This window comes from Mytilus galloprovincialis, chromosome 10 (assembly GCF_965363235.1).
Source record: "Mytilus galloprovincialis chromosome 10, xbMytGall1.hap1.1, whole genome shotgun sequence".
In the NCBI taxonomy this organism is placed as follows: domain Eukaryota; kingdom Metazoa; phylum Mollusca; class Bivalvia; order Mytilida; family Mytilidae; genus Mytilus; species Mytilus galloprovincialis.
Genome location: NC_134847.1, coordinates 67,979,300 through 68,051,388, shown reverse-complemented (window position 1 = coordinate 68,051,388; position 72,089 = coordinate 67,979,300). Strand labels below are relative to the sequence as shown.

Sequence of the window (72,089 nt, the reverse complement as noted above, 5' to 3'; positions counted from 1 at the left end):
TTCGTCAGTCAGATTCTGATGTTAAATGAATCATCTTTAGGTCTTCTTAGATTAAATGTTTACTAAATCTTGAAATTTATACAATAAAAAAGTCAAACCGAACATAAGTTAAGACGCTTGCATCATTCTAAAAAATTGTTAAACATGACATAGGCTATATTGTGTACATGTATTGTTTGTCGTAACGATCCAGCGCCCTCGTGGGGAAAATCGTTGACTACTATTCAGACGTTTTATATATATATATATATATATATATATATATAAATGTCTAAGAATATAACTTAAACACACTAATTAATACATTAAAAAGTTCTATTAGATGTTAAATAGAAATACGCAATATTTCGCTAAACAAATTAGCTTCATCAGGCGTGTGCATCTCTCAAGGTGAAATCGGATGCATGACAAAAAAAATATTTTTGTAGCTTAATCTATACAAGAGTTGAGGAAAAGTGTAACATATTGATTGATGTTGCATAAAATATGTTTGTAGCTACAACTACATGAAGTTGGAATAAAAGTTTAACACATTTATAGATGTTCGATTAATTGTATGAATTTCTATAAATTAATTTGTATGATTTCAAGATAATTATGGTTTTGATTTGTTTTTAAATCTTTTTTCGTCTCTCTCATTGAGTCCATCAGGTTCAAGAGTTCGTATATAAGTCTGGAAATTACACCAAACAGTGTTAGAGTTAGATTTTATACTGACAAATTATTGTCCGTCCAACGGGATTCGAACTCACACCTTTGATACACTACAGCACCAATCGCTTAGCCTCATGTCCAGCGCTCTAGACCACTCGACCACATCCGCTATATAAAAATATAACATCAATAGTCGTAGTGTTACCTTGTCACGAAAGGTGAATCTAGAGATAGACATGAGACACGTGTTTTTTAAGCGTGTGTAGATGTTATATTATTATTTTCATACACAATGTATTTATTATTTGTCAGCAATCTAACTCAACAATTTTTATATATCATATAGGATCATGATTCATTTCATTATACAGTCACTAGAAATAAGTATATTTTACAAACAAGTCTAAACAAGTGACAAACCATACAATATACATGTCCACTGGATCTAAGAGTGATATAGATACAAGGTTAATGCAAATATTTATATAAGTCTGAAAATTACACCAAACAGTGTTAGAGTTAGATTTTATACTGACAAATGTTTGTCCGTCCCTCAGTGGGATTCAAACTCACACCTTTGATACACTACAGCACCAATCGCTTAGCCTCATGTCCAGCGCTCTAGACCACTCGACCACATCCGCTATATAAAAATATAACATCAATAGTCGTAGTGTTACCTTGTCATGAAAGGTGAATCTAGAGATAGACATGAGACACGTGTTTTTTAAGCGTGTGTAGATGTTATATTATTATTTTCATACACAATGTATTTATTATTTGTCAGCAATCTAACTCAACAATTTTTATATATCATATAGGATCATGATTCATTTCATTATACAGTCACTAGAAATAAGTATATTTTACAAACAAGTCTAAACAAGTGACAAACCATACAATATACATGTCCACTGGATCTAAGAGTGATATAGATACAAGGTTAATGCAAATATTTATATAAGTCTGAAAATTACACCAAACAGTGTTAGAGTTTGATTTTATACTGACAAATGTTTGTCCGTCCCTCAGCAGGATTCAAACTCACACCTTTGATACACTACAGCACCAATCGCTTAGCCTCATGTCCAGCGCTCTAGACCACTCGACCACATCCGCTATATAAAAATATAACATCAATAGTCGTAGTGTTACCTTGTCACGGAAGGTGAATCTAGAGATAGACATGAGACACGTGTTTTTTAAGCGTGTGTAGATGTTATATTATTATTTTCATACACAATGTATTTATTATTTGTCAGCAATCTAACTCAACAATTTTTATATATCATATAGGATCATGATTCATTTCATTATACAGTGTCTAGAACATATTGGAGACCACATCTAGGACACTCAAGAACGTAAATCACGTTTGAGCTTTTCCAGTTGACATTGCAGAAGATTTTGTATGTCTTTTCTGTGGTCTTACTGTGAAATGTTGATGAATGCTGCAATTGGTTGCAACATTTGCAGCGCTTATCCCCACAAGGCTGGCAATTACCTACAGTATGGTTAGGTTTGGAAAGGTCAGCACGGACAAGTATATTTCTCAGGTTGTTTGAAGGCAATCATGGGAGGCTCAGGAAAGGTTTTGGATAACTTGGAATGTTTCTCGATTGCCGTCCAATGATCACGAATGGTCTTGAAACTATTTCTCAGGCATGGATGGTAAGTGAGCACACAGGGGATTCTTTTACTTTTCTTTTTTTCTTTGTAAGTTAGCAGACTGCTTCTGGGGATGGATACCGCTTTTCGAAAACTATTTTTGATGCTTTTGTTTTTATATCCCCTTCTTTTCAAATGTCCTTTAAGCTGCCCCAGACGTTGTTTTGCGGTGTTTTCAGAGGAACAGATTCGCCTTATTCTCAGAGCTTGGATGTATGGAATGCTCTTCGTGCAGTGTGGAGGATGGCAACTTTCAGGCGACAAGTATTGATGAGTATCTGTAGGTTTAGAGTATATATCTGTGTTTATTATACCTACAGAGAGGGTGCTAGATGTATCAAGGAAGTTTATGGTGGAATTAGATGTTTCATGGGTGAATTTGATGGTAGGGTGTTGATTGTTAGCATTTGTTATAAAAGTTTGTAATTCTTGGTCTCCCTTGTCCCATTTCATGTCAACGTCATCAATGAATCACAAAAAAAACGTATATTCCGGTCAGCCAACACTTCAGGTTACCAGATCACAATCTGAAAGATTCTGATCACATGAAGATCCTTGTGATCGAACAAGATTGTACATGGCAAAATAGGCAAAGAGAGAATCGGGAGAAGTTTTGGATAAAAACACTGAGTGTCCTCTATCCAGACGGAATCAATAGAAAGAAATAATTAAATTTACAGTCTAGTGTATATATTATATTCAGGATTTTGGATTAAAATCAATCGACCAAAACTTACCTGTATTATTACTGATCTATGTTTACACCTTATACATTATATATCAGTATTGTTAAAACTTTTGCACCGAAGAAGGCCATTTGTTGAGCCAAAATATTTGCAATTATTGTATAATTTATATCATCTGTTCAGTTTTTCCATCTTTGTGCGATGATATTCAACACTTTTTAGTGTTTTGTTTTCCATCTATTTATCGGTATTGTTACACAATCTTTTAGACTCATATATATATATATATATATATATATATATATATATATATATATATATATATAGATATATATATATATATATATAGATATATATATATATATATATAGATATATATATATATATATAAAGAAGATGTGGTATGATTGCCAATGAGACAACTGTCAACAAGAGACAAAAATGACACAGACATTAACAACTATAGGTCAACGTACGGGCTTCAACAATGAGCAAAGCCCATACCGCATAGTCTGATATAAAAGGCCTCGATATTACAATGTAAAACAATTTAAACGAGAAAACTAACGGCCTTATTTATATAAAATGAAAGAAAAACATTGTTAAAAAGAGTTGTCATTTAAACAATTATCGGCACATTTAGTTTTATTTCCTATCCATTCTTAGGCTAGTTTTGAACACTGCTTAAAAGTTTTGGAAATACTATTTTCTAATTATCCAGAAAATATTTAATTTAAAGTGACTAGAACGAAAACAAGCTAAGCAATTAAAATATATAAATAATATGATATAACATAGTGCAACCCTCTTTAACAAATACAATGTACGTTAAATGATAATAATCAAAAGAAGATACATTGTTTTCAAAGCAAATTTCAAACAAAACGATACACAAAACAGAAAAAAAAGTGTTGCGTTGTCTTCCTGAAATCCACTTGCAAGTGAATAATCTGACCTGACCTCATTAAATCTGTCCTTATTCATGTGACCATCACTTTAAGTATATTGTTCTTATAGGAGAAATGAAGTAAGTCATGAATGATACAAGGATTATATGTTTTAACACCAGACGCGCGTAAAATGTCTTTATAATTTACTTTTTTTTTGTAAATTTAAATGACCCTATTGTACTAAATAAAATGGTTAGTATAAAAACTAGATTTAGAACAATACAATGATATTGAAAATCAATAAAAAAAAAATATAATATTAGTGAAATAAGTAGCTGAGGAGTCCATGTATACACTTTTTTGTGAAATATTGTGAAAAAAGGCTAAAGATACAATTAGGACATAAAACATCAAACTTTGGAACTTATATGACAACGCCATGGTAAAAGGAACAGACACCATAACACAAATCACAACACAAACTACAAAAATACAAACCCCACTCAAAACCAGGAGTGATATCTGGTACTACGAAAGGGTAAGCAGTTACTGCTCATCAATTGCATCCGTAGTGTTGCTCATGTGACATACAAACCCGAAAATAAATAAATAGGAGATATGATAAGGGTAGAAAATGTACGTCATTTGATCTCTTCTTAACAATTGTTTCAATTGAGATCATACCACTTTCTAATTTTCATATTATGTTTGTCAAAAATTTTATGCAATTAATGCACTTATTAGTTTTTTTTATTATTTTTTAAGATATTTCAGATTGAAAAGAACAAACTTTTTGTTAGGCAGTCAAAATAAGAGAAAATACACTGGGAGATATATTAATTTACACAAACCAATTGACCCTTCATCTCACCCCATCCATCTATTCTTATGTTCACTTTTCTTCAAAAATAACATTTTCATTTTTAAGTACGTTTGATATAGAAGACAGCATAATACACATTAAAACCACAAATAAACAGATAGCATTATTTGATTTTGTTTCATGCACTTGAGATTAAAATAGAGCTAAAAGCATAAGAAATGTAATGCAATTTCACAAAAATTATAAATAAAGTGACGCAAGTCGAAAAAAATTTATAGGAAGGAAATATTTATTTTGAAAATTGATCTTAAACTATTTCAGCAATTATGAAGAATTTGCGTCATTTCTGTCATTTAAGGACATTTATACTAAATCCGATATTCCCCCTTTTTACATTTAATTTTTAAGAGAGTGCAGTAGAGTAGAAACCTATTTGATGGTATATTCAATCTCATAAGTCTATGACAATTGACAATATCATAGCAAAAAACACGTAAAATAACCAGTAGACAAACAGTATTAAATAAATCACAACAATGAAAACTAAATACTGAGCCAAATAAACCCAACCAAAAACCGGTTTGATCTTAGGTGCCAGGCAAGAGTAATCAGTTTCTGCTCCACACATGGTATCCGACGTGTTACTCATATAATTACAAACTGTGTCATAAGTCTAATTCTGTGATGACATATTCGAGGAAAAGAGAACATGATTGTAGTTACGACAGTTTGATCATACCCGTCGTCATCTATGAAACATATACTCAATAACAGTTAACCAACACGTGACTGCGTCCGCAACATTTTTGAATGGATTACTTTAACTTCATCACTTGGAACTCTTGGTTAATACATTTGTAGCTAACTTGAAAACAACAGGCCTATATCAAGGATTTACATCAATTCGTGGTTTAATTTAACAGGTCGGGACCACTACCTTATATGGAAATGCATAAATTAGCATACTTATGTTCTAACACATGTAATTGTTTATTTACATGTGACGCAATTTATTTTTACCTAGGTTTTTGACCAATCCACTAAATGAGTAACAATGCATGATGGACTACTACGTGTTTACAATCAACCGAGAACACGTGTTATTTACTGAAATACAACTTATTTTTTTCGTGCAATGCGGGATTCACAATTTCGCTTAGTTTTTCATTTTGTGTATCCTCATTTATAGTTCGTGATATAAAGTATTACTTCCATGCTCAGATTAACGAAGAGTTGTTTCTATGCGAAGAAAAAAGGGTTTGAATTACCCGATATATAGCATTAATATGTTTGATGAGGGCACGGAGATTTCATGTATTCGTCAACCAGACAACAACGAAACAACAGCGAAAGACACAATTACCCATGAGACAAACTTACTAGTATAAAGTAAGCCGGTGCTAATATTTACGAGTACAGCAATTTCCGTATAGATAATTAAAGGCAAATGTGTGATCCTTGAATTTTGTGTTCGTAAAAAGGCGAAGAAATATTTACATACATGGCATTGTTTACAAAATCTATAAGTATTAATTTTTGTCACATTTCAGTTTATGAGACTTCTAAACTGTTCCCTTTGTTTTGAAGGTAGTGAAGTCAGCAACTGTAGTTTCATTTTGTTTTCGTTTTTAACGGGCTCGGACATTTGCCAAACTGAATAAAATCATTACAGTTGATTTCCTAATGCTTGCAAAGTAAAACTTTGGTTGGCTTGCTTGCTTTGTGTGAATAGCTGTTTATACAAGCTTTGAAAATAAGATTTACATCTTTAAACAATATATATAGGCATAGTTTAACTTGCATATTTTATATTGGAATTTTATTGGTTATTATCCTAATATGATTGTACAATATACAAACAAAGCAAGCAAGCTAACCAAAGTTTTGCTCTACATGCATTAGGAAATACGTTGTAATGATGTTATCCATATGTATGTGCGACGAGGTGGAAAATTTGATATGTTTTGTGAAAATTGCAGCGTTTGATCTACTCTAATATGACAAAGAAGATGTGGTATGATTGCCAATGGGACAACTGTCGACAAGAGACCAAAATGACACAGAAATTAACATTTATAGGTCACCCTACGGCCTTCAACAATGAGCAAAGCCCATACCGCATAGTCAGCTATACAAGGCCCCGAAATGACAATGTAAAACAATTCAAACGAGAAAACTAACGGCCTTAATTTTATAAAAATAAATGAACGAAAAACAAATATGTAACACATAAACAAACGACAACCACTGAAATACAGGCTCCTATATATACAAACCTATATATACGTTTTTTATTTATTAGATAGAGATTTCTTCTCCTTTTATTTATTATCTTGGGCCGGTTGTTTTTTGTTTTTTGTTTGGATTGTTTTACACAAGTATTTTTTGGATCATTTATAGCGTACTTTCGGCATTGAACCTATGACTGCTTACTTTACTAGATTATGTCTTTTTTTGAAAGATGTCTCATTTGGCACTCATACTTCATCTTCTTATTTCTATATACAAAGCACGTTTTAGAAGACAAAAATAATAGGTAATATGGCACCCACTGTGATCCAGAGGCTTTAAATATTGGAGATATTTCACATACGTCAACATGACAGCAGCCGAACGATAAAAAACCTCTGAGGTATATTTTGTGATAAAATTAGCAACAAACGGACTTTATCGATGGATGAAACTATACAAAATGTATTGAGCTATATACCGTATCCTCTCAGTGGCGGATCCAAAGGGGGGGGGTCCGTGGGTTGGACCCCCATTTTTTTAAAAGGTCAATCCATTTGAATAGGGACATGTATTTGGAACCCCCCTTTTTGTCCTGGATAAGGACCACCTGTTTAAAATGGCTGGTTCCGCCCTGCCGCTTTCATAACACTTTTTTAGCATACTGAATATTATGATGTTCTTACTTTCAGTTCAGGTTCTGATAAAAATTTTACACATCCAATACAGAAAGAAGTGTTTATGATCAATGATATATTGTATTTGCATATATATTATATTTGTACTGATGAGCATCATTTGCTCAAAGTAATAAACAATTGAAATTGAATTGATCAATGAAAGTTTTCATGTTTTTCTAGGCAGAAATGATTTTGAAATGACATTATACAGGTTTAAAAGAGTTCAAAAAATTTCATAGTGGACAGTGGTCATTTCATCTGAAATTTCACTGTTTCAGGTCGTAAAATATATAAATATTGCACAGGTACAATGCATAACACTGAAAAAAAAACAACCTGTTCAACAACTTTAACAAGGCGAAAAAGAAAGTCAAATAGTTAAGCCCGTAAACAATATTTTTTTTAATCTGAGCATGCAAATTGACGATTATGTTATATATTTTTCAATAATCACATTCGCAGAACAAAAACATATGTTTTGAGAATCCCAGACACTATATTAGTTGACAGTTCTTCCACTAATTCCACGTGTTTTCCGGTTGTAGTAAACTCGTAGTAGCCCACAATGCATTGTAGCTCATTGAGTCTATTGGTCAGTTTTTCAAGGCCGTATTGGCCTTGTGTTTGGCAAATTACTATGCAAATATATTCTGACGTAAAGAAATCTAGAGTTCTCGACCTGTTTAACAATAATAATTATTACTCTTAAGCTAAATAATGTAGAAATATCACGTGGGAAACATTAAAGACAACCGAATGATAAACCTGTTATATTTATCTAGTCACATAAACAAAGGATAAAACTGCTTGACAGAAAATGCAACCAAAATGTTGTTTGAACATGTTGAAAACTTTTTATTGACCAGATACTATAAAAATAACAGTCCAACAGCATTAGCATCAACCCCGACACGATGACACGTAATGCCATCATAGCTAGTACTCTTGCTTCTGAAAAAGTCATCTGATTTTCATATGATGAAGACATAATCTTAAATCAGTTTTATTTAGGTGTGAAACTGGCATGTCAGTAACTGCTAGTAGTCCTTTGTTAAATATATGTTTCATCGTCACTTGCTATGGTTTTTCTTTTGATACCAATTCTGACATCGGACTCAGACTTTTTTAAACTGAGTTTACTTATGTATTTCCGTGATTGATTATTCTACATTGTCTAGATGTATATGAAGATGGTTAACAAATATTAAAAAAAAAGATGTGGTATGATTCTATTTTTCACATTGTAGTTAATTTAAATGTTCTCAAGATTAATGGCGTCAATAATCATTGAACTAGTAAACATTTTGTTTAAGGATCATCGGAAGCATCCTGGTGTAGTATTTTTTTTCACTGTGTTCTGCCCCTTGGTTGTACCTAAATGATATTCAGTTCATACTTTGTTTTTGACTTTGTTATGAAAGCGTCACTACTGAGTTCCTGTTGACGAAACACACGTCTGGCGTACTGAATTAAATGCCATAGGATTTTGGATTGTTATTATTTCTCATACCTCTTTAAAAACAATTTCAAAAAGTAGTACAGTAACTATAACATCAAGCAAAAATCCCATTATTGTCAATCAAAATCAAAGCAGAAATAGCAACAACAACAAAAAAACACCATCAGACACATAAAACATCTAATCAAATTCTAACTAAATAAAATTGAAATTTTTAATCTATTTGTTTTTTTTTTTGCAGATTTTTTTTATATTATGAATATAAGGCCTAAATTGACGAATAGCAGTTTTAAAATAGTAAATTGATACTATTGATAAATAAACTAATCATAGATACCAGGACTAAATTTTGTATATACGCCAGACGCGCGTTTCGTCTACAAATCCTCATCAGTGACGCTCGAATCCAAAAAAGTAAAAAGGCCAAATAAAGTACGAAGTTGAAGAGCATTATGGACCAAAAGTCATAAAAGTTTTGCCAAATACAGCTAAGGTAATCTATGCCTGAGGTAGAAAAGCCTTAGTATTTAAAAAATTCAAAATTTTGTAAAAATGTTATTTATAAATATAACCATATCAATGATAATTCATGTCAGCACAAAAAAGTGCTGACTACTGGGCTGGTGATACCTTCGGGTACATAAATATCCACCGGCAGTGGCATCGACCCAGTGGTTGTAAATAAACTCCTCATAGATACCAGGACTTAATTTTGTATATACGCCAGACGTGCGTTTCGTCTACAAAAGACTCATCAGTGACGCTCGAATCAAAAAAAGTTTAAAAGGCCAAATATAAGTACGACGTTAAAGAGCATTATGGACTAAAATTCCTAAAAGTTTTGCAACTACAGCTAAGATAATCTATGCCTGAGTTAGAAAAGCTTTAGTATTTAAAAAATTCAAAATTGATCATTGTTCTGTTATATGAAAAAAATGATGATAATGTTCATTTTTTTTTAATGTTGAACAAGAGGGTTGAGAGCGGCGATAGATACCAAAGGACATTCAAACTCCCAAGTCGAAAAGAAAAAGAAAACGCCATGGCTCAGCAAGACAATTTGACCTTTTATTGAATTTTGACCAATTGAAATTTGAGATCAAACAAGATGATGAAATATAATTCAAATACATTACAAGTGCATTACGATATTTCTCCACTCGAGTCGGTTGAAAGGCTTGCCGACCTTGATGAATATAATTGAAATTTTAACTGTTGAGATTGAAGAATTATTATTATACGAGAAATGTGTTCTTTTTATGTGACGTCATCAGACATTGTCACTTTTTTTTCACTACGTCACGATAGGAAATTCAGAAGAAACCAAACAAACATTTTACGTTGTAATTGAATTTTGACCATTGGAGAACTGCATGCATGAGATCAAATGTTGATTAATTACAAATATCCAACATGTCGGGAAAAGGACAAATCGGCTTAGAAATGACTAATATACACATGGAAAAAAGTATTGCAACACCTTGATTTTTTAAAATTTGAAAAATCAGCCTCTTTTTTCGGATGAAATATAATAAAATATTTGTATAATATTATTGAAACATAGTTTATGATAACATTGGTATTGAAACGAACAAAAAATGTTTGAAAAAAATGATTTATATAACCACAATTTTAATAACAAAATGAAGTGTTATTTGTACAAAAAAATGCATTTTACAACTTTTACTGTAGTCGAACTTTACAATGTCAGACATTTCAAAATTAATCTTCAGATGACTGTTCACATCATGGTTGATCGTTATACGCCAAAGAATTAGTACTTTGTGCGCAGCCTCAATTCAAACGGATAACCGCATCTAAACGTCTTCTGATTCCTGCCAAAAATCGACTAATTTGTTGCTAAGGTAGCAGCAACCATTTCTGATGAAGGGCATTGTTTATTTCATGGTGTGTTTGAACTTGGGTGTCCTTTCGCGCACATTCCGCCCAATAGTGTCCCATATATGCTCGATATGGTTCAAATCCGGGCTACGATCCGTCCATGGAAGATGAACCGAATTCCATTGGAACAATGGATCTTCCTCCACGATGATAATTTTCAACTTTAGCGAGCTCTGCACTACATTGGATACGGAAAACTGTGTATCTGTTCGTTATCAAAGGTCTCCGAAATGGTTTTATCGCACGATAACCAGTAGCGATGAGTCGATCTCGAACAGTTCTTGTTAAAAGGCTCCTGTATGCCCACCAGTCTTTTTTTTAGGATTGTATTGTATGCAATGGGTTTCCTTCTGACCAACCTTCATTATGCTTGATTTCCCCCAGCAAATGGTATAGGGGGTCTTCTTTATCTCGGAAAGTTTTTAACCTCGTTTAGTGCCTTATTTTTATTCTCAAAACGACTTATAGTGGAATGGTGGTGACCAAAAATACGTGCAGTTGTTTCAGCGACATCCCTGCTTCTCTCATGCTGATAATCTGCCATCTTGCTGCAGTTTAGAGTTGTCGAGGACCCATTACAAGGTGTCAATCACATAACTTTCAAAACTTGGTTATTTAAAGTGTTGAAAACAATGAAGATGAAAACATCTGTTTTGCTGTTTACGGGTACAGTAGCTGCATGTGCAGATAAAAACTTATCGAGTCGATATTTATTGATTAAACTCAGGTGATACTTAAATAATGTTAAATTATTTCTATTTTACCAAATTATATCACAAAAAAATAAAAAGTGTTTTTTTAATTTCAATTTCAATTTGGTGTTGCAATACTTTTTTCCATGTGTATATATTCTGCTTTTGTATGTATAAGCCGTAAACGGATTGTATTATTCCGTTATCATTTTATCTATAATAACTATCTAAATTGATAGATAATATTTTCCTCTTCATAAATTATCCTGACTATCAGTTCTGTTTAATAAAGAAAAATGGTTATGAGCTATTTTTTTATTGCAATTGTAATTCTTTGATTTTACAAAGCAATTCACATGACTGTGCGAAAAAAAACCTTGAGTTATATATTCTGTTTTGTATTTCAAGCAGACTTATTTTGTAACTACAAACAACAGACAAAATATAAATGTCAACATTATAAATTTGTCAAATTGTTATAAAAATTCTCTCAATTGTTCTGTACCTGTTAGAAAATAAGTTATCTGGCAAAAATAAACAAAAACAAGTTAAGCTTAATCAATTTATAAATAGAATCACATATATAATTGAGTAAAATATGTTATGTTGCCTCCTATCTTATTACTCCTCCCCGTTAATGCTACATAATACAATCAAAGCATTTACACTTAAAGACGGACAACAAATTTAAACAAACATTTCATACCGAGTTGAATTTGTTGTTCTTCATCTCCAAAGTCACATTGAAATCTTCAACACGCAGTTAATGAAAACTTCTAACCTCCACGCAAGTTAAGACGGCCCCAATCGCGGATTTGAGCGATCCTCTTTGCACTGACGATAACGCCACAAAAAGGGACACATAACGTATGTAAAGGGCAAATAAATCGTTATCATTTTTGAAATTTTATTTGAATTTGAATCAGTTGGTATCATCAGTCGTTTTTGACTTCTGAGATCGAAGTGACCTTTCGTCTATCTTTACCGTTGTCTGAGCTTGTTTCAGAACATTCTTTATAATATTCACACATTTGAATTTGTTTAAAACATATTTTTTAAATTATCGTCTGATGTTTTGGTTTACCGATTTATAATATGTTTCTCATAGAAGACAACATTTTCATGGAAAAAATATTAAAATATATTTCATTTATTTCTCCACATATTTTATATATTAAATAAATATGTGAGTGTGGTGCTGAGACACACGTTGTTAGAGCTGTCCTAAGATAAGCTTAGTTTTACATCCCGACACTTGTCTCGACACGTCTAATGACCATACATGGACTTTGTATTTAATTGAACGGATGCCTAACGGATAACTTTTTTTCAATCCGTTCATGTCCTTTAGACGTCCATTCTTATCCGTTAGACGTCCGTCCATATCCGTTTCATGTCCGTTTAGCGTACGTTTTATCCGTCGACGTCCGTTTTGTCCGGTGGAAAATTTTGAGCATGTTCAAAACTTTGAACGGACGTCCAACGGATGAAATGTCCGTTGAACATCCGGAAAGCGTCGGTTTTGTACGGTACTCGTCCGTTTCGTTTCCGTTATGTATCCGTTACGTGTCCGTTAAACATCCGTTGGAGGTCTGGTACATAAATTCACCAACGGACTTCTAACGGACGTATAACGGATGAAACGGATGATGAACGGTTCTGAAACGGATAAATACCAATTCAAATTTCGCAATCAGAAATGCCAATTAGATTTTTTAAGATTCGTGAATTCTTATTAAATATAATCGATCTTAGAGTAAGGGCACGTCTTCACAATCAAGTTGCTCTTATTCAGGCCAGATACTGCCCTTTGGCGGCATTTTGAAGAACAAACCAAAACCAGTTACACAGAAACATTTTGAATATTTATGCGATTTACATGTATTATTATTGTCGCCTTAAATTTTTCCGTATATCTTGTTCATCCGTTTATCCGGTACGCTTCCCTTAGGTGTCCGTTTTGTGCGATACTCGTCCGTTGGATGAACGTTCGACATCCGTTTTGTTCATTACGTTTCCGTCTCTCGTACGTTGCATATCCGGTGTGTGTCCGTTATGCATTCGTTTCGCGTCCGTTTTATTTGTGCAGTTCATCAACGGACTCTCAACGGATAACAATTTTGTCAACGGACAACTTTTATTTTCATCCGTTAGACGTCCGTTCATGCTATCCGGTAAGGTGTGACCGAGGCTTTACGGACTTACATTTTTATCGGAGTTCGGTACTTTTATTATTTTACTTTTTGTTACACAGTTATAGAGTATCTAGAAAAAGTCAAAGTGTTAGTATTCTGTAATGACAAATTAAAAATGTGTTAAGAAAAAAACAGAACTTTTAGAATTTGTTGACACTAATTCGGGATGTTAAATACTTGTAAAAACGAAATCGAAGTGTTACGAATATGTTGAGACAAATTCAACCACTTTGTATACTTTGTAAGATGTTAAGACAAACTATAGGCACATTTAGACAAAACGTGGTCATTTCATAATATGGGGACTGTATTTGTAATGTATGAAAGCAAGAGAAAATTGAAATATATAAGTTTCAATTTACGAAAATAATTGTTCTACAAGAAAAAAGGTCATAGAAGAATAACAGAACATAGCAAATATAAAACAAGAACAGCAAGTTAAACTCGAATATGTACAAAAACCACATTAAAGAGATCAGACAAAATATCAGACATTATTGTACATATGACAAGTGCTTTAAGATATGGATGTTACAATTTCAAAGAATGACTGGCTTTCAGCTGTTTCTGTTACCAATAGATTACATACTTTTAAACAAAGAATATAAACCACAACGATCTTCAAGCTAAAGATTAATTATTTCCCTGGATATTATTATCTGTAAATATCCTGATTTTTAGATTAAGAAATTAATTAGATAATCTAGAATGTATTTGAAATTGAAGAGATTCCGTCGTAACAGACATACTGATCAAGAAATAGGACAGTTATTACAACTAACGGGAATATTTTTCAATTTAAATTTGGCGTTAATGCACGGTGTTTTTTTTTCCGCTTTACTCCAGACTAGACTGTTTACCTAACAATATGTAACAGACAAAAGGTAGACAAAAGTATTAATCATGTGATAATTTCACGCTAAACAACATAATCCGTATTTATCCTTAGAATACTTTTTTGAATACTAGATAACAATCACAAGGGCTAAGTGGACAAGGTTGTAGGTTATCACAATCAATCCCACAGGACAAAACACGATAGATCAAACCACAAACAGCAGGAGATATATAAATAAAGGCAACAGTGGTATACTACTGTTCTAACGTCATAAATCGAGACACTAATGTTGATTATATATTTCTTAGCTGAAACAATGTTTAATAAAACATGCATCTGTAAATAGTAATGATAAGCGGATTTTCATTTAAAAGATACTACGTTATGTACGAAAATAATTGGACTATACATTCCAAAGTATATCTACTAGTCTTCTGCATCTGTACTTTTATATTTCACTTATATAAAAAAGGTCAGTATCCTATGTTCATGTTTATGAATACTACTGATTTGACAATAATATGTTTACATGTATATATATTTAAAGACAATAAACGTGCATTGAAATTAGATCAAAATCTGCATACAAACAAGGAAGTAAATCATGTACCTTACTTTTGACTCAAAGAAAACTATGCTTTATAGAACTAAATCTCGAATATCTATATAAACCACGTGTTTAAATGATTTACGAAACAAGAAAAGAAAATCTTTTGTTTTTTTATGTTACATGTCTAAGTCAACAGACAATTTACTGCTATAGCATATTATAGACACCTCAACATATCTTTATCGTTAGAAATTTGACAATCGCACTGTGGAAATGCGAGGATGAAACCCGTGCTCGACGAAAGAGTTAATGATCGTACTACCGATTTGAAAAGAAAACAACTCAGTACAATGATAAACGCATTGAGCCCTTACAAACGAACGTCCGAGTGAAGAATACATAAAAACATATCAGCATCCGTTATCAATCAAACATCATCGTACTTATCATACGCTTGTAAACTTGACATGTAAGAGTGTGTATATTGTTTATCAAAGTCATGGTCGGAAAATTTCGGCACGAAAATCTGACTTTTAATAGCAGTTATTGTTTAATAGTCACCGAATGTGTCATATTTTTTTGGACAAATTATACGTTTTATATTTTATATATATTTATTTTAAAAGCCGATTGCCTCTGTCAATATCATACATCTGGGGTTGATAAATCATTTTATACTGCACTCGTTCTATTTGAGCAGTCAAATTGCGTTGACTGTATATTTCTATGTCAATACATATACAGTCACTGACCCGATATCACTTTTCGTCATGAATATTTAAACAGCAGAAAACTATGTTTAATTATTCATAGGACCTCTTCAACCTGTTTATACAACCAATCTATACAACGAAGCGTGGAACGACTCTTACTTATATCTTTTACAATTTTTGGAAAAACATATTTCACGTGTTAATATTTTTTATTTGAAACTTATAACTCATTATGTTTTTATGCTTATTGTACATGTTGATATTTGAGACCAAACTCAAACGAATTCGTCCATCATCGATTGTGGGTTTCAACAGGTTATGCACATTTCATTCCGTTGAATATTTCTCCGCCGGATACCGGTATGAGCTCTTTTTTCAGGGGGATTTTCCCAAAATTAAAAAAAAAATACTGGTAATTTAAGATTTAAATCTTAGTTTATACGATAAATAATTCCTGCCTACGTCAGGTGTGATATTTATAGAATAGAAATTGAGATAACAGAGAGATATTTTTAGAAATTACTAAGAGAACTGAGATACTTTTAGAAGATTGGTTAGCCAATCAGATAGGAGATATAAGTAAAGTATTAATAAGCTCGTTTTAAGCTGCCAGTTCATCGTAGCAGATTTTTATTTTGTTTTCAAAAAGTTCATTACAAAGTAGTTGTTTCAGTATTTAAACTGCTGTGCATAAACTATAAGTGTTGGCTTATTCAGACTTTATTTGAACTCAAATAAGTTATCCCGTATGATGAAAATATATCAGGAAAAGGAGCGTTTCAGTATTTAAACTGCTGTGCATAAACTATAAGTGTTGGCTTATTCAGACTTTATTTGAACTCAAATAAGTTATCCCGTATGATGAAAATATATCAGGAAAAGGAGCATGGAATAAACTTTGAACAATTCACGTGTTTGTACGGCGAGAGTCTTCATTCATACGATATGTGCTATTTTATATTTTGATTTGGAGTTTTATTATTCATAGAACTGAGGTCTGTTTATTTATTTATTCACTTATATTGCATTTGACATTACATTTATACCCATGCAAAATACGAAAATTCCGATAGTATCACATCAAACACAACAAACGCACGTGGGGAGGAAGCACGAGGCGAAAATACCTTAAATGGTAGTGCGGTATACCATCATGCATTGCCAATACAAAACGCACGTGTAGATGAGGATCCGCGATCCGATGATGCACCAAACATAAACAATAATGAAAACACGCCCAGTAACGACAATCGTGTTTTGATTGGAATTGTTTCAAAATTATCATCGACTGTACAATCTCTACAACAGAATGTTTCAGGCTTAACAGGAAAGGTGAATTTATTACTTCAAGCCAGAAATGAAAATACCAGTACTAGTAGAATCGCAGAAACACCAAATGCAAATGTCTCCGCTCCGGAGGATAATGTATCCAATATCATCAATCATAACTCTACAAATTCAAGTCAATCTTGGTCAAATTTTAATCTACAGTCCGCATACAATGCATTGAAAAATACACGAACTGCACCGAACGCAGCCGCTGGGGAGCGAAGAAGAGCTTTTAAATATGGGAAATTCAGGCAACATGGTGAGAACAGCACACGGCTATTCTGCAGAAACTCTACCGTTTGTGGAAACAATATCACCCCAGTTACGAAAGAATATTATATCAGGTATGGACATTAATCTAACATCTTTATTGATACCATACTATTCTGGTTCAGGAACACACGAGTTAAGCTTGAGTGAAGACAAAAACAATAAATCTGACCCTAGGAGTTCAAGATCATTGTCTCTGGGCGAATTTATTCAGGCTTTTGGGATTTATAAGAACATAATGTGTACAACATTTCCTCACCGTAGGAGTGAGCTGGATCTTTATGAACGTGATTGGTTGGTATGGCCACCAGGTATCCGGGTAAGGGATTTTACGAGTACCATAAACGTTTTTCTGCTGATGCGGCAGCTCATTTAAGGCATAACAATATTCCTGTTGACTGGTCTATCAGGAATAACACTTTATTTTGCAATATTTTTGCGAACATTAAACCTAACACATGTAGCATTTGCAGCAGCACTTTTCACTCAAGTAGTTATTGTAATCAGTCAAACAACAACAATAGGAATACGACAGGGTCAAACAGGTCAGATCAAGATATACACGGCAGGGAGCGTTCTTACCATGGAGGAAAGGAAATCTGTAATAATTTCAACGGGAAAACAGGTTGTTTTAGACCTCATTGTAGAAATTTACATATTTGTCCGAGTTGTTATGGAGAGCATCCTAAAACAGTCTGTACGAGTTCAAAAAACGAGGCACTAGGACCCAACAAAATCGGGTCCAATATGCAGAGAAGAATGTAAACGATCAAGTTATTCTAAGTTTAGGAGTATCAACACCCATTGTGAATAGTAATTTAGTTCATGAATGTTATGGCCGTTTCATGGAATCAAATGGGATGACAGATATTACTTTTTTAATAAATTGGTGTTTGGGTGCAGGTCTAGCCCAAAAATCTTTGACACTCTTTCACAAGCAATTTGTTGGATTGCTCAGAACAATTACAATATAGAGCACATTTTACACTTGTTAGATGATTTTCTTGTTATTGTACCAGAACAAGACAATGCTCAACAAACTATGAATACTTTTTTAGGTATTTTTAAGTCATTAGGTGTGCCACTTTCATTTAAGAAAACGGAAGGACCATGTCATAAGTTAGAATATTTAGGGATATTTTTAGATACTATTAATATGGAGGCTTATCTCCCTTTAGAAAAGGTTTTACGAATTCAAGAAATTATAGAATATTTTAGTAAGCGCAATTCTTGCACAAAAAGAGAGTTATTAAGTTTACTAGGGCATTTAAATTTTGCGTGCAGAGTTATAGTGCCAGGTAGATCATTTGTTTCACACTTAATTAAACTATCTACTACTGTTAAAAAGTTCCCAAACAAATAAAAAATTGAGGAACAAATCATGGTAACAAATGATAAACAAATCGTATGATTTCTTTGTGATTTGAAAAATAAAATTTCACATGCAATTGAGCTAACAAATCACAATAACAAATCACGAACAAATTGCTTACAAATCATAAGCAAATCAGGGTAACAAATGATAAACAAATCTTATGATTTCTTTGTGATTTGAAAGTGATAAAATTTCACATGCAAATGAGCTAACAAATCACAATAACAAATCATGAACAAATTGCTTACAAATCATAAGCAAACCATAAACAAATTGCTAAGAAATTGTTTTGAAATCAGTTACAAATCAGAAGCAAATTGTTTTCAAATCGTTAAGAAATTGTTATCAAATCTTTAACAAATCAGAAGTAAATCATATTCCTACGTCAAGCAAATCAGAAGTAAATCATATTCCTACCTCAAGCAAATCACAAGCAAATCGTAAATAAATTGGCATCAATCATCAATTCACAGATTATAGCATTAACATCCAGATCAAAAATAAGTTCTGCCCCTGAAACCCCCAAATTTTGAAGCGCAAGTGTCTTCATTTTACCTTTAATAGCTACTCCACTAGTTGTAAAAAGGAGTACTATCTTTGGTTGCGATTAGGGACAAATTGTTCTTTGTGAAGTTTCTCTAACTTTTTACCCGAATTTGACTAAAACGAAATTTGAATGTACACTTAAAAAGCTGTAAACCAGATCTTGTTATGTGGTCAAAATTTTTTTAAAGATTGGAATGGTGTTTCCTTCTTTTTAAATGATAATATAACGAATGCTGCGGACATTCACTTGTTTACTGATGCTACACCTTCCTCATTTGGAGGTTTTTATCAAAATGAATGGTTTCAAGGTGACTTTCCTTATGAACTATTGTCTTGTGAGCAAACATCTATGGCGTTTTTTGAATTGTATCCAATTGTAATGGCATGCGTACTGTGGGGAGATAGATGGAAAAGAAAACGTATATTATTCAATTGTGACAATTTAGCTACTGTTGATATTATAAAAAAGGGTAGATCTAAGATTCAAAGCTTGATGAAGTTAATGAGAAAGCTCACTTATCATTCAGCAATTAATAATTTTGTAGTGCATGCCAAACACATTCCTGGTATAAAAAACTGTATAGCTGATTCTCTTTCTCGTTACCAGATGATGAAGTTCAGAGCCTTGGCACCACATGCAAACGCGATACCAACTCCTTGTCTGCATCCCTCAGAGCTGATGATGGTTTGAATTTAAAGATAGACGAATTATGGGATGCGTCTTTGAGCGAAAGCACTAGATTGACATATAAATCCGCTTTTAAATGTTTCAGAACTTTCTTGGTAATGAATGGTCAACCGTGCTCCGAAGTTAATCTCCCTTATGTAAAAGAAGATCTTCTAGTCTATTTCGTAACTTATTGTCAAAAAACACTTAATCTTAAACACCAGACTATTAAACTCTATCTTGCCGGAGTACGTCATTATTATATAAGATTTTTAGGATATGATCCTATGGCGAATGCTATCAGATTACCAGTTATTCTTCGGGGTATTAAAAAATCTCAGAACAATGTTGTCCAAGAAAGATTGCCAATTACATCATCAATTGTGAATAAGCTTTGTGCTTTATTATCGAAAGGAATATTTTCACCAATGCTAGACCTCATGTTTCAGTGTGCTTTTAAAATGGCATTTTTCGGTTTTCTTAGGTGTGGAGAATTTACCTGTCGGTCTTATAATGATAATTCATGTATAGTACTTTTGCAAGATATCACTGTGGATCCGACGAAACAGTTCTTCATTTTTCGCCTGCGATCATCTAAGCGTGACCCCTTTCGTCAAGGGGTGAATATTACTATTTATGAAAATAACACATTTAAACCAGTGGATACAATGAGTAAGTATCTGTCTATAAGATATAACAATGGCGCTTTACCAAAATATCCACTTTTTGTCGAGGATGAATTTCAATCATCACCGTTAAGCAGGGAAACATTTATTTCTTCATTGAGACAACTATTGGACACACTTGGCTATAATACTGTTAAGTTTTGTGGTCACTCCTTTCGTATAGGAGCAGCTACATCCTCAGCAGCATGTGGTGTCGAGGATCATATTATTCAAACATTGGTCAGGTGGTCATCAGACTGCTACATACGATACATACGAACTGATGCCAAAGTATTGAAAAGAGCTCAGCATGATATGTGTTTTCATAACTAATTCATTTGTTGTAGTTTAAAGCTTGAAATGTAAAATACAGATTATTATTGTTTCTTTTTTGTAGTTTTACACACATGTAATTTTTTTTTTTTGTGTTATAACATTATGTGACATGTGAGGAGTAAAAAACATGGAGACAATTTTAGTTCCATATTTTAGTAAATTTAGGTTAGATTGATTCAATGTTCAATTTTGGGCTTCATATATGCTGCAACTGATTATTTTAATTTTGTGAGGACACCTTCGCACAAACGACTGTTCATAAAAAAAAATATAATAATAAATAAATAAATAAAAATAATATTAAATCGCAATAAATGATGTATCTATCTTGGGGCCTTTCACTCATTTAATGGTATTAAATTCGCTTAATTTGGCCATGTTAATTTCGGGGAAATTATTTTTTACCCCCAAGTCAATTATACATCAGTATAGTAAATATTCTTAATTATCAGTTCCAATTATTATTTTATAAGTAAGCATGGGATTATTTTGCATATCGTGCTGCTGGTATCCACCGCAGCCGATACCCCGCTGCTGGTATCCACCGCAGCCGAAAAACCCGCCGCTGGTATCCACCGCAGCCGAAACAATGTTGCAGGTATCCACCGCATCCTATAGTTAATAGGTTATTTTTAGAATAATGTTTCAAATTATTGTTTAGATTGGATAGATTTTTTATAAAGTGAGTAGCCCCGAGAAAGCCAAAACATAGATACATTTATTGATTATATTGTTACATTTTTTATATGCTGTCATGTAGTTTTTTAGCAATTATATAATGGAAGTAGTATAGCTTGTTTTTTAGTAGTCTAGATAATAAATATATATACCACTATGCTATATTATGATGTTTGTTGTTTTGTCGTCTTAGATAATGCGAGGTTTAGAAGGGATCGGAACTACTACATGTACTATAGACAATAGCTTTTACTGATTGTCATTTAGAGAACATGTGTGCTTATACAGTCATATAGATTTAACATTTGGGTTGTCGTAATTTGTCTTTGGTTAGTCGTTTTTTAAAGTCACTATACTAGAAAAGTATGAATAATTGTATTATATTCATCATTTAATTTCATGTAAAGCGTGATTTCAGAAGGTGAATGGTTTCCGATTTAATAAAGGACGTGATATTTATATCGTTTGTTATCATTTTAGTATACGCCCGTTCCGATGTGAAAAAATGTAGACATCCTCACTTCCAACACATGACTAACAATAGATTGAAAAGTTTGCTACGTGTATACTACATGAAAGAAACTGCTAATAAAAATCTTAATAAGTTGGTCGACCCTACTCCAGTCGTACGCGTATGGAATTGAGATTAAGTACATACGGAACATAAATTATTTCTAGACTACCCAGTAGAATGTTATCCTGAATATGATTGAACTTAAATTGATTCAAGGACATAGGTACTTTTCAATCTAGTAAAATACGTCCTTAGAAAGTGCATAAATGACGATCTTTTCCGGTGAAAACATGATTCGAGAAATAATATATTGATAATATTGTTCCTCTATATATACTACAGTATGCGAACTGTGATAAATTATTATTTACAAATAAATATATATCATTTGTTATTTTATCATACAATACCTTAACTATACAATACACTAAAAAAAATCTCTTAGTGAACATAAAATTGAGAATGGAAATGTAGAATGTGTCAAAGAGACAACAACCCGACAATAGAACAGACAACAGCAGAAGGTCACTTACAGGTTTTCAATGCAGCGAGGAATTCCCGCTGCCGTAGGCGTCCTTCAGATGGCCCCTAAACAAATATATACTAGTTCAGTGATAATGAACGCCATACTAAACTCCAAATTGTACACAAGAAACTAAAATTAAAAATAAAACAAGACTAACAAAGGCCAGAGGTTCCCGACTTGGGCACAAAATGCGACGGGGTTAAACATGTTTATGAAATATGAACCCTCCCCCTATACATCTAGCCAATGTAGAAAAGAAAACGCATAACAATACGCACATTAAAATTCAGTTCAAGAGAAGTCCGAGTCTGATATCAGAAGATGTAACCAAAGAAAATAAAAAAAAATGACAATAATACATAATAACAACAGACTACTAGCAGTTACGTATATATATAAATATGCCTGCATTTAGTTTATATGTAAGACTTGACCGACCTCTGGTATCTAACAGACGTCCGATCATCAATCGGCGTCTAATGTGACGTCATATTCTCTATATGTGTTAATATTTTTATCCTCTAATCGACGTTCAATGTGACATCCAGTGTTACCAGAACGACGTCAGATCGATTAAATACCATGAAAACAAACAAACATAATAGGTAAAAATGTCAAAATAGGGATACAGCAGTCAACATCCTGTCAGATTTTAAAGTGTGACTTTTGTGTTTATTAATTCAAAAGAAATGCAACCTCAATGTTGAAAGGCTAGTGATCAATGTGTAGGAATTATAATACTTTACCAAACAATATACATGTTACATTCAACTACTATAACTTGCTCTATTTGTCTATCATAAAGCATGCCTTGTGTATATTGGCATTTTTAGATAATAACATTTAACTAAAAAAAAAACATGTAAGTGTCTATGCAAATTTTATTTTGAATACGATTAGGATACTGCACCATTCGTTTCATCATCCTACTACAGCAGGGATAGGAATCCAGGTAGTTGAGATGGTTTTTCCTATTATGAAAAACAAAAAATAAAATGATAACAAAAAACAGAAAACAGAAAACATATACATTGATAAGCATATTTTGTACGTGTATGGGAATTAGCCGCTAGTTTTCAGAAAATGGTCAGCTTTATGTTTAATATAACCCATCAGAGTGTCATTTTTTGCAATAAAGTATAATTCATAATATAGTTCCATAAGAAATTCAGTAGTTACAAAGATGTGGTAAACAAAGGAGATTTTTGCAGTTTTTGCGGAATTCACAGGAAAATTGTCACTGAGAAAAACAGAAGATCTGCCTATAAAAGGTTTCATAAGAACTCATGCCAATATCACAATTTATATAGTTCTAAACAAAAAAATATTAACCACTGCAAGTATGTCCGTTATAGCCTGCGGCACAATCACAGAAAAATCCTTGATTGTTTTTTAAAAACATTTTCCATTATTTTGACAGGGATAATTGGCACAAAACCCTACATATAAACATTAAATATTTTAAAACATATAAAATATATAAAATACATACATAATATTAATTAATAATGATTTATCATACATTATTTTGGCTTTGACGTCGAACTTCTTTATAATATTTATGATATTATCTTTTCTAAAATAAATTCTAAAACTAACTATAGAGACGTATGTTCTTTTATTAGCGAAGGCCATGTGCCGATGTTGGCATTTTTATACAATATACTAAACATTTATGGTTTCATTACCGATTAAGTGATGACTATCGTCGCAAAACAAGAATATTCTACATGTAAAAACTAATGTTTTAATTTTATTTGAAATGTAAACTTAACTGTGTCATGTGTCTTTGACATAACATATTACACAAAATAAAACTGTATGTACATACCAGGTTGGGCTGTCGTGGCTGGAATAGATAAGATGCTCCAGTAATAAGCAATATTGGAATATCATTTATCCAAATGGTAAATATAAACTGTGAGGAACCAAAAACTACGGAGGCACCTGAACTCTAAAGCAAAATAGTATTTGGAGTACCGTCTACTGTTATTCCCGCAGTACCCTTTATACAACATATATGAATCATTCATGACGGTCATGACCGAGAAAAGATCATACAACATCTTTTTTATAATATTCGATTATATTTCAGATCAGACGAGTATTACGATATAAAGTTCGATACACATACATATCGTATCGTCAACAAATTACTGATGGTCACCGTACTACACGTGTGGTATCGATTCAAGTCGTTCTTACTTATTATACTGCTCGGTATGTTCATTTTTGTACGATATGAGTACACCCTGTCAATGGTACTGAAGTAAATCGAAGTGAAGAGTAACGTTTGAATATTTACTTTGGCGGATGAGGCGCGCGTCTAGCGTACCAGTATAAATGCGGAAACTTTTTATGAGTTAATTCAACGCTTTTCTCTTCAAAACGATATATTGTATCTTGGCAGATAAATATGTTTCAATTGAGATTAAAGACTAATACGTAGTATACAAAAATGGTTCCTAAAAATCAGTCTCGGCAAATGTACAAAGTTATCATTGGATTGCGAAAATATTTGTAAAAAACAACTACTGTTACAATTTTCATGTACTTCACTACTATAAGAAAACAAAAAAAACAAAAATACCAGACTTCGAGGAATATTCAAAATGGAAAGTCCGTAGTCAAATGACAAAAAAAGCTCAAGCACTTCAAACCATCACATTTTATATACATTGTATTTTCATCCTTCATTTTTTTTAAATTTTACTTTTTGGCGTGAAGAATTAATAATTCTTACCAGTTTGACAGTTTTTGCCACTGTAACCATTACTGCACCTACACACATAGTCAGCGGCATTCGCAAAACAAGTCCCACCATTCTGACATGGAGCTGTACTGCAGCTATCTATTACAAATATTATTTTTTTTGTTTAAATGTTGTGCTATTACACCACTGTCCAGGTTGAGCACTCGCGAAGATGTTTAAACTCGCCACATTCTGTGTGTATCTGATGAAAGTTGGGAACTTATAATTTGATGGTTGCCGTTGGATGCTTTCTGTCATATTTGTACTTCTTTTACGCATGTTTTATTGGTTTTAGAATAAATCAGGCCGTCGGATTTCTTTTTTCATTTGTTTATGATTTGTCATGCCGGGGTCTTTTATAACTTACTATACATAATTAGTTTGGTTACGGTCAAATGTTGCACGATGACCTTCATTTGTTTGCAAATGTCTCATTGACAATCATTTGTCATCTCCATATTTTCATATTGCACATTTTAGCAATTGTGTATATATACGTACCCTACTGAATCTGAGTTTTTTTTATGAATAAGCATTCTCTTACTCTATTAGGTTACAGTGTGCTGATATATACACACACCAACGAAAGGGTAGATCAGAATTGAATGAAACACTTGCTAAGTGAGCTCCTGTCCATGGACGGGATAGACAGACCAAGTTTTGTATGTAGCACACTTCATTCCTAAGTCATAATTGGGCGACAAGCCCAAATGCAGATTAAGTGTTAAAAGCTTAAAAAAACCGAACTAAACGAACTCTGAGGAAAATTCAACACGGAAAATTCCTTGTAAAATGATATAATTAAAAGCTCCAACACATCAAACGAATGGAAATCAACTGTCGTATTCCTGACTTGGCACAGGCATTTCCTTGTGTAGAAAATGGTGAATCAAACCTGGTTTTAAATCTAGCCAAACCTTTCACTTTTATGACCTATAATTGTATGTAAAGTTGTAAAGTTGTATTTTGATGACTGTATACCAACACAAAATTAATGGCCGTAATCACGTGTCGAATCATTAAATTTGAAGGACTTAATTTGCGTCAACATTAATTTTCCTTTGTTCAAACCTCATAAATCGATTGAAGCGATACAATTCAAGGTAAAAAAAAAAACAGAACTGAATTTGAAACGAAGATAAAGACGGTGTATGTAAAAAGGTAAGCATCGCCCATCGTGCGATTCCACCCTCAGGTAGCAATACACAGTTTGGAGTTTAGTTTCGCATTTTGGCTCCGGTGGATTTTTCATAAAGGAATGTTATTGTGTAACAAAATTCATTTTTAGACAGCTGAGTACTAATTAAGCCTTCAAAGATGGTTTATAAGAGCATCAAGATTATTTGTTACATGTTTTATGTGCCATTTTCTGTTTGACAATCTGTATTTTCATAGCTAGACCGGCCATTGGTCCAGAAATTAATGTAATGTTTACAAACACTTTTTTTTCTACACGAGGTTTTTGACGCAATTTTATAAATAAGATTAAAGACATATGATTTTCATTGGATTTACTGAATGATATATGTACACAGTTTTGGAAAAAGGTATTACTTCAAGCGATTGAAATTCTACTTTTAGCCAAATTTTGGGGAAATATGTGACATCTTTTTCACCCTTTTTGCAATATTTTATAACAAACAAATGCAGATTGTTGCCACGGATACACCCAAAAGAAATTATATTTTACCATTTTATATACTAGATATAAAATCTATGGAGTATTCTGATTACATGCATATGCACATATATGACACAAACAGTAAGCTTAATATTGCCAGAAAGCAATGAAAAGGGGATGGTAAAATTTATGAGGGCAAATTTTAATATTTTTTCTTACTGTTTATTGCTACCTTATGGCATACTCACCAAGCTCAGAATTGTATAATTTAAGACTTTTTATACCACAAATCTATTGATATTTAGATTCTAAATCAACTTCTGGGGGCATTTAGTGTTTAAGAATGACAATACATGTCAATTTTATTGTTTACAGTCCTCAGCAACCAAAATTAGACATTTTGACACAAGGCTTATTTTTTTACTCTATCGGCTTAACCCTTGCTTCTAAAGGATTGGACTGCATGTAGTAGCCTTAGTATTGAACTCGTTGGTTTTGTTTCTTGAGAGTATATAAAATATTATTTGTATCAAGATTTCATTTTACATTTTAGAATTTATTAAATGTATAGTTGAATCAGATGTAAGAAATTGATTCCCCATTACCAAGTTTTTTAATCAAGTCTTCGGTATGCAATAAACATAAAGATAAACGTTTTCATGCTTGAAATTGCTAAATTTTGTACACTTTTGCATCATCAGAGATCCTAATAAGATTTTCAACATTAAAAAACTGACAAAAGAGGTATAGTTTTTAAGATTTTGCCAAAAATTGAGATAGAAACAAGATGTTACACTTTGACTTGGCAACTTTCTTTAAATCAGTTTTTGTCACGTTTCAGTGTCAACTGTTAACGTTCATAAAATATTCATCACTCAACCAATTTTCAAAACTAAAAGACCATTTTACTCGTTTAAGCTAGCAAAACACAGAACATAAGTTAAAAGGGAGAATTCGAAAAAAATATTTACTATTATGGTAGCAATCAACAGTTAGGAGTTTAGTTTTCGTTTTGGCCCCGGTGGATTTTTCAAATAGGAATGAAATTGTGTAATAAAATTCATTTTTAGACAGCTGAGTACTAATTTAGCCTTCAAAGATGGTTTAAAAGAGCATCAAGATTATTTGTTACATGTTTTATGTGCTCTTTTCTGTTTGACAATCTGCATTTTCATAGCTAGACCGGCCATCGGTCCAGAAATTAATGTAATCTTTACAAACACTTTTTTTTCTACATTAGGTTTTGACGCAATTTTACAAAAACATGAGATCAAAGACATATGATTTTCATTAAATTTACTGAATGATATATGTACACAGTTTCAGTAAATATATTACTTCAAGCGATTGAAATTCTACTTTTAGCCAAATTTTGGGGAAATATGTGACATCTTTTTCCCTTTTTTTTGCAATATTTTATAACTAATAAATGCAGATTGTGGTCATAGATACACCAAAAAGAAGTTATATTTTACCATTTTATGTACTGGATATAAAGTCTCTGGAAGATTCTGATTTCATACATATGCACATATATGACACAAACAGTAAGCTTAATAAAGCCAGAAAGCAATGAAAAGGGGATGGTAAAATTTATGAGCGCAAATTTCAATATGTTTTCCTAACTGTTTATTGGTACCTCAGTCAAATTGTTACAATCAGGAATGACACGAAGTTGGTAAAATAACAGATCAGACAAAGATCAATAACTTGTTGCAAGATAGTTTAACGAATTAGTGATAGTGTCCGTTAAACTTATGCAGTGTCGCAATTTCCGTCAGTCTTACTCATAAGTCTTGATTTTATCTTGCAATGATATTTAAATGATTTATTGAATTTTCAATAGTAGGTTGTATTTAAAACGTGACTGCCCTTTTTATTGCTTGTGGAAAAAAATGGTTACATTATATGTGTGATTTAAGTTACTGTATTTCAATTTACAAAATTTCTAGGAAGTGAACGAATGTTAAGATATTGAATTTCTGAAAAAATAATTATGATAACTCTAACACATTTACTGGTATGCAAAACTATGTTTACAAACTGGCTTCAAAGAAATACGATCAGGTGAGTTTCTATCGTTAATTAGTTCTTCACATCTTTATCAATTGTATTTTTATTGATGTCAGTAACAAAATTATTTTTTTTACATATATTTCACGTCATTTCGGTTTCATTTTGTCCGTAATTATTCAATATTCAAATTTTTCTCAGTATTTTTGTGATATCATTTTACTTTTTATAATGAGTAATCATTTCAATAAAGGCAACAGTAGAAGGCAGCAGAAAAAAACCGCTTTTCAAAGTTTTTGCAACAGAGTGACAGTCAATAATCGATTTTTGTTTCCAAATCAAACATTAAACTGTCATTTAAGATTGAAGCCACTTACGTTTAACGAAACAACCAGTGTCAAACATGTCATGTTTATTTAAGAAGCCCTAATATTAGACATTATCATTATTATTATTATTATTATTATTATTATTATTATTATTATTATTATTATTAAAGCATAGCTTTAAAACAGAAAACATAAAGGAGAACAAACATTGCATTCGAAACTCGACATTCACTGAACACATTTCCACATATCAAACTATTTTCTGAACCTAACTAAAATGACGAAACTAAATGATACAATGTTTTAAACAATCCAAACAATTGTAAGAGGCTAAACAGGTTTGTCCAATTTCTTCTCGACCTTGCTCAAAATATTTACGATGGAAGTTTTTACAAATAATGTGACAAAAAATCTGCACATACCTGGAGTTTGAGTTGGAGCTGAAATTACAAAAAAGGACTACATTATATAATGAAACAGGTAAATGTAATTGTTTAAACAATGCTTTCATAACAGTCCCACAATAGAAAGTGAGATGTGTTCTTTTCAAGCTACACACACCACCTTGTTGTGAATACTTGAATTAAACTAAGTCTATCAGTTTCCAACATTTCATTAGACTATTTTTGTTATCACATAAGCAACACGACGGGTCACACATGTGGAGCAGGATCTGCTTACCCTTCCGGAGCACCTGAGATCACCCCTAGTGTTTGGTGGGGTTCGTGTTGCTTATCATTTTGTTTTCTATGTTGTGTCATTTGTACTATTGTTTGTCTTTTTCATTTTTAGCCATGGCGTTGTCAGTTTATTTTCGATTTTTTTACTTTGACTGTCCATCATGTATCTTGCGTCCCTCTTTTAGGTATTGTTTAGTTTTGTTTTGACTTAGAAAATACCTATTTAATGATGACCTTTAACAAGACGTTTCGGTGAGAGACTACTACAAAATGTAGAAATGTAATCCTAACATTGCTATGAAAGATATAAAAAATCATTCAATTCCTTACTGCATTTGCATTTTCTATATTTGAAACAAGATGGTAGCTACCATGCAAAATGTTTTATTTGTGTTTTACTTTTATAAAATATGTTCTAAATGTAAATGATTGGGTTTTGCGCACGTCAACCCGATTTTTAGCATAATCTTGTGTATGTACACAATGCATTATTATTTTGCTTTTTTTGTAATTTTGATATTTTAGCCGATTCTGATTTGTAAAGGCCCCGATAAGACAATGTAAAACAATTCAAACGAGAAAACTAACGGCCTTATTCATGTAAAAAAATTAACGAAAAACAAATATGTAACACATAAACAAACGACAACCACTGAATTACAGGTTTCGTTTATTTCTCAAACTATTTATGGAAAACGATAGCCATGTTTCGAACTTGTCAACTCAATCGGCAGTTATCAAAAATAGATAAAGCACTAAGAACGTAAGTATATATAAAACTCGTCTAAATTGAAAACTACGTTCAAACCTTTGATTGCGTTGGATGAAAACCTTAATTTTTATACGTGTGCATGTAAAACAAATCTCGTTGTAGAAGGGTCTAAAAACAACACAAACAACATTTTCAAAAAGACCAAAAAAGTGAAAAGTATATTTAAACAAAACACATTTGACTAACAGGTCGAACAACTGATGTTCTTTAACCCTGCTCACTGCCATTGGCGATTGCCAAATAAAATTGATGACAAGATGTAACAAAATGGATCTTAATATAAATTTAATACTAAACAGAAAAAAATTAACTTGTGGCCACGATTTTATGCCACAAACATAGGGTGTCAATATTTTTTTAGTACACCAGGTATATATATATATAAACGAGTCTAAATTGAAAACTACGTACAACTGATGTTCTTTAACCCTGCTGACTGCCATTGGCGATTGCCAAATAAAATTGATCACAAGATGTAACAAAATGGATCTTAATATAAATTTAATACTAAACAGAAAAAATTAACTTGTGGCCCCGATGTTATGCCACAAACATACGGTGTCAATATTTTTTTAGTACACCAGATATATATATATATATATATATATAATAACAACACAACGAGTCTCAGTAGCATGGGTTCGAATCCCGGCGAGGGCAGAACCAAAAAATTGCGAAAGCAAATTTACAGATCTAACATTGTTGGGTTGATGTTTAGACGAGTTATATATATATATATATATATATATATATATATATATAACTCGTCTAAACATCAACCCAACAATGTTAGATCTGTAAATTTGCTTTCGCAATTTTTTGGTTCTGCCCTCGCCGGGATTCGAACCCATGCTACTGAGAAATCGTGACACCAAATCGCCTGCACTGTAGCTGTCCCGCTAGACCACACGACCACCTGGGCTTCACTAATATATATTTGAAATGTTTATTCTCGTTCTTAAAAAAAGTAATGGTCACGTATGTTTGATCGAAAGTGTACGTGTAATACAAATGGATAAATAATGAATTAAAATAGGAATGTGTCAAAGAGTAAAAATACACAACCAAGGCCACCAATGGTTCTTCAACACATCGAGAAAATCCCTTACCCGTAGGCAGACTTCAGCTGGTCCCTTAACCAAAATATGTACTAGTTCAAAGAAATGGACGTCATGCTAAACTAATACTAGTATATAAATAAACTAAAAATTAAAAAAATAAAATACTAACAAAGGCCAGAGTCTCCTGACTTGAGATAGGTGCAAACATGCGGCGGGGTTAAATATGTTAAATGGAATCTCAACCCTCTTTCTATACCTATAGCCAATGTAGATTAAATAAACACATAGCAATACATTGAAGTGCTATAGTATCAGTCATGAAATTGTGATTTTATAACTTATAAATATTTTGTTCACGCGCATCATTGAAGACTAATTTTTTGTTGAAATGCGTATCTGGTGCAGTAGAATTAGTAACGTTAATAATTTTGTATAATGAGAGTCAAGTGCTAGATCTTAGAAAGGACACTTTCAACAAATAAATAAAACAAATAAAATAGATTTCTACTTGATGACCAATTTTACGCAAGTCAGATTTGCTCTAAATGCTTTGGTTTCAGAGATATAAGCAAAAATAACAATTTCACCTCTATATTCTATTTTTAGCCATGGCGGCAATCTTAGTTGGTTGGCCGGGTCACGCCACACATTTTTTAAACTAGATACCCCAAAGATGATTGTGGCTAAGTTTGTATTAATTTAGCCAAGTAGTTTCAGAGGAGAAGATTTTTGTAATAGATTACTAAGATTTACGAAAAATGGTCAAAAATTGACTATAAAGGACAATAACTCCTAAAGGAGTCAACTGACCATTTCGGTTATCTTGACTTATTTGTAGATCTTACTTTGCTGAACATTATTGCTGTTTACAGTTTATCTCTATCTATCATAATATTCAAGATAATAACCAAAAACAGCAAAATTTCCTTAAAATTACCAATTCAGGGGCAGCAACCCAACAACAGGTTGTCCGATTCATCTGAACATGTCAGGACAGATAGATCATGACCTGTTAAACACTTTTACCGCGTGTCAGATTTGCTCTAAATGCTTTGGTTTTTGAGTTATAAGCCGACAACTGCATTTTACCCCTATGTTCTATTTTTAGCCATGGAGGCCATCTTGGTTGGTTGGCCGGGTCACGCCACAAATTTTTTTAAACTATATATCCCAAAAATGATTGTGGCCAAGTTTGGATTAATTTGGCCGAGTAGTTTCAGAGGAAAAGATTTTTGTAAAAGATTACTAAGATTTACGAAAAATGGTTAAAAATTGACTATAAAGGTCAATAACTCCTAAAGGGGTCAACTGACCATTTTGGTCATGTTGACTTATTTGTAAATCTTACTTTGCTGAACATTATTGCTGTTTACAGTTTATCTCTATTTATAATAATATTCAAGATAATAGCCAAAAACAGGAAAAATTCCATAAAATTACCTGTTCAGGGGCAGCAACCCAATAACGGGTTGTCGGATTCATCTGAAAATTTGAGGGCAGATAGATCTTGACCTGATAAACAATTTCACCCCATGTCAGATTTGCTCTAAATGCTTTGGTTTTTGAGTTATAAGCCAAAAACTGCATTTTACCCCTATGTTCTATTTTTAGCCATAGCGGCCATCTTGGTTGGTTGGCCAGGTCACGCCACACATTTTTAAAACTAGATACCCCAATGATAATTGTGGCCAAGTTTGGTTAAATTTGGCCCAGTAGTTTCAGAGGAGAAGATTTTTGTAAAAGTTAACGACGACGGACGACGGACGCCAAATGATGGGAAAAGCTCACTTGGCTTTTCCGGCCAGGTGAGCTAAAAAAGCGGGAAATGTTGCCATAGCAACTTATATTGTAATTGTTTTGCAAACGTGTTAAGAATACATTATTGGCTAGGAACCATGTACTACCACAGACAGAAATATATTCATTCACAATGACTGTATCTGGAGAAATATCTTTTATAACAAATTCAATATTTTTGTGATTTTACTTTTTACATGATAAAAAATCATCAAACTATCAGTTTAGAAATTAATTATTGCACTTTAGAATATGTCTAAAGCATAGTTTTAAAACAGAAAACATAAAGGAGAACAAATATTGCATTCAAAACTCGACATTCACTGAACACATTTCCACATATAAAACTATATTCTTAAACTAACTAAAATGACGAAACTAAATGAAACAATGTTTTACCCAAAAAATTGTAAAAGGCTAAACAGGTTTGTCCAATTTCTTGTCGACCTTGCTCAAAATATTTACGATGAAAGTTTTTACAAATAATGTGACAAAAAATCTGCACATACCTATGGGCGTCAAGTTGGTTACCTATTCCCTATTCCCTATTCGTTACCTATTCCCTATTCCCTATTCGTTGCCTATTCGTTACCTATTCCCTATTCCCTATTCGTTACCTATTCGTTACCTATTCCCTATTCCCTATTCGTTACCTATTCGTTACCTATTCCCTATTCCCTATTCGTTGCCTATTCGTTACCTATTCCCTATTCCCTATTCGTTACCTATTCGTTACCTATTCCCTATTCCCTATTCGTTACCTATTCGTTACTTATTTGATTTTTAATATCCTTCCCCCTTTTTAATTATGGCATGGAATAGTTTAATATGGCTGCCGTTACCATGGAAACGGCACAATTGTGAAAAAAATGAGCTTTTGGTTTTTGGTGAACTGTTTGGATATGCTTCAACTCAGAATCATCATATTTTAAAACAATGTAGGTGCCCACTATATACAGGTGTTGGATGATTTTGGCGATCATTGGAACTACTATGTTGCCATGGAAACTACACCAAAATTTTCAAAATTCTAAAAATGCTCAAAACTTCATGAAACTTCACAGTAATGATGAGCAACATTGGAGTTGGAATTTCCAAAATAGGTCTTGTTATCATGGAAACAATGCAAAAAGGTCAAAAATTTCAAAAATAAGAATTTCCCGCAAACTGGATGAAACTTTACAGGAATGGTAACTGGCATAGGCAGAGTTGGATTTTGAAGTTAGAATTTTCAAAATGGCCGCCGTAACCATGGAAACAGCAAAAATATCAAAAATTCAAAATGTTCAAACTTAATGAAACTTTGCAAAAATGTTACTAGACATCTGTAGATGCTCTCTTTGACTTTGGAATTGTCAAAATGGCTGTCGCTCACCTGGTAATAGGGGGAAGGGGTGCCTTCCGTTTTTGCTAGCAATTACAAATTTAGTTGTTAATAGTCTTACATATGGTAATAGTTCTGAATTGGTTGAGGTAAAATTATCTTTTTATGACCTATTTATATGTGTTTGTGCTCAACCGATCCTTTTACTTCATGTTCGATACGCATTTGTTCCTTACTTGTTTTTTATACGTTCTACCTTTTAACTGCTTTATGTCCGTATGTTTGAAGATGGATCTTGGTTCGACGGGATGAAATCACCGTGTTAGCGCTTGCGTAAAAACGAAGATGTGGTATGATTGCCAATGAGACAACACTCCACATTAGACCAAAATGACACAGAAATTATCAACTATAGTTCACTGTACGGCCTTCAACAATGAGCATAGCCCAAACCGTGTAGTCACCTATAAAAGGCCCAGACATGACAACCTCATACAATTCAGACAACAAAACTGACGGCCGTATTTCATATACAAAAAAATAAACGGAAATATGTAACACAAAAACAAACGATAACTACTTAATTTCAGGCTCTTGTCTAGGGACAGGCACATACTTACATAATGTGGTAGAGTTAAACATGTAAGCAGGGTGTACATCGTTTCGGAGCATGCTATTACCTTGTTTAATTCGTTCCATCACTCGCTTATAATTCGCTTATAATACGTGTATCTTACGTTGCACCTTTTAAAACATGATTTTCAATTGTTTTGTTGTCTCTGGTGGAAGATTTGGGCTCTTAGAGGTGATATAACTCTATAAGTGCATTTGTATCCGTTCCAGCGGTCGGATAATACCCTGTTAAATATTCGTTACTATTTCGCTTTTAAAAGTTTGTTGTACGTTGCACCTTTTAGAAAAGGATTTCCAATTGTGTTCATATCTCTGGTGGTAATAATGTGTTCTTATAGATGAAATACCCCTATAAGCGCATATGTACTCGTTCCAGCGATCGGTTAATACCCTGTTACCTATTCGTTACCTATTCACTTATAGTACGTTTGTTGTACGTTGCACCTTTTAGAAAAGGATTTTCAATTAAATTCATATCTCTGATGGTAACAATGTGTTCTTAGAGATGAAATGACCCCATTAGAGCGCATGTACCCGTTCCAGCGCTCGGTAAATAACCTGTTACCTATTCGTTACTTATTCGCTTTTAATGCGCGGGGTATACGGTGCACCTTGAAATAAATCGTTTTTTAATTGTGTTCAGGTTTCTGGTGGTAAGAATGTGTACTTAGAGATGAAATTACCCTATTAGCGCGCATGTACCCGTTCCAGCGCTCGGTTAATACCCTGTTACCTATTCGTTACCTATTCGTTACCTATTCGCTTATAATACAATTTTTTATACGTTGCACCTGTTAGAAAAGGATTTTCAATTTTGTCCAGGTCTCAGACGGTAACAATGTGTTCTTAGAGATGAAATGACCCCATTAGAGCGCATGTACCCGTTCCAGCGCTCGGTAAATAACCTGTTACCTATTCATTACCTATTCGCTTTTAATACACGGGGTATACGGTGCACCTTGAAATAAATCGTTTTTTTAATTGTGTTCAGTTTTCTGGTGGTAAGAATGTGTTCTTAGAGATGAAATGACCCTATTAGCGCGCATGTACCCGTTCCAGCGCTCGGTTAATACCCTGTTACCTATTCGTTACCTATTCGCTTATAATACATTTTTTATACGTTTCACCTGTTAGAAAAGGATTTTCAATTATGTCCATGTCTCAGGTGGTAACAATGTGTTCTTAGAGATGAAATGACCCCATTAGAGCGCATGTACCCGTTCCAGCGCTCGGTAAATAACCTGTTACCTATTCGTTACCTATTCGCTTTTAATGCGCGGGGTATACGCTGCACCTTGAAATAAATCGTGTTTTAATTGTGTTCATGTCTGGTGGTAACAATGTGTTCTTAGAGATGAAATGACCCCATTACAGCGCATGTACCCGTTCCAGGGCTCGGTAAATAACCTGTTACCTATTCGTTACTTATTCGCTTTTAATGCGCGGGGTATACGGTGCACCTTGAAATAAATCGTTTTTTAATTGTGTTCAGGTCTCTGGTGGTAAGAATGTGTTCTAAGAGATGAAATTACCCTATTAGCGCGCTTGTACCCGTTCCAGCGCTCGGTTAATACCCTGTTACCTATTCGTTACCTATTCGCTTATAATACATTTTTTTTATACGGTTTCACCTGTTAGAAAAAGGATTTTCAATTATGTCCAGGTCTCAGACGGTAACAATGTGTTCTTAGAGATGAAATGACCCCATTAGAGCGCATGTACCCGTTCCAGCGCTCGGTAAATAACCTGTTACCTATTCATTACCTATTCGCTTTTAATGCGCGGGGTATACGCTGCAACATGAAATAAATCGTGTTTTAATTGTGTTCATGTCTGGTGGTAACAATGTGTTCTTAGAGATGAAATGACCCCATTAGAGCGCATGTACCCGTGCCAGCGCTCGGTAAATAACCTGTTACCTATTCGTTCCTTATTTGCTTTTAATGCACGAGGTATACGTTGCACCTTGAAATAAATCGTTTTTTAATTGTGTTCAGGTCTCTGGTGGTAAGAATGTGTTCTTAGAGATGAAATTACCCTATTAGCGCGCATGTACCCGTTCCAGCGCTCGGTTAATACCCTGTTTTCCATTCGTTACCTATTCGTTACCTATTCGCTTATAATACATTATTTTATACGTTTCACCTGTTAGAAAAGGATTTTCAATTATGTCCATGTCTCAGGTGGTAACAATGTGTTCTTAGAGATGAAATTACCCTATTAGCGCTCATGTACCCGTTCCAGTGCTCGGTAAATAATCTTGTTACAAATTCGTTACCTATTCGCTTTTAATGCGCGGGGTATACGCTGCAACTTGAAATAAATCGTGTTTTAATTGTGTTCATGTCTCAGGTGGTAACAATGTGTTCTTAGAGATGAAATGACCCCATTAGAGCGCATGTACCCGTTCCAGCGCTCGGTAAATAACCTGTTACCTATTCGTTACCTATTCGCTTTTAATGCGCGGGGTATACGCTGCACCTTGAAATAAATCGTGTTTTAATTGTGTTCATGTCTGGTGGTAACAATGTGTTCTTAGAGATGAAATTACCCCATTAGAGCGCATGTACCCGTTCCAGCGCTCGGTAAATAACCTGTTACCTATTCGTTACTTATTCGCTTTTAATGCGCGAGGTATACGGTGCACCTTGAAATAAATCGTTTTTTAATTGTGTTCAGGTCTCTGGTGGTAAGAATGTGTTCTTAGAGATGAAATGACCCTATTAGCGCGCATGTACCCGTTCCAGCGCTCGGTTAATACCCTGTTACCTATTCGTTACCTATTCGCTTATAATACATTTTTTTATACGGTTTCACCTGTTAGAAAACGATTTTCAATTATGTCCAGGTCTCAGACGGTAACAATGTGTTCTTAGAGATGAAATGACCCCATTAGAGCGCATGTACCCGTTCCAGCGCTCGGTAAATAACCTGTTACCTATTCATTACCTATTCGCTTTTAATGCGCGGGGTATACGCTGCAACATGAAATAAATCGTGTTTTAATTGTGTTCATGTCTGGTGGTAACAATGTGTTCTTAGAGATGAAATGACCCCATTAGAGCGCATGTACCCGTTCCAGCGCTCGGTAAATAACCTGTTACCTATTCGTTCCTTATTTGCTTTTAATGCACGAGGTATACGTTGCACCTTGAAATAAATCGTTTTTTAATTGTGTTCAGGTCTCTGGTGGTAAGAATGTGTTCTTAGAGATGAAATTACCCTATTAGCGCGCATGTACCCGTTCCAGCGCTCTGTTAATACCCTGTTATCCATTCGTTACCTATTGGTTACCTATTCGCTTATAATACATTATTTTATACGTTTCACCTGTTAGAAAAGGATTTTCAATTATGTCCATGTCTCAGGTGGTAACAATGTGTTCTTAGAGATGAAATTACCCTATTAGCGCTCATGTACCCGTTCCAGTGCTCGGTAAATAATCTTGTTACAAATTCGTTACCTATTCGCTTTTAATGCGCGGGGTATACGCTGCAACTTGAAATAAATCGTGTTTTAATTGTGTTCATGTCTCAGGTGGTAACAATGTGTTCTTAGAGATAAAATGACCCCATTAGAGCGCATGTACCCGTTCCAGCGCTCGGTAAATAACCTGTTACCTATTCGTTACCTATTCGCTTTTAATGCGCGGGGTATACGCTGCACCTTGAAATAAATCGTGTTTTAATTGTGTTCATGTCTGGTGGTAACAATGTGTTCTTAGAGATGAAATGACCCCATTACAGCGCATGTACCCGTTCCAGGGCTCGGTAAATAACCTGTTACCTATTCGTTACTTATTCGCTTTTAATGCGCGGGGTATACGGTGCACCTTGAAATAAATCGTTTTTTAATTGTGTTCAGGTCTCTGGTGGTAAGAATGTGTTCTTAGAGATGAAATAACCCTATTAGCGCGCATGTACCCGTTCCAGCGCTCGGTTAATACCCTGTTACCTATTCGTTACCTATTCGCTTATAATACATTTTTTTTTATACGGTTTCACCTGTTAGAAAACGATTTTCAATTATGTCCAGGTCTCAGACGGTAACAATGTGTTCTTAGAGATGAAATGACCCCATTAGAGCGCATGTACCCGTTCCAGCGCTCGGTAAATAACCTGTTACCTATTCATTACCTATTCGCTTTTAATGCGCGGGGTATACGCTGCAACATGAAATAAATCGTGTTTTAATTGTGTTCATGTCTGGTGGTAACAATGTGTTCTTAGAGATGAAATGACCCCATTAGAGCGCATGTACCCGTTCCAGCGCTCGGTAAATAACCTGTTACCTATTCGTTCCTTATTTGCTTTTAATGCACGAGGTATACGTTGCACCTTGAAATAAATCGTTTTTTAATTGTGTTCAGGTCTCTGGTGGTAAGAATGTGTTCTTAGAGATGAAATTACCCTATTAGCGCGCATGTACCCGTTCCAGCGCTCTGTTAATACACTGTTATCCATTCGTTACCTATTCGTTACCTATTCGCTTATAATACATTATTTTATACGTTTCACCTGTTAGAAAAGGATTTTCAATTATGTCCATGTCTCAGGTGGTAACAATGTGTTCTTAGAGATGAAATTACCCTATTAGCGCTCATGTACCCGTTCCAGTGCTCGGTAAATAATCTTGTTACAAATTCGTTACCTATTCGCTTTTAATGCGCGGGGTATACGCTGCAACTTGAAATAAATCGTGTTTTAATTGTGTTCATGTCTCAGGTGGTAACAATGTGTTCTTAGAGATAAAATGACCCCATTAGAGCGCATGTACCCGTTCCAGCGCTCGGTAAATAACCTGTTACCTATTCGTTACCTATTCGCTTTTAATGCGCGGGGTATACGCTGCACCTTGAAATAAATCGTGTTTTAATTGTGTTCATGTCTGGTGGTAACAATGTGTTCTTAGAGATGAAATTACCCCATTAGAGCGCATGTACCCGTTCCAGCGCTCGGTAAATAACCTGTTACCTATTCGTTACTTATTCGCTTTTAATGCGCGGGGTATACGGTGCACCTTGAAATAAATCGTTTTTTAATTGTGTTCAGGTCTTTGGTGGTAAGAATGTGTTCTTAGAGATGAAATGACCCTATTAGCGCGCATGTACCCGTTCCAGCGCTCGGTTAATACCCTGTTACCTATTCGTTACCTATTCGTTACCTATTCGCTTATAATACATTTTTTTATACGTTTCACCTGTTAGAAAAGGATTTTCAATTATGTCCATGTCTCAGGTGGTAACAATGTGTTTTTAGAGATGAAATGACCCCATTAGAGCGCATGTACCCGTTCCAGCGCTCGGTAAATAACCTGTTACCTATTCGTTACCTATTCGCTTTTAATGCGCGGGGTATACGCTGCACCTTGAAATAAATCGTGTTTTAATTGTGTTCATGTCTGGTAGTAACAATGTGTTCTTAAAGATGTAATGACCCCATTAGAGCGCATGTACCTGTTCCAGCGCTTGGTAAAAAACCTGTTACCTATTCGTTACTTATTCGCTTTTAATGCGCGGGGTATACGGTGCACCTTGAAATAAATCGTTTTTTAATTGTGTTCAGGTCTCTGGTGGTAAGAATGTGTTCTAAGAGATGAAATTACCCTATTAGCGCGCATGTACCCGTTCCAGCGCTCGGTTAATACCCTGTTACCTATTCGTTACCTATTCGCTTATAATACATTTATTATACGGTTTCACCTGTTAGAAAACGATTTTCAATTATGTCCAGGTCTCCGACGGTAACAATGTGTTCTTAGAGATGAAATGACCCCATTAGAGCGCATGTACCCGTTCCAGCGCTCGGTAAATAACCTGTTTCCTATTCATTACCTATTCGCTTTTAATGCGCAGGGTATACGCTGCAACATGAAATAAATCGTGTTTTAATTGTGTTCATGTCTGGTGGTAACAATGTGTTCTTAGAGATGAAATGACCCCATTAGAGCGCTTGTACCCGTTCCAGCGCTCGGTAAATAACCTGTTACCTATTCGTTCCTTATTTGCTTTTAATGCACGAGGTATACGTTGCACCTTGAAATAAATCGTTTTTTAATTGTGTTCAGGTCTCTGGTGGTAAGAATGTGTTCTTAGAGATGAAATTACCCTATTAGCGCTCATGTACCCGTTCCAGTGCTCGGTAAATAATCTTGTTACAAATTCGTTACCTATTCGCTTTTAATGCGCGGGGTATACGCTGCAACTTGAAATAAATCGTGTTTTAATTGTGTTCATGTCTCAGGTGGTAACAATGTGTTCTTAGAGATAAAATGACCCCATTAGAGCGCATGTACCCGTTCCAGCGCTCGGTAAATAACCTGTTACCTATTCGTTACCTATTCGCTTTTAATGCGCGGGGTATACGCTGCACCTTGAAATAAATCGTGTTTTAATTGTGTTCATGTCTGGTGGTAACAATGTGTTCTTAGAGATGAAATTATCCCATTAGAGCGCATGTACCCGTTCCAGCGCTCGGTAAATAACCTGTTACCTATTCGTTACTTATTCGCTTTTAATGCGCGGGGTATACGGTGCACCTTGAAATAAATCGTTTTTTAATTGTGTTCAGGTCTTTGGTGGTAAGAATGTGTTCTTAGAGATGAAATGACCCTATTAGCGCGCATGTACCCGTTCCAGCGCTCGGTTAATACCCTGTTACCTATTCGTTACCTATTCGCTTATAATACATTTTTTTATACGTTTCACCTGTTAGAAAAGGATTTTCAATTATGTCCATGTCTCAGGTGGTAACATTGTGTTTTTAGAGATGAAATGACCCCATTAGAGCGCATGTACCCGTTCCAGCGCTCGGTAAATAACCTGTTACCTATTCGTTACCTATTCGCTTTTAATGCGCGGGGTATACGCTGCACCTTGAAATAAATCGTGTTTTAATTGTGTTCATGTCTGGTAGTAACAATGTGTTCTTAGAGATGTAATGACCCCATTAGAGCGCATGTACCTGTTCCAGCGCTCGGTAAAAAACCTGTTACCTATTCGTTACTTATTCGCTTTTAATGCGCGGGGTATACGGTGCACCTTGAAATAAATCGTTTTTTAATTGTGTTCAGGTCTCTGGTGGTAAGAATGTGTTCTAAGAGATGAAATTACCCTATTAGCGCGCATGTACCCGTTCCAGCGCTCGGTTAATACCCTGTTACCTATTCGTTACCTATTCGCTTATAATACATTTTTTTTATACGGTTTCACCTGTTAGAAAACGATTTTCAATTATGTCCAGGTCTCAGACGGTAACAATGTGTTCTTAGAGATGAAATGACCCCATTAGAGCGCATGTACCCGTTCCAGCGCTCGGTAAATAACCTGTTACCTATTCATTACCTATTCGCTTTTAATGCGCAGGGTATACGCTGCAACATGAAATAAATCGTGTTTTAATTGTGTTCATGTCTGGTGGTAACAATGTGTTCTTAGAGATGAAATGACCCCATTAGAGCGCTTGTACCCGTTCCAGCGCTCGGTAAATAACCTGTTACCTATTCGTTCCTTATTTGCTTTTAATGCACGAGGTATACGTTGCACCTTGAAATAAATCGTTTTTTAATTGTGTTCAGGTCTCTGGTGGTAAGAATGTGTTCTTAGAGATGAAATTACCCTATTAGCGCTCATGTACCCGTTCCAGTGCTCGGTAAATAATCTTGTTACCTATTCGTTACCTATTCGCTTTTAATGCGCGGGGTATACGCTGCAACTTGAAATAAATCGTGTTTTAATTGTGTTCATGTCTCAGGTGGTAACAATGTGTTCTTAGAAATGAAATGACCCCATTAGAGCGCATGTACCCGTTCCAGCGCTCGGTAAATAACCTGTTACCTATTCGTTACCTATTCGCTTTTAATGCGCGGGGTATACGGTGCACCTTGAAATAAATCGTTTTTTAATTGTGTTCAGGTCTCTGGTGGTAAGAATGTGTTCTTAGAGATGAAATGACCCTATTAGCGCGCATGTACCCGTTCCAGCGCTCGGTTAATACCCTGTTACCTATTCGTTACCTATTCGTTACCTATTTGCTTATAATACATTTTTTTATACGTTTCACCTGTTAGAAAAGGATTTGCAATTATGTCCAGGTCTCAGACGGTAACAATGTGTTCTTAGACATGAAATGACCCCATTAGAGCGCATGTACCCGTTCCAGCGCTCGGTAAATAACCTGTTACCTATTCGTTACCTATTCGCTTTTAATGCGCGGGGTATACGGTGCACCTTGAAATAAATCGTTTTTTAATTGTGTTCATGTCTGGTGGTAACAATGTGTTCTTAGAGATGAAATTACCCTATTAGCGCGCATGTACCCGTCCCAGCGCTCGGTTAATACCCTGTTACCTATTCGTTACCTATTCGTTACCTATTCGCTTATAATACATCTTTTTATACGTTTCACCTCTTAGAAAAGGATTTTCAATTATGTCCAGGTCTCAGACGGTAACAATGTGTTCTTAGAGATGAAATGACCCCATTAGAGCGCATGTACCCGTTCCTGCGCTCGGTAAATAACCCGTTTTCTATTCGATACCTATTCGCTTTTAATGCGCGGGGTATACGCTGCAACTTGAAATAAATCGTGTTTTAATTGTGTTCATGTCTGGTGGTAACAATGTGTTCTTAGAGATGAAATGACCCCATTTAAGCGCATGTACCCGTTCCAGCGCTCGGTAAATAATCTGTTACCTATTCGTTACCTATTCGCTTTTAATGAGCGGGGTATACGGTGCACCTTGAAATAAATCGTTTTTTAATTGTGTTCAGGTCTCTGGTGGTAAGAATGTGTTCTTAGAGATGAAATGACCCTATTAGCGAGCATGTACCCGTTCCAGCGCTCGGTTAATACCCTGTTACCTATTCGTTACCTATTCGTTACCTATTCGCTTATAATACATTTTTTCATACGTTTCACCTGTTAGAAAAGGATTTTCAATTATGTCCATGTCTCAGGTGGTAACAATGTGTTCTTAGAGATGAAATGACCCCATTAGAGCGCATGTACCCGTTCCAGCGCTCGGTAAATAACCTGCTACCTATTCGTTACCTATTCGCTTTTAATGCGCGGGGTATACGGTGCACCTTGAAATAAATCGTGTTTTAATTGTGTTCATGTCTGGTGGTAACAATGTGTTCTTAGAGATGAAATGACCCCATTAGAGCGCATGTACCCGTTCCAGCGCTCGGTAAATAACCTGTTACCTATTCGTTACTTATTCGCTTTTAATGCGCGGGGTATACGGTGCACCTTGAAATAAATCGTTTTTTAATTGTGTTCAGGTCTCTGGTGGTAAGAATGTGTTCTTAGAGATGAAATGACCCTATTAGCGCGCATGTACCCGTTCCAGCGCTCGGTTAATACCCTGTTACCTATTCGTTACCTATTCGTTACCTATTCGCTTATAATACATTTTTTTATACGTTTCACCTGTTAGAAAAGGATTTTCAATTATGTCCAGGTCTCAGACGGTAACAATGTGTTCTTAGAGATGAAATGACCGCATTAGAGCGCATGTACCCGTTCCAGCGCTCGGTAAATAACCTGTTACTTATTCGTTACCTATTCGCTTTTAATGCGCGGGGTATACGGTGCACCTTGAAATAAATCATTTTTAATTGTGTTCAGGTCTCTGGTGGTAAGAATGTGTTCTTAGAGATGAAATTACCCTATTAGCGCGCATGTACCCGTTCCAGCGCTCGGTTAATACCCTGTTACATATTCGTTACCTATTCGTTACCTATTCGCATATAATACATTTTTTTATACGTTTCAACTGTTAGAAAAGGATTTTCAATTATGTCCATGTCTCAGGTGGTAACAATGTGTTCTTAGAGATGAAATTACCCTATTAGCGCTCATGTACCCGTTCCACCAGAGACATGAACACAATTAAAAAACGATTTATTTCAAGGTGCAACGTATACCTCGTGCATTCAAAGCAAATAACGAACGAATAAGAAGCAGGGTATTAACTGAGCGCTGGAACGAGTACATATGCGCTAATAGGGGTATTTCATCTAAAAGAACACATTATTACCACCAGAGATATGAACTGAATTAAAAATCCTTTTCTAAAAGATGCAACGTACAACAAACGTAATATAAGTGAATAGGTAACGAATAGGTAACAGGGTATTTATCGAGCGCTGGAACGGGTACATGCGCTCTAATGGGGTCATTTCATCTCTAAGAACACATTGTTACCACCTGAGACATGGACATAATTAAAAATCCTTTTCTAACAGGTGCAACGTATAAAAAAATGTATTTTAAGCGAATAGGTAACGAATAGGTAACGAATAGGTAACAGGGTATTAACCGAGCGCTGGAACGGGTACATGCACGCTAATAGGGTCATTTCATCTCTAAGAACACATTCTTACCACCAGAGACCTGAACACAATTAAAAAACGATTTATTTCAAGGTGCACCGTATACCCCGCGCATTAAAAGCGAATAGGTAACGAATAGGTAACAGGTTATTTACCGAGCGCTGGAACGGGTACATGCGCTCTAATGGGGTCATTTCATCTCTAAGAACACATTGTTACCACCTGAGACATGAACACAATTAAAACACGATTTATTTCAAGTTGCAGCGTATACCCCGCGCATTAAAAGCGAATAGGTAACGAATTTGTAACAAGATTATTTACCGAGCACTGGAACGGGTACATGAGCGCTAATAGGGTAATTTCATCTCTAAGAACACATTGTTACCACCTGAGACATGGACATAATTGAAAATCCTTTTCTAACAGGTGAAACGTATAAAATAATGTATTATAAGCGAATAGGTAACGAATAGGTAACGAATGGATAACAGGGTATTAACCGAGCGCTGCAACGGGTACATGCGCGCTAATACGGTAATTTCATCTCTAAGAACACATTCTTACCACCAGAGACCTGAACACAATTAAAAAACGATTTATTTCAAGGTGCAACGTATACCTCGTGCATTAAAAGCAAATAAGGAACGAATAGGTAACAGGTTATTTACCGAGCGCTGGAACGGGTACATGCGCTCTAATGGGGTCATTTCATCTCTAAGAACACATTGTTACCACCAGACATGAACACAATTAAAACACGATTTATTTCATGTTGCAGCGTATACCCCGCGCATTAAAAGCGAATAGGTAATGAATAGGTAACAGGTTATTTACCGAGCGCTGGAACGGGTACATGCGCTCTAATGGGGTCATTTCATCTCTAAGAACACATTGTTACCGTCTGAGACCTGGACATAATTGAAAATCGTTTTCTAACAGGTGAAACCGTATAAGAAAAAATGTATTATAAGCGAATAGGTAACGAATAGGTAACAGGGTATTAACCGAGCGCTGGAACGGGTACATGCGCGCTAATAGGGTAATTTCATCTCTAAGAACACATTCTTACCACCAGAGACCTGAACACAATTAAAAAACGATTTATTTCAAGGTGCACCGTATACCCCGCGCATTAAAAGCGAATAAGTAACGAATAGGTAACAGGTTTTTTACCGAGCGCTGGAACAGGTACATGCGCTCTAATGGGGTCATTTCATCTCTAAGAACACATTGTTACTAACAGACATGAACACAATTAAAACACGATTTATTTCAAGGTGCAGCGTATACCCCGCGCATTAAAAGCGAATAGGTAACGAATAGGTAACAGGTTATTTACCGAGCGCTGGAACGGGTACATGCGCTCTAATGGGGTCATTTCATCTCTAAAAACACATTGTTACCACCTGAGACATGGACATAATTGAAAATCCTTTTCTAACAGGTGCAACGTATAAAAAATTGTATTATAAGCGAATAGGTAACGAATAGGTAACGAATAGGTAACAGGGTATTAACCGAGCGCTGGAACGGGTACATGCGCGCTGATAGGGTAATTTCATCTCTAAGTACACATTCTTACCACCAGAAACCTGAACACAATTAAAAAACGATTTATTTCAAGGTGCACCGTATACCCCGCGCATTAAAAGCGAATAAGTAACGAATAGGTAACAGGTTATTTACCGAGCGCTGGAACGGGTACATGCGCTCTAATGGGGTCATTTCATCTCTAAGAACACATTGTTACCATCAGAGATATGAATTTAATTGAAAATCCTTTTCTAAAAGGTGCAACGTACAACAAACGTACTATAAGTGAATAGGTAACGAATAGGTAACAGGGTATTAACCGATCGCTGGAACGAGTACATATGCGCTTATAGGGGTATTTCATCTATAAGAACACATTATTACCACTAGAGATATGAACACAATTGGAAATCCTTTTCTAAAAGGTGCAACGTACAACAAACTTTTTAAAAGCGAAATAGTAACGAATATTTAACAGGGTATTATCCGACCGCTGGAACGGATACAAATGCACTTATAGAGTTATATCACCTCTAAGAGCCCAAATCTTCCACCAGAGACAACAAAACAATTGAAAATCATGTTTTAAAAGGTGCAACGTAAGATACACGTATTATAAGCGAATTATAAGCGAGTGATGGAACGAATTAAACAAGGTAATAGCATGCTCCGAAACGATGTACACCCTGCTTACATGTTTAACTCTACCACATTATGTAAGTATGTGCCTGTCCCTAGACAAGAGCCTGAAATTAAGTAGTTATCGTTTGTTTTTGTGTTACATATTTCCGTTTATTTTTTTGTATATGAAATACGGCCGTCAGTTTTGTTGTTTGAATTGTATGAGGTTGTCATGTCTGGGCCTTTTATAGGTGACTACACGGTTTGGGCTATGCTCATTGTTGAAGGCCGTACAGTGAACTATAGTTGATAATTTCTGTGTCATTTTGGTCTAATGTGGAGTGTTGTCTCATTGGCAATCATACCACATCTTCGTTTTTACGCAAGCGCTAACACGGTGATTTCATCCCGTCGAACCAAGATCCATCTTCAAACATACGGACATAAAGCAGTTAAAAGGTAGAACGTATAAAAAACAAGTAAGGAACAAATGCGTATCGAACATGAAGTAAAAGGATCGGTTGAGCACAAACACATATAAATAGGTCATAAAAAGATAATTTTACCTCAACCAATTCAGAACTATTACCATATGTAAGACTATTAACAACTAGATTTGTAATTGCTAGCAAAAACGGAAGGCACCCCTTCCCCCTATTACCAGGTGAGCGACAGCCATTTTGACAATTCCAAAGTCTAAGAGAGCATCTACAGATGTCTAGTAACATTTTTGCAAAGTTTCATTAAGTTTGAACATTTTGAATTTTTGATATTTTTGCTGTTTCCATGGTTACGGCGGCCATTTTGAAAATTCTAACTTCAAAATCCAACTCTGCCTATGCCAGTTACCATTCCTGTAAAGTTTCATCCAGTTTGCGGGAAATTCTTATTTTTGAAATTTTTGACCTTTTTGCATTGTTTCCATGATAACAAGACCTATTTTGGAAATTCCAACTCCAATGTTGCTCATCATTACTGTGAAGTTTCATGAAGTTTTGAGCATTTTTAGAATTTTGAAAATTTTGGTGTAGTTTCCATGGCAACATAGTAGTTCCAATGATCGCCAAAATCATCCAACACCTGTATATAGTGGGCACCTACATTGTTTTAAAATATGATGATTCTGAGTTGAAGCATATCCAAACAGTTCACCAAAAACCAAAAGCTCATTTTTTTCACAATTGTGCCGTTTCCATGGTAACGGCAGCCATATTAAACTATTCCATGCTATAATTAAAAAGGGGGAAGGATATTAAAAATCAAATAAGTAACGAATAGGTAACGAATAGGGAATAGGGAATAGGTAACGAATAGGTAACGAATAGGGAATAGGGAATAGGTAACGAATAGGCAACGAATAGGGAATAGGGAATAGGTAACGAATAGGTAACGAATAGGGAATAGGGAATAGGTAACGAATAGGTAACGAATAGGGAATAGGGAATAGGTAACGAATAGGCAACGAATAGGGAATAGGGAATAGGTAACGAATAGGGAATAGGGAATAGGTAACCAACTTGACGCCCATCACATACCTGGAGTTTGAGTTGGAGCTGAAATTACAAAAAAGGACTACATTATATAATGAAACAGGTAAATGTAATTGTTTAAACAATGCTTTCATAACAGTCCCACAATAGAAAGTGAGATGTGTTCTTTTCAAGCTACACACACCACCTTGTTGTGAATACTTGAATTAAACTAAGTCTATCAGTTTCCAACATTTCATTAGACTATTTACCGGATTTGTTATCACATAAGCAACACGACGGGTCACACATGTGGAGCAGGATCTGCTTACCCTCCCGGAGCACCTGAGATCACCCCTAGTTTTTGGTGGGGTTCGTGTTGCTTATCATTTTGTTTTCTGTATTGTGTCATTTGTACTATTGTTTGTCTGTTTGTCTTTTTCATTTTAGCCATGGCGTAGTCAGTTTATTTTCGATTGATGATTTTGACTGTCTATCTGGTATCTTTCGTCCCTCTTTTAGGTATTGTTTAGTTTTGTTTTGACTTAGAAAATACCTATTTAATGATGACCTTTAACAAGACGTTTCGGTGAGAGACTACTAGAAATGTAATCCTTACATTGCTATGAAAGATATAAAAAATCGTTTAATTTCTTACTGCATTTGCATTTTCTATATTTGAAACAAGATGGTCGCTACCATGCAAAATGTTTTATTTGTGTTTTACTTTTATGAAATATGGTCTAAATGTAAAGGATTGGGTTTGACCGTAAACCCGATGTTTCGCTGCATAATCTTGTGTATGTACACTATGCATTATTATTTTGCTTTTCTTTGTAATATTGATATTTTAGCCGAGTCTGATTGGTAATTAATGTAGTCTGTTGTGTTGCATTATATTTCTGGCAACTCCTGTTATATTTTTATGTCGTTTTGTAAGTGCGCATAAGGCTTAGTTTGAAACTCTATTTTGGCAAGTATTACTTATCTATAAAAAAAAAAAGAAGATGTGGTATGATTGCCAATGAGACAACTATCCACAAAAGACCAAAATGACACAGACATTAACAACTATAGGTCACTGTACGGCCTTCATCAATAAGCAAAGCCCATACCGCATAGTCAGCTATAAAATGCCCCGAAAAGACAATGTAAAACAATTCAAACGAGAAAACTAACGGCCTTATTTATGTAAAAAAATTAACGAAAAACAAATATGTAACACATAAACAAACGACAACCACTGAATTACAGGCTTAGTTTATTTCATAAACTATTTATGGAAAACGATAGCCATGTTTCTGACTTGTCGACTCAATCGGCAGTTATCAAAAATAGATAAAGCACTAAGAACGTAAGTATATATATATATATTTCCCCCTCCGGTCTATATGATCCGTTCATCCCATATTGACTCTTAAAATTCAAGAGTCTATCTAAAAATTAGGGTACTTTTTCTAAAAATGAGGGTACTTTTTATATGGCCTTCCAAATACCGTTTCGATCCCCAACATCACTGAAGAGACATATATTGTCGAATTCCGGATCTGGTGTACTAAACAAATATTGACACCGTATGTTTGTGGCATAACATCGTGGCCACAAGTTAATTTTTTTCTGTTTAGTATTACATTTATATTAAGATCCATTTTGTTACATCTTGTCATCAATTTTATTTGGCAATCGCCAATGGCAGTGAGCAGGGTTAAAGAACATCAGTTACTCGACCTGTTAGTCAAATGCGTTTTGTTTAAATATACTTTTTCAGTTTTTTGGTCTTTTGAAAATGTTGTTTGTGTTGTTTTTAGACCTTCTACAACGAAATTTGTTTTACATGCACACGTATAAAAATTGAGGTTTTCATCCAACGCAATCATAGGTTTGAACGTAGTTTTCAGTTTAGACTCGTATATATAAATATATATATTTGAAATGTTCAATTTCGTTCTTAAAGAAAAGTAATGGTCACGTATGTTTGATCGAAAGTGTACGTGTAATACAAATGGATAAATAAAGAATGAAAATGGGGAATAGGTCAAAGAGTAAAAATACACAACCAAGGCCACTAATGGGTCTTCAACACATCGAGAAAATCCCTTACCCGTAGGCAGACTTCAGCTGGTCCCTTAACCAAAATATGTACTAGTTCAAAGAAATGGACGTCATGCTAAACTTCATAATACTAGTATATAAATAAACTAAAATTTAAAAAATTAAAAGACCAACAAAGGCCAGAGTCTCCTGACTTGAGATAGGTGCACACATGCGGCGGGGTTAAACATGTTTAATGAAATCTCAACCCTCTTTCTATACCTATAGCCAATGTAGATTAAATAAACACATAGCAATAGATTGAAGTGTACGGAGCCCCGCTAGGGACATGCAAAGAAAAAAAAATATATTGTGCGCACAATATAAATAAATTGTGCGCACAAAATAATATAATGTGCGCACAAAATAATATATTGTGCGCACAAAATAATATATTGTGCGCACAATTTAAATATATTGTGCTTACAACTTAAATATGTTGTGCGCACAACTTAAATATATTGTGCGCACAACTTAAACATATTGTGCGCACAATTAAATATGTTGTGCGCACAACATATTATAGTGTGCGTTAAATTCTTTGACCTTACACATGGTACGGGGCTTCAATGTCTCCTTTTTTAAAGTGACAGAATGGAGAAATGCATAAGGTTTTCTATTGAAATGGGGCTTGATTACATGGAAATATTCTATCAAAAAATCATCAGTGCATTTGTATCGACTCCTGACATGAATACTGAATAAATTACGTTTATTTCGTCTGAAACTTGGTTTACCAACAGATGCGTCGGAAGCCTCCACTTTATATCAGAGTTTATTGGAACTGTTTGAAGCAGACTTGGCAATAGAGCGAGAACACTATCGAACCTATGTAGACTTTCTTGTAACAAGTATACAACTACTATTTGCACTTATGCATTATACTTTATTTCTGAAAATCTCAAGATTTTGTTTTGATTGACACAAGACTGACATGTTTCTCAATTCACGACTTTGTTATGCTCCGTCGACGATAGAGATGGCCATTATGTTTAAAAGTCTTTACGTACGTTCATGCGTCCGTCTCTGTTTATGGTAAATGATTTGGTTATAGTTTATGATGACATTTTAGTGTCATCAACTTAAATGAATAATGTGGTTGCTCTAAACATATCATTGTAAAAGTGTAGAGTAAGCCAAATCCACTGAAAACTGAATACACGTACACTAGTCTTTTTTTTTTTTTTATATTAAAGATGACTATGTTTGTTCATGATTAAGTATGGTTTTGACCCAAAATGTACTGCTCGTTATTGAAATGTGACGGTGTGTTCAGTCTAAGAAATTCACCATGAAGTTGTGATCAAATAGAGATAAAACTGAGTACATATATAAATCAAAAGATGCAATATGAGTTCCACTGAGACAGCTCTCCATCAAAATCATAATTTATTAAAAGTTAACAATTATTGGTTATAAAATTGAGAATGGAAATGGGGAATGTGCCAAAGAGACAAAAACTCGACCATAGAAAAAAAAAACACAACAGCAGAAGGTCACCAACAGGTCCTCAATGTAGCGAGAAATTCCCGCACCCGGAGGCGTCCTTCAGCTGGCCCCTAAACAAATATATACTAGTTCAGTGATAATGAACGCCAAAGAAAATAAACAAAATGACAATAATACATAAATAACAACAGACTACTAGCAGTTAACTGACATGCCAGCTCCAGACTTCAATTAAACTGACTGAAAGATTATGATTTCATCATATGAAAACCAGGCACAATCCTTCCCGTTAGGGGTTTAGTATCATACCATCATTACATATATGAGAAGAACATAACCTGTGTCATGCCAACAACTGGTTTTTGAATAAATGTGTTTAGTTCCGATGCAAAGACCCTATAAGTGAATCAATATTAACGCCGGTCTTCATTACGGAGCGTTGGCTCACACCTAACAGCAAACTATAAAAGGCCCAAAGTGACTGTAACAAAACGATAAACATATATGAACCACACCAATAAACGACTACCGCTGAATAAAAAGTTTCCGACATAGAACAGTATGCTAATTATGATTTAGAATTTTTTTAAGAGTTGTGTACAAATGTTTCAGGTCAAGTTATTATAGATTCATTCTGATTAAAAGAAGAGAGAGCAAGAGGTCACTGATAGTATCTATTTTTGATCGATTTTTATTATACAATTTTACAGAATATTGTTTGTATTCATTATGAAACTGAAATGTTACAAAGCAAGTTAGGAATAGTCAATGAAAAAGTATTCCTCAGTGGTATATTTTGAAAACAAATGAAACAATTATGATTCAACTAGTAGTCCTTTGTTAATTTATGTATCATTGTCATTTTCTTAAGTTTCATTTGTTACCTATTTTGACATCGGACACGGACTTCTTTAAACTGAGTTTTACTGTCGGTATTGCTGGGTTTTTTTTATCTGCATTGGCTAGAGGTACAAAAGGAGGGTTGAGATCTCACAAAACATGTTTAACTCCGCCGCATTTTTGTGTCCGTCCAAGGTCAGGAGCCTCTGGCCTTTGTGTTGGTCTTCTATGAATTTTAATTTTATTTTCTTTTATATATTTTGGATAGATAAAGGAAGATGTGGTATGAGTGTCAATAAGACAACTCTCCATCCAAGTCACAATTTATTAAAGTAAACCATTTTAGGTCAAGGTACGGTGTTTAACACGTAGATTAGGCTCACAATAAACAGCAAGCTATAAAGGGTCCCCAAAATTACTAGTGTAAAACCATTCAAACCGGAAAACCAGCGGCCTAATCTATATAAAAAACGAGAAACGAGAAACACTTAAGAAGTTTAGTATGACGTCCATTATCGCTGAACTAGTACATATTTTTGTTTATGGGCCAGCTGAAGCGCTTTTGGGTGCGAGATTTTCTTGCTGTATTGAAGAACCAAATGTATCTGAGAAACAAACCTTATAAAACATGAGCGCCTTATAATTATTTTGTACATTAAATCAAACTAAATTATACCTTTATTATCGTATCTAAAAAATATACCAATTCTGAGATATTTAAAATTGACCAATTAACTATGAAAATGAAGTCAAGGTCAGACAAATATATATACATTACAATCATTCCATAAAACAAATAAAGTTTACTTATTCCTTATATCTGAAAAAGATACCAAACAAGAACCAAATAACACGAACCATGAATATAAAACCAAGGTCAGATCAATATTTCTGCAAGATAGACTTTTACACCATACAAACATTCCGTACATCAAATATATCTAGCTAAATGCTTACAGTATACGAGAAATACACCAAAACACACAAAAAAATACTTTGCCGGACCACTTAACCCTGAAAATGAGGTCAAGGTCAGATGACACCTGTCAAGTTGACATTTAGACACTAAAATCGTTTCATACAACCAAATATAGAAGAACTATAATTGCATTTGATATCTGAGATTTCGTCTAAATCACGAACATTTAACCTTGTTGAATGATCAATAAATAAAATGAGTTCATGGTCAAGTGAAAACTGTTTTCCTAATTTTGGGCGTACACCATATCATATTGTGCGCACAATATGTTTAAGTTGTGCGCACAATATATTTAAATTGTGCGCACAATATATTATTTCATGCGCACAATATATTATTTTGTGCGCACAATATGTTTAAGTTGTGCGCACAATATATTATTTTGTGCGCACAATATATTTAAGTTGTGCGCACAATATATTATTTTGTGCACACAATATAATTAAGTTGTGCGCACAATATATTTTTTTTCCTTTGCATGTCCCTAGCGGGGCTCCGTAGAAGTGCTATAGTATCAGTCATGAAATTGTGATTTTATAACTTATAAATATTTTGTTCACGTGCATCATTGAAAACTAATTTATTGTTGAAATGCGTATCTGGTGCAGTAGAATTAGTAACGTTAATGTTTTTGTATAATGAGAGTCAAGTGCTAGATCTTAGAAAGGACTCTTTCAACAAATAAAACTTATCCTGGAGTATGCAGAAAGCTATGGAATTATACCCTTTTCAGTCATATCAATTGTACAATTCTTTTACCTGTCTGGCAGTTTTTACCAAAGTATCCATTATTACATACACACACATAGTCTGCACCATTCATGTAGCATTTTCCTCCGTTCTGACACGGTGCACTACTGCATACATCTGTCTCATGAAAATAAATACATATTAAACAGATATCATTATTGTCTTGTTTTTACCAAAACTTATGCAAAAAGCGGGAAATGTTGCCATATCAACTTATATTGTAATCGTTTTCCAAACGTGTTAAGAATACATTATTGGCTAGGAACCATGTACTATCACAGACAGAAATATATTCATTCACAATGACTGTATCTGGAGAAATATCTTTTATAACAAATTCAATATTTTTGTGATTTTACTTTTTACAGGATCAAGAATCATCAAACTTTCAGTTTAGAAATTAATTATTGCACTTTAGAATATCTTACCCCCCCCCCTAAATAAAACCATAAAATTCAAACCAAACAAACTACAAGTGCTTTCGAATAGTGATAAGTGAGTTTCATATCAGTTGTGTTCATTCTTGAACATACGCCTGAATGTAAATAGACAATAATATCAAGTAACCATTAGTTTGATGTCTGTTGCAAGAAGAAGACAAAACTGAAATATAAATCCGACAAGAGCAAAGTGAATACAATTTATGATTCACTTATTAGACTTTTTTTTTCTCTTGGAGGAAGGCTATTTTCTGTTGCAAGTCATTTCTGCATTTACAGTTACTGTAGTTCGTTTAAATTCAGTGGATAACAAAACAATAGATGTATGTCATCAGTCGTGTACCATGCATCCAAAGGCACAAGTACAATGTAACATAACAATTACTCAGCATATTTATATTTGAGTAAATAGATTTTAAACACGAGAAACTGTTACTTATTGTTATTGCCAGCTCTTATTTTTATACTTCATGTCAAAATGCCAGATTTTGATTGGCTTATACGAGGGTGTTAATTTACTCTATTACCCTTCATAGAGACGCTTGATCAAGTGTACGTTTTAATCAAATACGACTCTATCCTATGTCAAATACTCTATTACCCTTCACGAAGACGCATGATCAAGTGCGCGCTATATTAAATACGACTCTATCCTATGGCAAATACTCTATAACCGTTCACGGAGACGCTTGATCAAATGTGAGCTTTATTAAATACGGATGGATGTTATGTACAAGACGTCATAGTTTATTACTTTGAATTTGAAATTTAATCGACAGTAATAACAGAACATTCAGTATAATAAATTAAATAACACACATCTGAGAGGGTGATAGAGCAGATAGTTACCCATCGAAAAGACATTGTCAACCTTGGCTTTGCCGCGGTTGACAATCTTTTCTCGGGGTAACAATCTGCTCTATCACCCTCTCAGCTATGTGTTATTTATATAATGTCACCTGTTATATATATCAAGTATCAAGGAGTGATCAAAACGCGACAAGCGGAAAACGTGTCAAGCAATTCAAAACGTGCACTTATAATTATGTCTGTAGAATCGACATTAACTCCTCTTTTACATGTATAATATAATATCAGACATGCCATGTGAGTTCATTCTTTCTATGGGTAAACAAATGGGTTTTCTATCTCACCATATTATGCTTTTTATACATGATAGATTAATGAAAATTTTGGTTCCTATTCATTAATATATATCCCAGTACAGCATCTGTCGTACCTTTATCACAGTTTTTTCCATTGTATCCTGTTTGACAAAGGCATACATAACTTGAAGGATCGTGGAAACATCTACCATGTACACAGGGTGAACTAGAACAAGCTAGAAAGAAAAAAAAGGAATTAAAAAATAAACTTTAAATATTTTAGCAAACACTCAACCATCTCCTTAACCTGAAACATAAGTGTAACACCAGTGCATCGTCCGAACAAACTTTTAAAATGCGTTGAACTTGTTGAAAAGGGATAAGCTCATCTGATAGATACAAAGCACAAAACTTAACTCTTAACTAATGTATTATACTGAATCAAAAATCCAGTCATTTCCAAAACAATGTATATCGTTTAAAATCTCTGTATAACTTCATAATGTATTTTAGCTACTATGTATAGAAATCACTTTCAAAATAGACACAAAAAAAACATTACTAAAGGAGAAGGTCCGATAAAGACCGATTTTGGCTCACATTTCAGGTTCATCTGATGAAACATGTTGGACACTTTCGAAACACTTAAGTGTCTACTTTAGTCGGATCAATTAGTATAAGTGAAAGATATTAACTGCTTTAGTCACTAAAAACGCCATAATATGTCACTTTTCAGATGGTTTTTGTTCAAAAATGAAAGTGGCCGCATCCGTGTTCATTCTCAACCTTTATATATGTTATGTATTACATCAAGTACAACTTACATTTAAATATTAAGAATGAACACAAATGCGGCCACTTCCATTTCAAAGGGAAAACGTCTTAAAATTGACCAAAAATGCAAACATTTCAAGGATTTCAGTAATTTAGCAGGACTCAATGATGCTAGTACCCGATATATTTGCATTGTATTGTCACAGCCCATATCTATTTAGCAGAAGTATTCTACTTTCAAATTAATAGCTAAAAGTTTACCTTTTATACAATTATGTAAAACTGCTATATTTTGGGACCAAAAAGGGGTATTACTGGACCTACTCCTTTTCTGCAATTCAGTTAGTTGATTTTGTTCAAGTACTTGTTATGAATTGTTTGGAGACGCCAACGTTTGAAAGAAGCGTTATAAACATTATTGCATGACACAAATGTTTTAACATGCATTGGATTTATCCTGAAATCATTGTGTATTTATTGATTTTTATTTCAACAGCGCCCGGTGGATTAACTCCAATCTTTTTAAAAGATATCAAATTTCAAAAATAAAGAAATTTAGAGACTTGTTCTGTTGCTTCGCAGTCAATACTTAGGTCCTTTGACTTTACTTACAATCTGTTTGTACTGTTGGTGGTGTCGTTGTTTGCACTGAAAAAAAAACCCATCCATTATCGAATAAATATACATAAATAAGGAGATGAAGTATAATTTCCATGAAACATCTAATGAACAAAGACCAAAAGATTGTATATAAACAGACCCTGAATGAAAGCATTAGAATCAACTAAAACATAAATACTTGTCGATATATAATTATGATAAGGACAAACAAAAATCATATTATTCTTCTAATAAGTGGTGTTAGCAATTGCCGCAGTTGAAAAATAATCGTATTATAAGGCGATACACAAAGCAGAAGATGTAAAACCCTCGTCGTATTTTGAATTAAAACAATTTTCACTCACATGCTTGCCTATTTATTCTCTAACTTTTTATGTCTAATCTCACTTAAGCATACTTCTATTTTAAAAGGTGCTTAGTTAAATAAATCAGGGGGCTCCAATATCTAATTCATTGGTGAAACTATTGCTTACTTATGCGTTATTTGACTGTGTTGGATGTATAAGGAAGGGGACGACTTTGTTGGTGTTAATAAAGTCATGAAACAACTTTTCCGTAGGTTACATGTTGCAATCTTTCATTTATCAAGGTCGGACAACTATGTCGAAACTACCTAACGAGCTTTTGTACTTCTTGTACGACACGATGTTTTGTACTGAATTATTTATTTTTTTTAAATAAAAAAAGTAACCTCAAGGAAAGAAAATAAAGTTGTAATGTTTACGTTATAGTTTCATCAATGTCAATATATTTTTAACGTGAAGTAAAACAATTACTTGATACTTACTGCCATTACATGCTATTGGGTGGAGCTCAGTCTGTAGTGTGTGTAAAGCATTGTAGTCAGGAACAGTAAACATATGATTTCTATTCGTTGCTATATGTGAGAGCTCATTAATATCAATGCTGTTGCCTACCCCGATTGCATAAACTGTCATGTGTTGATGAAGTCTGTTTGCTTCTGTGATTGTAGCATCAACATTGAAAGAAAATCCATCGGTTATAACCACTAGAAAATTAGGAACACTGGATCTATCCCCTTCTTGGAATGTAAATCCATTGTAGAATATATATCTAAGAGCAGAATCTGTGTTTGTACCTCCAGGTATATATGGTATGTTGTTTATGGCTTGACGTAAAGGTCCTTCAGAACTATAATCATTCAAACTTATTTCTGTAGCAGCATTGAATGCATACCTGACCACGCCCACTTGAACCTTGCTAGGTCCTATATGCACAGCCTGTGTAAAGTTTACAATGAATTGCTTTTCTGTGTTAAAATTTCCTCCAACACTACCTGAACTGTCAAGCAGAAATATGACATCTGCTGGCCTTGTGTCACATCCTGTTTACAAAAGAGTTGGATTGTTCCTATACATTTACAAAATATGTACATTGTTGCATAAATTGAATGTTTTTAAACAGATCAAATTATCTTTTAAGGAATCTCTACATTTGCCAATGATCCTAAGCATATGAAGCATTGGGCACTGGCTACCTGTAGCATGTTCAACTCCGCTTCATTCTGTATTTATCGGTCTCAAGTCTGTATTTTGGTGAATGTCGTTTGTTGCTGTATGAATCATATTTGTTTATTGTTTATGGTTTTGTACATAATTCAGGCCGTTAGTTTTCTCGTTGAATTGTTTAATATGCCATTGTATGGACTTTAAAAGATGCTATGCAGTATAGGGTTTACTCATTGTTTGGTACCATCCAATGACCTATAGTCGCTTACTTCTACGTATTTTAGTCTCAAATGGAAAGTTGTCTCATCGGAAATCATACCACATCATCTTGTTTTATATCGTTCAGTTTTGATACAGATTAACATTCATGAAGGGTTGATTTCTTTTAAATAGAATTGTATTTTAGTCGCATTTAAGAAGATTTGAGTGACCCTCATTAGTAGCTGAAAGGCTAAAGCCGTAGCCAATGAAAACGCATGAAGGTATAAACAATCAAAGAGCAGATTGCTCTGAGGGATACGATTGCCATCGCTTTCATTGACACATGCATACATGTAGCTGGATAATATTATTTTCAAAACTAATTCAACTGCACATGTAAGACATGTAAAATGTAATTTACGTAATCTGAATAGTTACAAAATAGCCAATCCCGGATAAAAGTGTATGAACAATGAACTTAGGCCTATTGTGTTTTATTTTTGTACTATCAATTCCAAGTTTACTTTCCACAGCAGTCACTGAGACTCAGAGTAAGAGAAGGTATTTCACTTTGTATCTTATCACCTATTTCCCTACGTTAATTCTAGGAGGAACCCCATTCCTAACTCTTTAAATATTTAATTTCCTTTGGGTCAGTGATCATGACTCCTTTCCAAACACATTCCTCGGTTTAAATTGCGATCGTTTTTAATATAATACGAAGTTTATCGACAGAACGAGTTAATTTTTCTCAACGTGTTGTATAGTATTGTGATTCAGAATTCACGGAAGTTACTTCTGGAAGGGAGCCAACTCGAAACGATAATATGGAAGACTCCATTTCGGCTGAAGAGGTGTTGTAGTTACACCTTTACGATGTGGACTACATTTATTTTAATTTAAATGATGCATATGATTTAAAATTATGCAACAACAATAACCCTCAATAGCAGAAATACATAGAAAGGATCCCATGAGTTTTAAATTAATCAATTGAGTGGGGAATCCAGAGCAACCATTCAACCTAATACCCCTTGAAGTCAAGAAAACTATACGCATGCGCATAATTACCTAAACAAACCCTGGAGCAAGAACGTATATTAAATGTTAATCAAACGACCTAGATGGTTCTCTATTTCTTTATGGAAGTACAATATCAAATATCAGTTTCATAACGGTGACATATAAGAAAAACTCCACTTCAGTTCTTATATGACAGAAATAGATTTATCGGAATTCAGAAAACTCTCGCATTTTTATCAAAACTGGGGAATTCCCTCTGACGTGTCTAAATTTATAAAAAAAACTAAATATAAATACTGCTTAATTCTGATTATCCGTGTTGTTAAAAACACGCATATAAGTCAAGAGAAATATCAAACATGAAGATTATGAAAAGAACATTATAGGAAAGTTGTTTAAGTTCAATCCCTTTGTTTGTTTATACATTTTAAAGCAAGACAATCATAAGAATCTGAAATGTTCCTTAATGTTTAGAATAAAACGGTTGACGTGAGGGTATGGCCCTGAGCAAATAGTATAAGTCTACAGATTGCTTGAAAGCAATCGTATCCCAAAAATGATAGAATTTATAAGTGAACTAAATTTTGCCATTATTTTTCTCGTCTGAATTGTTTTACATTTATAATTTCAGGGCCTTTTAAAGCTGATTATGTGGTATGGGCTTTACTCATTGTTGAAGACCGTACGGCGATCATAATTGTTAATTTCTGCGTCATTTGGTCTGTTGCGAAAAGGTGTCCCGTTGGCAATCATACCACATCCCCTTTTTTTACATTTGTTAAAACAGAGCTGTTATACACAAGGTTAAGATGATTATATAACAGTAAATATTTCAATATACCTGGTATTTGTTGGTGAATACTCAAATGTATTCCAAATATGGAAATAACAAGGACTTGCAATTGGATTCTGAAAAAAAGACAACAACAGCTAAATACAAAGATTGACGAAAATAATTTCTTTTATAGCTACATGTCATTGTTTGTATTAGCAACAAATAATATAAACTGGCACAATACATATACATTATTTACTTTGAAGATAACTCTGGATAGAGTGTTAGATATAAAAGTTTTTTAGATTGAAAAAAGTTTTAGATTAAAAAGGTTTTAATGGTTGCTTATTATTATCAATTCTTGTAGTTTTCGTGTAATTCAAAATGAAAACTTGTTAAGGCGGAAGTTTGTTCACATTCTTTGAGTGACTATCAGATCAAATTATCTTTTAAGGAATATATACATTTGCCAATGATCCTAAGCATATGAAGCATTGGGCACTGGCTACCTGTAGCATGTTCAACTCCGCTTCATTCTGTATTTACCGGTCTCAAGTCTGTAATTTGGTGAATGTCGTTTGTTGCTGTATGTATCATATTTGTTTATTGTTTATGGTTTTGTACATAATTCAGGCCGTTATTTTTCTCGTTGAATTGTTTAATTTGCCATTGTATGGACTTTTAAAGATGCTATGCAGTATAGGGTTTACTCATTGTTTGGTACCATCCAATGACCTATAGTCGCTTACTTCTACGTATTTGAGTCTCAAATGGAAAGTTGTCTCATCGGAAATCATACCACATCATCTTGTTTTATATCGTTCAGTTTTGATACAGATTAACATTCATGAAGGGTTGATTTCTTTTAAATAGAATTGTATTTTAGTCGCATTTAAGAAGATTTGAGTGACCATCATTAGTAGTTGAAAGGCTAAAGCCGTAGCCAATGAAAACACATGAAGGTATAAACAATCAAAGAGCAGATTGCTCTGAGGGATACGATTGCCATTGTTTTCATTGACACATTTATACATGTAGCTGGATAATATTATTTTCAAAACTAATTCAACTGCACATGTAAGACATGTAAAATGTAATTTACCATGTTTACGTAATCTGAATAGTTACAAAATAGCCAATCCCGGATAAAAGTGTAAGAACAATGTACTTAGGCCTATTGTGTTTTATTTTTGTACTATCAATTCCAAGTTTACTTTCCACAGCAGTCACTGAGACTCAGAGTGAAAGAAGGTATTTCACTTCGTATCTTATCACCTATTTCCCTACGTTAATTCTAGGAGGAACCCCATTCCTAACTCTTTAGATATTTAATTTCCTTTGGGTCCGTGATCATGACTCCTTTCCGTACACATTCCTCGCTTTAAATTGCGATCGTTTTTAATATGATACGACGTTTATCGACAGAACGAGTTAATTTTTCCCAACGTATTGTATAGTATTGTGATTCAGAATTCATGGAAGTTACTTCCGGAAGGAAGCCAACTCAAAACGATGATATGAAAGACACCATTTCGGCTGAATGGGTGTTGTAGTTACACCTTTACGATGTGGACTACATTTATTTTAATTTAAATGATGCATATGATTTAAAATTATGCAACAACAATAACCCTCAATAGCAGAAATACATAGAAAGGATCCCATGAGTTTTAAATTAATCAATTGAGTGGGGAATCCAGAGCAACCATTCAACCTAATACCCCTTGAAGTCAAGAAAACTATACGCATAGTTGCAAGAAGGTGCTCCGTTGGCAATCATACCACATCCCTTTTTTTACATTTGTTAAAACAGAGCTGTTATACACAAGGTAGTTTTCTTGTAGTTTTCGTGTAATTCAAAATGAAAACTTGTTAAGGCAGAAGTTTGTTCACATTCTTTGAGTGCCTATCTCAAGTCACGAGATTTTAGTGAATAAAAAAAGAAGATGTGGTATGATTGCCAATGAGACAACTAAATAAGTTATCGATGGCTGATGTCTTTCATATTTGTTGTTTATTGTTTATGCAGAAGATATCTGACTATACGCTAAAGGTTTTCTCGTTGTAGAAGGCTGTACGATTACCTCTAGCTATTTGATCTCTGGTGAATTGTTGACTTATAAGCAAACATACAAAAACTTCTAATGTATACTAGTAACCGCCTTGGTGGTGTCTTGGTAGCAGGTTCGCCTAGAGTGCAAGGGGTTGTGTGCCCGAACCCCGGTATGGTAAAACCAAAGACTATATTTTTTTAGTTGCTACTCGTCCCCTCAGGAGTATATGTAGGAGCAAAGACTAGTCGGCTCGAACTCAGAATAATTTGTCCTTGTATGGAGACATGTCTTCACGATGACTGTTGCCATGTGAACTAGCAACATGAAAATCTGATTCAGCTGATACACTCATCATAGATACCAGGACTAAATTTTGTATATACGCCAGACGCGCGTTTCGTCTACAAAAGACTCATCAGTGACGCTCGAATCCAAAAAAAGTTAAAAATGCCAAATAAAGTACGAAGTTGAAGAGCATTGAGGACCAAAATTCCTAAAAGATTTGAGCGTCACAGCCTTGTATAAAGCGGGGTTATTATTCTTATGACATTAACAAGTCCTCATCCCCGCATATGCATTTAACCGATGGACGTTCAACAGCTAGTCATCATAATTTTATATTTATATCAACCGTGCCATATTTGTTCTGTGTCGAATCTGGCCAGATTGTTGTTTCTAAAAGAATGCGTTGTCTTTTCTAATAACTTTTACAATACTCAAAGAGACAGATAACATTGTATGATAAAATTGCATCAATGTTGGAGTGACAAAACTCACGATTTTTTTATCGAAGTTACTGCGAGCAAACCAAGCCTACATTTTGACTTACCTCTTATTTAGCCATGTAGATAGATTAGAATTGTTTTAAATTCGGACGAATTTATGAGGGAGAATTTAAGAGTCTTTAACTTTGTACTTGTTTGGCTTCCCAACTATTCTGATCTGAGCATCCTTGGTGAGTTATGTTTAGACGAAACTTTAATAAGCTTGGTACCTTTGAGAATTATCAATTGTAGAAGAAACAGGTGTCTGGGCAAGTTTTTCGTAATGAGAGTTACTTTTCAGTTGAGATTTTCTGGTAAAAGGGAGATAACCATATTTGAATTATTTCGTCATTTCAAGTGCCTAACATGTATGAATAATAGGTCCAATACTTTAAGGATGTTTGCTTGTCATGTTTTGGAGTTTTTGTCAGATTTTCGAAATCCTCTGGTTTTATCCATTTCAATGCCTTAAAAAATTTTGCCCATGAACCCCCATATTTCGTTTTATAAATCTTTTCCATGTATAATTATAAGCAATTTGTAAAAGTTTTATAAATTTTTATTTCTTTTTTGATAGTTTTTGAGAACTTTAACTGGTCAATGATAAAGCTATGAAAAGTCAAGAGAGAACATTTTCCCGCCGAAATTTCAATGGCTAATAACTCAAAAACAAGCACATTGATCCCTTTTTTTTGTTGCTTTTTTGCTTTTTCAATTAATCCCCTATCAATATATACTAGTTTTATGAAAAGTTATCTATTATGAAACCGAGCAGCAGACTTCCTTAATTAAGTATGTTGAGACGTCTCTGATAGGGGGAGATACAATATCAAAGAATGCACGCAGTAACTGAAGGAAACTAATACCATTTTTGTTTGTGTTTTTTGATAAGGGAGCTCTGCAAAAAAAAAAAAACAGCTAAGTTCTTTGTGTTCAGAAGATTTCTTGGTATTATTTGTAATTTGACGATTAGCAACTTTATCCTTGTACTAAATATATATCTGATTGAAGATAATGTATTCCGACATTAAGGTTGTTACATCTTTAGTCTTTCATTCATGTTATTGATAATTTTGTTTGGTGTCACAATAACAGGAAAGATATTTTTCATATTATTCTTAGCCTTTTCTAGGAAATCAGATTTCTTGTCTTAAGATATTAAAGAAAATTAGAGAAAAAATTATTTGATGATAACTTCCGTATTGTGTCGTAACCAATAGTGTGTTATCCAGAGATTTCAACTACAAAAATCAGAAGAGAATGTATGACACATTATTATTCTTATTATTAATTCAGATTCTAATAGATATAAGATTTGAGATACCCGTATGTTGCAAGCCAGCCTAAAGCAAATGATGTTTAAGTATCGGAACACATAAAGAGGACGAAAAGGATTCAAATAGTGCGGTTAATTTTTGTATACAGAAAAATTTAACGTCTTTTTACTAGCAATGAAGGTTTGTTTACACCGTATAATCTAACATTATTTACAACGTGAGCAATTATAACATAGTAAGTTAATTTTAAAAAAAAAACAGACATTTTAACATTTTTAGATAAATGGACACAAATGTTAACGGTAATTTTGTTCGTCACTGGTAGAAAACTAATTTATAACAAATATACGTAGAAGCATCCGCCTTTGTAGTTTCACGGTTGGTACTAAACAATTACATGTGTATTTGACTACTGTTACACTTAATCTGACGTAGAAATGGGGGGAAAAATCATAATTCATAATCTAGGTTTTTAGAAATTCAGTTACATTGGCAAATCTTTATTAAACTGGAGGGTTTTTTTTATAACTTAACATTTTGCCTGTAATTCAGGGAAAATACGAAGTTTCTGTTCGTGTCGTTTAAATGAAAATAAACTCCAGGTTGAAATTTTCGCTAAAATAGGTTAAAATTCTGGCGCTCAAATGGGTTCTACTTTGGCGCTCAAACGTCCTATTTTTTTCGCTAAAATGTCCTATAAATGCGCTCAAATGTCCTCCGCCGGTTGCAAAAAATAAATCATAACCACATAAGTCGATGCCAATTAAACATGTCTTTGTATGTCACAAGACATAAGTATTGACGATACGTATTTTTACTTACTTTCTAAACATAAGTGGCGTTCTCACTATTTACACATTAGTGCTGTACTCACTTTTTTAACATAAGTGTTGTACTCACTTTTTAAACATAAGTGTTGTACTCACTTTCTAAACATAAGTCCTGTACACACTTTCTTTACATTAGTGTTGTACACACTTTCTAACCATAAGTGTTGTACTCACTTTCTAAACATAAGTGCTGTACTCACTTTCTAAACATAAGTGTTGTTCGCACTTTCTATTCATTGGTGTTGACTGTACTCACTTTCTAAACATAAGCGTTCTCACTTTCTAAACGTGTTCACACTTTCTATTCATTAGTGTTATCTGTACTCATTTTTTAAACATAAGTGTAGTACTCACTTTCTAAAATAAGTGTTGTACTCACTTTCTAAACGTAAGTGTTGTACTCACTTTCTTAACATAAGTGTTGTACTTACTTTCTAAAATAAGTGTTGTACTCACTTTCTAAACATAAGTGTTGTACTCACTTTCTAAAATAAGTGTTGTACTCATTTTTTAAACATAAGTGTTGTACTCACTTTCTAAAATAAGTGTTGTACTCACTTTCTAAACATAAGTGTTGTACTCACTTTCTAAAATAAGTGTTGTACTCATTTTTTAAACATAAGTGTTGTACTCACTTTCTAAAATAAGTGTTGTACTCACTTTCTAAACATAAGTGTTGTACTCACTTTCTAAAATAAGTGTTGTACTCACTTTCTAAACATAAGTGTTGTACTCACTTTCTAAAATAAGTGTTGTACTCACTTTCTAAACATAAGTGTTGTACTCACTTTCTAAACATAAGTGTTGTACTTACTTTCTTAACATAAGTGTTGTACTTACTTTTTAGAACATACTCACCCCTTCTCGTCCAATGAAAAGTCAGTTTTTTGCCCTCTAATTTTCATAGTACATGGTTTTCCATGCACTATGAAATGCTATATATGAATGACTTTTCATTGTCAGTTAATTATGAAAGTGAACTCTTAATAGCTGCACTAACCAAGTGTACAATCCCCTAAGGCATTTTCCTTGGGAAAATAGCCTACTGATTAAAGATGAAAGAGCGAAGATTATAATAAAAACTGTTTGAATTTTGCAAAATTTCATGCATTTTCTAATGGTACACTTATATAGAATACACCAAAAAAAAAATTGTAATGATAAATAAAATAATATTTATTAAATTTATATACCTTACATTTGAGGGAATTATTTTCTTTTTCTTTCAAAAAACACAATGCCAGACTGCTGATATATAAAGCAAGATTGTTTTCGGAGAAACACAATACATTTAAATTTATCAATGAAAAGTAAGCATTTAATGTTGAAGGGTCTGAATTCATATATTCATACAGAGAGTTTTGTATTTATAAAAAAATATCAAATTTCAAAAAGCGGATTTATATAGCACTGTGTTGCTTTTTAAAATAAAAAAAACATCAAAAGATATATAATATTAATTTTTACCTGAAGAAGAAGAAAAACAATTTATCCTTCACAAACTATATATATGTCAGTGCTATTTCATTTCATCCATTGAAATGATCATTACCTATGTTTTATATTTAGTTCATTATAAAAAGTGAACTCTTATTTAGGTTTGAATATTACAATGAGAAAGGATAGTTTTGTAAGGTCACTCAAAAGTGTGAATATGTTCTAAATTGGTCAGACAATACTTGGTCATGTTTTATGAAGATTTAAGCCCTCGGCTTCGCCTTGGGCTTAAATCTTCATAAAACATGACCAAGTATTGTCTAACCAAAAATAAAACATAAGTATTGTACTCACTTTCTATGCATAAGTGTTGTCCTTACTTTCTAAACATAAGGGTTGTACTCACTTTCTAAACATAGGTCACTTTCTAAACATAAGTGTTGTACTCACTGTTTAAGCATAAGTATTGTCCTTACTTTCTAAACATAAGGGTTGTACTCACTTTCTAAACATAGGTCACTTTCTTAACATACGTGTTGTACTCACTTTCTAAAATAAGTGTTGTACTCACTTTTTAAACATAAGTGCTGTACTTACTTTTTAAACATAAGTGTTGTACTCACTTTTTAAACATCTTTAAATAATTGAGTCCTATACCCTCAACCACTACCCTCCTTTGAGACTTACGTATACATTGTACTTCTTTCAACCAGGAAATTAGAAATAGATAGTGTAAAATGAACCTATTACTTGGCCAACACTTACGTACGTTATAATGATTACATACTGTTGATAAGAACAAGAAAGTCAGTATAATAGTCGTGGTGTTGTTTTTATCTTTTGGTCGTTTTAACATGTTTTAAGTAAACATGTTTTGTCTGCATTTCTATTATTAATTTAATACACGACAAACTTGCAAATTCTCATATCTAGTTCAGATATTCTGTATTCTGTATTCCCTGTTTATAGGATTTAAACCTACGCTGTATATATAGAAATATGAAAGTGTACTATAGTAATTAGGATATATTAATTGATAATTGAATTAACGGAAGTCTTATAATACAGTTTATAGATACAGTCTAAATGAACATCCGACTATGTTTCCAAAAGTCGCTTCAGTTTTAACTTTTGATCATTCATGATTTGAAATTTTTAATTGATTATATTTTATTTTATATCGGTTAAGAATAAGCTTCTTTTATTGGATAAAAAGGGGCCACATGACATTCATTATTCTTCAGTAATAAATTCAATCGGTCGTTAACAGAATAAAACGGACCAGAAAACCGGTCGTTAACACACTTTTACATGATAAGGACCGGTGGCGCGTGGTTCCCGTCTGATAGTGACCGGTGGGGCGTGGTTTCCGTCTGATAATGACCGTTGGAGCGTGATTTCTCTGTTAATGACCGGTGGGGCGTGGTTTCTCTTTTTAGAAGAGAGATGTCCCTTTAATAAAACATTTTCCTGTTTTCAATATTATATTTAAGTTGTTGAATTGTTTATAATGTTTACCTTTATTATAAAATTTAGAAAACTTGATAAAGTACTTATAAACTGAAAATTGCACTTAAATGAATGGCAGTTTTACTACGACTAGTCTTCACTCTTTGCAATAAAAATAATAAAACTAAGCGAGTTTGCTTAAGGCATTTTGAAATTATGCGAATTTTCCAAAACCTGGTTTCTCAATAAAATAAACATAATAGTTCTTAAAAAATTTGTCATTATCGTGATACATGGACTGCCCGTAGGAAAGTGGTATTGACTGCGACAGCGATAATGACCTCGCCTTCGGCTCAGTCATTATCAATATCTTAGTCAATACCACTGTCCTGTAGGCAGTCCATATATCACGATAATGACCAGTTTTTCAAGAACTATTATATAAATAATTAACGGTAAAGACTTTTAATGTACATATGTTTGATTATGGAATTGTTTTACTACTTTGAATAACGATGAACACTAGAATCAATTTACTTTACGACAAACTTACAAATGTTTTAGTTAAAAACCCTTCTCTATTCCCTGTGTTTTTAAATAATGTATGTAGATAATTTTATATTTATAAATGTACTGCATATATAAAGATATTGATTGACATTTCAACTGATGGAAGTCATATAATACAAGTTCAACGTTTTGAAGAAAAAGCGCAAACTGGCACTGAATTATTTGCAGTCTCTACCAACTGAACAAGAAAAAAGCCTCGGCACTCTGTTTTAAGTTTAGACCAATTATATGCTTTCCGGCCATATGCAAATGACATGTAATTGATTCAATTTATACTTATTTTTAAAAGACGAACGAGAGTAAAATTAACGTAATGTCCCCCTCTGCTACGGCGGGGACATCAAAGAAAAACACGATTACAATCAATTTTGGTTTTATATTTTTCAAACGACAAATGCTTTAGTTAAAAACCCTTCTTTATTCCCTGTGTTTTTAAATAATGTATGTAGATAATTTTATATTTATAAATGTACTGCATATATGAAGATATTGATTGAAATTTCAACTGATGGAAGTCATATAATACAAAAGTTCAAACGTTTTGAAGAAAAAGCGCAAACTGGCACTGAATTATTTGCAGTCTCTACCAACTGAACAAGAAAAAAGCCTCGGCACTCTGTTTTAAGTTTAGCCCAATTATATGCTTTCCGGCCATATGCAAATGACATGTAATTGATTCAATTTATACTTATTTTTAAAAGACGAACAAGAGTAAAATTAACGTAATGTCCCCTCTGCTACGGCGGAGACACCAAAGAATAAAGGGCTGCGCTTTAGCGCATGATACGCCCGTTGTTTGAAAGACGACGGGCGTATAAAAATGGCAAAAAAGACTACAATGACAATGAGGAGCAGCAAGAAGATAACAGGGAAAGTGAAGATGGTGAAAGTGACTCTACTGAAAGTTATGATCTAAATGAGGAAGTAGGTGATGAAAGTAAGGATTTCATTGACGACGGGCGTATAAAAATGGCAAAAAAGACTACAATCACAATGAGGAGCAGCAAGAAGATAACAGGGAAAGTGAAGATGGTGAAAGTGACTCTACTGAAAGTTATGATCTAAATGAGGAAGTAGGTGATGAAAGTAAAGATTTCATTGATGATGAAGATAAAGATTTCATTGATGATGAGGAAGCCTCTTCTGAGAATGAAAATGAGGATTTTTCTGATGATGAGGACAGTGATTACAGTGAAGAAGACACTGATGATTAAACCTAGTTCAGCTTTTCAATATTTAGCATAAAAAACAAATAAATTATCATTAACATTGGCATATAACATAGAAGTCTTGAATGCAATATAAGGAAAGTGATATATGATTATGGATTTTAGTAATTCTATGGCTGATTTCCAAATTTT

General features: G+C 34.0%; 1 protein-coding gene across 5 annotated transcripts; it reads right to left on the bottom strand.

The window, feature by feature from the left end:
* Positions 1–23,748: 23,748 nt before the first annotated feature.
* Positions 23,749–69,482, bottom strand: LOC143048209 (von Willebrand factor A domain-containing protein 2-like). Of its 5 annotated transcripts, XR_012969764.1 has the most exons (11): positions 69,333–69,430; positions 62,414–62,481; positions 59,667–60,224; positions 58,871–58,906; positions 57,619–57,720; positions 55,948–56,055; positions 30,023–30,040; positions 25,629–25,736; positions 24,717–24,734; positions 24,218–24,324; positions 23,749–23,856 (listed from the first exon to the last, which is right to left on the bottom strand). XR_012969764.1 is itself a non-coding variant. In XM_076221756.1 (10 exons), the coding sequence occupies exons 1-10, from the start codon at positions 69,402–69,404 to the stop codon at positions 23,807–23,809; spliced, it is 1,074 nt and encodes a 357-aa protein (XP_076077871.1). In that variant the 5' UTR covers positions 69,405–69,482; the 3' UTR covers positions 23,749–23,806. The 5 variants fall into 5 exon arrangements, 4 of the variants coding, with proteins under 4 accessions (XP_076077871.1, XP_076077870.1, XP_076077873.1 ...); XM_076221756.1 differs by lacking the exons at positions 24,218–24,324; positions 30,023–30,040 and adding an exon at positions 49,896–49,913 and having other exon boundaries at positions 69,397–69,482; XM_076221755.1 differs by lacking the exon at positions 24,218–24,324.
* Between the last annotated feature and the right edge of the window lie 2,607 nt (positions 69,483–72,089).

Excerpts from the sequence above, each read along its gene's own strand:
- LOC143048209 (XM_076221755.1), bottom strand. Across the intron at positions 60,225-62,413 it reads TATTCACCAACAAATACCAG|GATGTGACACAAGGCCAGCA; the intron begins GTATATTGAAAT and ends TTTTGTAAACAG. Across the intron at positions 58,907-59,666 it reads CCCAATAGCATGTAATGGCA|TGCAAACAACGACACCACCA; the intron begins GTAAGTATCAAG and ends TTTTTTTTTCAG.